Source organism: Thalassophryne amazonica, chromosome 14 (genome assembly GCF_902500255.1).
Source record: "Thalassophryne amazonica chromosome 14, fThaAma1.1, whole genome shotgun sequence".
Lineage (NCBI taxonomy): Eukaryota > Metazoa > Chordata > Actinopteri > Batrachoidiformes > Batrachoididae > Thalassophryne > Thalassophryne amazonica.
This window is the reverse complement of record NC_047116.1, coordinates 40084785-40156873: the sequence shown is the minus strand read 5'-3', so window position 1 is coordinate 40156873 and position 72089 is coordinate 40084785. Positions and strand designations below refer to the sequence as shown.

At 41.0% G+C, this 72089-nt stretch overlaps 1 protein-coding gene and 1 long non-coding RNA gene across 2 annotated transcripts; one reads left to right on the top strand and one right to left on the bottom strand.

Moving 5' to 3' along the window:
- Positions 1-42487: 42487 nt before the first annotated feature.
- Positions 42488-42857, bottom strand: LOC117524652. The gene is made up of 2 exons (XR_004564819.1): positions 42828-42857; positions 42488-42783 (listed from the first exon to the last, which is right to left on the bottom strand). It is a non-coding gene; the product is annotated as an uncharacterized LOC117524652 (long non-coding RNA).
- A 2965-nt stretch (positions 42858-45822) lies between these two features.
- LOC117524255 (hexokinase HKDC1-like) lies at positions 45823-53362 on the top strand. Its single transcript, XM_034186026.1, has 3 exons — positions 45823-45908; positions 50488-50643; positions 53191-53362. Exons 1-3 carry the CDS (start codon positions 45823-45825, stop codon positions 53360-53362), a joined length of 414 nt encoding a protein of 137 aa, XP_034041917.1.
- The last annotated feature ends 18727 nt before the right edge of the window (positions 53363-72089 follow it).

Here is a 72089-nt window from a genome sequence, read left to right as displayed (position 1 = left end):
GAATACTTTAATAGAACAACCTGTACATTTTATGGTATAATGTCGTTGTAGTTTATAAAGAATTTATGTTTGAAACCAACAAATCCAACAACATTTTTTGTTAATTACCATTATCAAATCAAATCAATTTTATTTATATAGCGCCAAATCACAACAAACAGTTGCCCCAAGGCGCTTTATATTGTAAGGCAAGGCCATACAATAATTACGTAAAAACCCCAACGGTCAAAACGACCCCCTGTGAGCAAGCACTTGGCGACAGTGGGAAGGAAAAACTCCCTTTTAACAGGAAGAAACCTCCAGCAGAACCAGGCTCAGGGAGGGGCAGTCCTCTGCTGGGACTGGTTGGGGCTGAGGGAGAGAACCAGGAAAAAGACATGCTGTGGAGGGGAGCAGAGATCAATCACTAATGATTAAATGCAGAGTGGTGCATACAGAGCAAAAAGAGAAAGAAACACTTAGTGCATCATGGGAACCCCCCACCAGTCTAAGTCTATAGCAGCATAACTAAGGGATGGTTCAGGGTCACCTGATCCAGCCCTAACTATAAGCTTTAGCAAAAAGGAAAGTTTTAAGCCTAATCTTAAAAGTAGAGAGGGTGTCTGTCTCCCTGATCTGAATTGGGAGCTGGTTCCACAGGAGAGGAGCCTGAAAGCTGAAGCCTTTCTAATTTTAGAGATATTGCGTAAATGCAAAAAAGCAGTCCTACATATTTGTTTAATATGCGCATTGAATGACATATCCTGATCAAAAATGACTCCAAGATTTCTCACAGTATTACTAGAGGTCAGGGTAATGCCATCCAGAGTAAGGATCTGGTTAGACACAATCTTTCTAAGATTTTTGGGGCCAAGTACAATAACTTCAGTTTTATCTGAATTAAAAAAGCAGGGAAATTAGTGGTCATCCATGTCTTTATGTCTGAAAGACATTCCTGCAGTTTAACTAATTGGTGTCTTCATGGATAGATAAAGCTGGGTATCATCTGCATAACAATGAAAATTTAAGCAATGCTTTCTAATAATACTGCCTAAGGGAAGCATGTTGTTATGTGTCGACACGGGTTGAGGAGCGGACCTGCGTCTGACAGGACCCAGCGGTTAAAATAACCAGAAGGCGGTTCCCAACAGAAACAATTTATTTTTCACCTGTGCTTACAAATGTAAAACATATTCCTGCATTCCTGCAGTTTAGCTAATTGGTGTGTGTCCTCTGGCTTCATGGATAGATAAGCTGGGTATCATCTGCGTAACAATGAAATTTAAGCAATGCCGTCTAATAATACTGCCTAAGGGAAGCATGTATAAAGTGAATAAAATTGGTCCTAGCACAGACCTTGTGGAACTCCATAATTAACCTTAGTCTGTGAAGAAGATTCCCCATTTACATGAACAAATTGTAATCTATTAGAAAATATGATTCAAACCACCGCAGCGCAGTGCCTTTAATACCTATGGCATGCTCTAGTCTCTGTAATAAATTTTATGGTCAATAGTATCAAAAGCGCACTGAGGTCTAACAGAACAAGCACAGAGATGAGTCCACTGTCTGAGGCCATAAGAAGATCATTTGGTAACCTTCACTAATGCTGTTCTGTACTATGATGAATTCTAAAAACCTGACTGAAACTCTTCAAATAGACCATTCCTCTGCAGATGATCAGTTAGCTGTTTTACAACTACCCTTTCAAGAATTTTTGAGAGAAAAGGAAGGTTGGAGATTGGCCTATAATTAGCTAAGATAGCTGGGTCAAGTGATGGCTTTTTAAGTATGGTTTAATTACTGCCACCTTAAAAGCCTGTGGTACATAGCCAACTAATAAGATAGATTGATCATATTTAAGATCGAAGCATTAATAATGGTATGGCTTCCTTGAGCAGCCTGGTAGGAATGGTGTCTAATAGACATGTTGATGGTTTGGAGGACAGTAACTAATGAAAATAACTCAGACAGAACAATCGGAGAGAAAGAGTCTACCAATACCGGCATCACTGAAGCAGCCAAAGATAACGATACGTGTTTTGGATGGTTATGAGTAATTTTTTTTCCTAATAGTTAAAATTTTATTAGCAAAGAAAGTCATGAGTCATTACTAGTTAAAGGTTAAAGGAAATACTCAGCTCAATAGAGCTCTGACTCTTTGTCAGCCTGGCTACAGTGCTGAAAAGAAACCTGGGGTTGTTCTTATTTTCTTCAATTGGTGATGAGTAGTAAGATGTCCTAGCTTTACGGAGGGCTTTTTTTTATAGAGCAACAGACTCTTTTTCCAGGCTAAGTGAAGATCTTCTAAATTAGTGAGACGCCATTTCCTCTCCAACTTACGGGTTATCTGCTTTAAGCTGCGAGTTTGTGAGTTATACCACGGAGTCAGGCACTTCTGATTTAAAGCTCTCTTTTTCAGAGGAGCTACAGCATCCAAAGTTGTCTTCAATGAGGATGTAAAACTATTGACGAGATACTCTATCTCACTTACAGAGTTTAGGTAGCTACTCTGCACTGTGCTGGTATATGGCATATAACGCTTTCTGAAAGACTTCTAGTGTAATGAAACTTATTCCCCACTGCTGGGTAGTCCATCAGAGTAAATGTAAATGTTATTAAGAAATGATCAGACAGAAGGGAGTTTTCAGGGAATACTATTAAGTCTTCAATTTCCATACCATAAGTCAGAACAAGATCTAAGATATGATTAAAGTGGTGGGTGGACTCATTTACATTTTGAGCAAAGCCAATAGAGTCTAATAATAGATTAAATGCAGTGTTGAGGCTGTCATTCTCAGCATCTGTGTGTATGTTAAAATCGCCCACTATAATTATCTTATCTGAGCTAAGCACTAAGTCAGACAAAAGGTCTGAAAATTCACAGAGAAACTCACAGTAACGACCAGATGGACGATAGATAATAACAAATAAAACTTTTGGGACTTCCAATTTGGATGGACAAGACTAAGAGTCAAGCTTTCAAATGAATTAAAGCTCTGTCTGGGTTTTTGATTAATTAATAAGCTGGAATGGAAGATTGCTGCTAATCCTCCGCCTCGGCCCGTGCTACGAGCGTTCTGGCAGTTAGTGTGACTCGGGGGTGTTGACTAATTTAAACTACCATATTCATCCTGCTGTAACCAGGTTTCTGTAAGGCAGAATAAATCAATATGTTGATCCATTATTATATCATTTACTAACAGGGACTTAGAAGAGAGAGACCTAATGTTTAATAGACGACATTTAACTGTTTTAGTCTGTGGTGCAGTTGAAGGTGCTATATTATTTTTTCTTTTTGAATTTTTCTGCTTAAATAGATTTTTGCTGGTTATTGGTGGTCTGGGAGCAGGCACCGTCTCTACGGGGATGGGGTAATGAGGGGATGGCAGTTGGAGAGAAGCTGCAGAGAGGTGTGTAAGACGACAACTCTGCTTCCTGGTCCCAACCCTGGATAGTCACGGTTTGGAGGATTTAAGAAAATTGGCCAGATTTCTAGAAATGAGAGCTGCTCCATCCAAAGTGGGATGGATGCCGTCTCTCCTAACAAGACCATTATGTGTTGTTTATTTCCCCATTCAACAAAATTTTGTTGTGATCCTCCCATTTTGCTCAGGGCCACCACATGACATTTGGCATTTGACAACCACATGGTTTTTAAAACACATCTCAAACTGTATACTTAGAACAAACTTTGGGCAGCTTTAACCTGGGATATCTTGCTTGAGAAAAAAAAAATCACATTTACTGTTTATGCTACTGTGTTGTCACACAATAGAAACTACTCTGAACTATTTTACTATATTTGTATGTACTATATTTGTATGTATGTTAATATGATGAGTTCTGAAATCAAATCATGTATGTTTAGAACTGAGTAGGGTATATATCAGTAGGATAAAATGGATTATGCAGTTCTTCACATTATCAGATTAGTTACTATAATATACTGGACTAATAAAATATGACTATACTGTTTGACATAATGGTGGCCCTAGCAATTACTGCACTTGCTTCCCAAACAGAATATCCCTGGTTCACTCACCTTTCATTAATCTTATTTATTTATTTATTTGCGAATTACAACAGTTTTATACTGTAACAGTATTTACATATAGTGCATCCGGAAAGTATTCACTGCAAACTTTTCCTTCTGTTTTTCTTGTTGCTTAATGCTGACAAATTATATTGTATTTGTTGCCTTTCCGATGCCTGATTCTGTTTTTTCTCTCTGTTTGAGATGCTGCTCCTTCCAGAGATGGTTGTGGTGTCTACTTCTGCAACCCTGCTGTCCTGTGCATGGCAAAATTTCCTGTGTATTCATTGTGTAAATTGTTTTGTCAGTTGTGTCGCTAGTATGGCCCAGGCAGAGGGTTGCCCCTTTGAGTCTTGTCTGCTTGAGGTTTCTTCCTCAAATCATCAGAGGGAGTTTTTCTTTATCACTGTCACCTGAGTGCTTGCTCTTGTGGTTGGTAAGGTTAGACCTTACTTGTGTGTAGTGCCTTGAGGCAACTTTGTTGTGATTTGGTGCTATATAAATGAAAATAAATTGAAATTGAAAATTTACTTCACTTTTTCCACATTATGTTATGTTACACCTGATTCCAACATGGAGTAAATAAATTTTACCCTTCAAAATTCTACTCACAACATCCCATCACTTTTTTGATTTTTGCAAATTTATTAAAAACAAAACAACAACAAAAAATATGAAATCATGTACGTAAGTATTCACATACTTTGCTCAATACTTTGTTGATGCAATTACAGCCTCAAGCTTCTTAAATATGATGCCACAAGCTTGGTGCACCTATCTTTGGGCAGTTTTGCAACACCTCTCAAGCCCCTTCAGGTTGGATGGGGAGTACCAGTACATTTTCAGATCTCTGAGATGTTCAGTTGGATTCAGGTCTGGGCTCTGGCTGGGTCACTCAAGGACATTTACAGAGTTGTCCTGAAGCCACTCCTTTGATATGTTGGCTGTGTGCTTAGGGTCATTGCCCTGCTGAAAGATGAACCATCACCCCCGTCTGAGGTCAAGAGCACTCTAGAGCAGGTTGTCATACTGGATGTCTCTGTACATTGCTGCATTCATCTTTTCTTCAATTTTGACTAGTCTCCCAGTTCCTGCAACTAAGTTCAATCTTTGTCTCACCAAGCAGGGAATTTTGTTTCTCATGGTCTGAGAGTCCTTCAGGTGCCTTTTGGCAAACCTCAGGTGGGCTGCCATGTGCCTTTTACTAAGGAGTGGCTTCCATGTGGCCACTCTGCCGTACAGGCCTGACTGGTGGATTGCTGCAGAGATTGTTGTCCTTCTGGAAGATTCTCCTCTCTCCATATTGGAATGCTGGAGCTCTTACAGTGTGACCATTGGTTCTTGGTCACCTCCGAGACTAAAACCCTTCTACCCCATCGCTTAGTTTAGATGGGCGGCCAGATCTAGGAAGAGTCCTGGTGGATCTGTATTTCTTCCATTTATGGATGATGGAGGCCACTGTGCTCATTGGGACCTTCAAAGTAGCAGAAATGTTTCTGTACCCTTCCCAGATTTGTGCCTTGAGATAATCCTGTCTCTGAGGTCTACAGACAATTCCTTTGACTCCCTACTTGGTTTGTGCTCTGATGTGCACTGTCAACTGTGGGACCTTATATGTAGACAGGTGTGTGTCTTTCCAAATCATGTCTAATCAACTGAATTTACCCCACGTTGACTCCAATTAAGTTCTAGAAACATCTCAAGGATGATGAGTGGAAGCAGGATGCACCTGAGTTCAATTTTGAGCTTCATGGCAAAGGCAGTGAATACTTTATGTACATGTGATTTCTTGTTCTTTTTTTACATAAATTTGCAAAAATTAAAAAAAAAAAAAAAAAAATCACATTGTCATTATAGGTATTGTGTGTAGAATTTTGAGGAAAAAAATAATAATTTCAGCCATATAGGAATAAGGCTGTAATATGTTGTATAACAAAATGTGGAAATAGTGAAGCACTGTGAATACTTTCCGAATGGAGTGTATTTCTATGATTTTTTTACATAACTATTTTGGCAACCACAACTGTGTTGTTTTAAATAAAAATAACAGAAAAGATTTATTTTAATGGAAGACTTATTTATTTTTCTCTTATTGGTGCAGTCTCAATTTTTAGTCTTTGTGTGTGATTTCTTGGAAATCTTTTTTTAGATATGCTTGTGAAGTTGTTTTGCTGAAACAATGTCAGATGTGAATGTAAGGTCAAATTATTGAGTATGTGAATATTACTGTTTATTTTGTAGCTTTTTCACTATTTTGTTGGTTTGCAACAGGCTGAAAGCAAACAGCCTGACTTTTGCAAAAGAAAAATTTGGAAAGTTAAGCCCTCAAGGGCAGAAGAAAAATAGATGTGTGCGTGTTTTGTTTGCGTGGATGCTCTCTATTATGCCTGACTGTGGGTGTGTGTCCTGTGGCGTTGCCAGGCCTTTCATAACACACCATCAGGGGACACAGATGACATCACCCTGAATTTCTGTTCACACTTGGAAACAGACAACATGCCTCTTATATATACAACCCCTGGCAATAATTATGAAATCACCGGCCTCGGAGGATGTTCATTCAGTTGTTTAATTTTGTAGAAAAAAAGCAGATCACAGACATGACACAAAACTAAAGTCATTTCAAATGGCAACTTTCTAGCTTTAAGAAACACTATAAGAAATCAGGAAAAAAAATTGTGGCAGTCAGTAACGGTTACTTTTTTAGACCAAGCAGAGGGTTAAAAAATATGGACTCACTCAATTGTGAGGAAAAAATTATGGAATCACCCTGTAAATTTTCATCCCCAAAACTAACACCTGTATCAAATCAGATCTGCTCATTAGTCTGCATCTAAAAAGGAGTGAACACACCTTGGAGAGCTGTTGCACCAAGTGGACTGACATGAATCATGGCTCCAACACGAGAGATGTCAGTTGAAACAAAGGAGAGGATTATCAAACTCTTAAAAGAGGGTAATTCATCACGCAATGTTGCAAAAGATGTTGGTTGTTCACAGTCAGCTGTGTCTAAACTCTGGACCAAATACAAACAACATGGGAAGGTTGTTAAAGGCAAACATACTGGTAGACCAAGGAAGACATCAAAGCGTCAAGACAGAAAACTTAAAGTATGTCTCAAAAATCGAAAATGCACAACAAAACAAATGAGGAACGAATGGGAGGAAACTGCAGTCAACGTCTGTGACCGAACTGTAAGAAACCGCCTAAAGGAAATGGGATTTACATGCAGAAAAGCTAAACGAAAGTGGAGTTGTGTCAAGAATGGGCATCCTGCACAAAACCTGTGCCAGAATCAACACTGCAGGTCCACTTTGGATCTGCTGTGGTAACCCTGAGGGAAAACAATGGAGCAGCCGAAGGGTCTTACTTTTACAAGAATATTATTGTTTTAAACAAAAATATAATCAAAAATTTCTAGAAGTACATAGAACCTTTATTATTAAACATCCACAACAGAATGCAAATGTTATTTTAAAGACTGGCCAGCAGATGTCGCCATATGTAATCGTATCAAATCTTCAAAACACTGAACCATTGCTTCGGTTTCTCCGTCACTAATTTTCATGATTAAAATACATCCTCAACCACTAATTATTACCACATATGTCACATATGACCAAATATGAATACTGTGAAGTTGTGTTGAGAACCGGAACATTAATTAACGTGCAACAACTTTTAAACACTTACTGAAGAACGAAGCAGAGAGTAACTCACTGAGATCGTCTCACATAATGTCTAATCCAGTGTGCTTCTTTGTGCGAACAGAGAAGCACACTGGAAAACAGACTGATTTATAGTGCATGCAAAACACTTAGGCATAAATTTAAAAATACATAAATACCAAAAATGTGTAAACTAATTCTCACATTTCTATAGCTGTCAATCAAAATGGGATTCAGCGTTTCGACTGATCATCCAATCATTGTGCAGAACTCCAGCATCCAGGTCCAAGCCCACCCACCGCTCCATTCACCCCCCAGAGATGCTCAACGTCTGGGGGTGGGGCAAAATCATGGCTTTTTCCAGTGACCATTGTGTTTTGTGGCAATGAAAAGAACCTTTCCAGGCAGTCCCATTGAAGTGAACGGACACTCAGCTTCTACAGGAAATTGCACTGACCACAGACCGTATGAGAAAAAAAGATTTTTGACAAGTTAACAAAATAGTCCATTTATGATGAGTAGGTGATTCTGAATGAACTTATCTTCAAGATGAACATGTTCTAATGCATTTCTAGTCAATGAAATGATAATAAACTGTATATATTTGACTACTTAATTTTTGGACATTTTAGGGGAAGCTGAGGTTCTCTTGCACTCTGAGAGAAACCGCCTCTGCCCTGCACGTTGGTGAAGCAGTGAGCAGGGTATTTTTTTCACTGGCACGTTTGTGTGTAAATTTGTGTATCCATGTGCTTTTGGACAAGATAAATTAAAAACAGCTCAACAGATTTCCTTCAAACTTGGTGGGATTATTACTTGGATAGATGTCTATCTAACAAACACAGACAGATGGCAAAGGATTATGGGTAAAATGTGCCTCCGCTAACACTGATTGGTTGACTCATTCATTCTATGTAAACCAACACATTAATGTGAGGTGTGTCATGTGTTGGTGTTTACAGATAAATGTGCTTTTGTAAAATGTGATTTTTTTTATTTGTAAAAAAAGGCATTTAAAAAAAAAGCCAAGTTGTAATTAGATAAACGTCTGATATAACCAGTGTCAAAATAAGTAGAACACTGCCAACTACTGGATGCTCAGTACTAGGGCGAATACTGCCATGAACACTACTGGCCAGTAGATGGCAGTAGAGACTGTGAAAACTTGCCAAAACAAAATTCCAGATAATCCCTGTCTGTTACATTTGAGATGCGTGGAATTTAATAAACGCAAACTGAATTTTAGACATCTTATATATATTACTCTGGAACAAAGATGACAGACAGTGTTTCACATAAGCAGGACTCTAATAGCAAACAGGAATCAATTGCTATATTCCAATTGAACATAATGGAGGAGCAACCTGAGCTGCTTCTGGCATTTTTACATAAAACCAACACAACAACACAACGTCTATAAACCCAGAGAATATATTCACGAGAGTTTTAGGCACAATATACAAAGAATTTAATGCTGTTATCCATGTGGAGCCTGATCAGAGCGTCTCAAATGCATTTCTTCTGTCGTGAATGTACTGAGGTACCCATAATGCACCTGGACACAGCATGTCCACACTAAAACCTTCAAAATTAGTGCATTACTTTAAAACTAAAATCTATATCTGATATTTCCACTTTATAAAACTTCAGACGTGACGTTAATTTAAATAACTTGTCCGAAATTAGTTTGGTTAAAATTTTAACCATACGTTAAAACTGTATGCCTCTGGATGACTTGGGTGATATTGCCAGTGTATCAGTATGGGGTCAAAAGAAATGAGCTTTTTTCTTTTTTTGTGACCAGTTTTTCTTTGCCTGCAGAGGACTGAGTGGTTTCTTTTAGAACCAGCTCTCCTCTGTTCACAGAGGATAGAACTGTGCATCTACTTTAAAACATTTAACAGGTAGGTACTTAACTGATTTTAGATTTCATAGATGTTCTTTTCAGCTTTGTTTACCACGTCTGCAAAATATATTGCACCAAAACTTATCGGATGATAATTAGTCTGATGCCGATTTTCAAAGTTGTCTGGAAAGTAGAGGTGGGCGATACCGGGAATTTTGGTATTGATCCGATACCAAGTAAATACAGGCCCAGTATCCCCAATATCGATACCGATACAATACGTTTTCATATGTAAGCTTCATAGATCCAAAGGATCCAAAAGACCTACGATAGAATTTTGCCAAACATTGTACGTGACAACAAAATGTTATTTATCACAATCAACATTTTTGTTTAAAAAAATCTCACTCAACACAACTTAAAATCTCCTGAGGTAGAGGGCTGACTCGAGGAGAGCGCTGAGTGGGCGGGCCAGGTTTAACCTATCTGCATGGCTGTTGGCTGGCGCCTCTGAGCCATGTGGTGGCACAACAACAAAAGACCAGAGGAGGGAGGGTGCACTACTCCGTGTTGTGTAACACAGCGCAGTGCTGCTCTTACAGACAGAGACTAGACATTGATGAATCTGCGTGCGCAGCAGTCAGTGCCTGCGGGAGAGAAAAAGAGCTTGAGTAGCGATCTTTTTACACGAGGATCATTCAATATCAATACCAGAGTTGATATCGATATTATCGATATTAGGATCGATCCGCCCACCTCTACTGGAAAGCTAATCTGATAATGAATGAAAACATCTTCGATGATAATTATTGGATTATCGGAACTGTGCCTGTATATATATATATATATATATATATATATTGCTTCTCTGCACATTTTCTGTGGAAAGGATATGAGATATTCCATCAATCGTAGGTTGTTTTGATGGTGCTCTCCAACACTGTTTTTCTTCTGTTCACTGTCCCATCCAGTCAGTGTCATGAATTTACTGTCAATGCTACAATCACACACTTTCATTTTCTCATCGACATCATCAATCACGATGCAGACCAAATGACATTTTTCTCTTCACGGCTATGTGCTGCCCACAGACTCACTTCTCTGCTATCTGTGTTGCTTACAGTTGAGCTGATCAACAATTTGAGACACTTTTCATTTGTGCCGAACCACTTTTCTATCTGACATAAAGAAGTTTGTTGGTGAAGATAAATGATCCACAGTCTTGTCATGTGGGGGATAAGCCATGCGGACTGTAAAATGAAAGCTTTTGTGATCATTTTGTTTTGCAAAGCTTCTACAGTTAACAGAAGTGTGCATTGCTCCCTTATAAAATTATACAATATGTTTGTTGAAACATGGGCTGTAATATGATTCAGTACTTCAATACTTTTTTTTATGATGGAACAATTCATTTTGATCTACACAATTCTTTGCTAATTTTTCATCATGATTTAGAATAAGCCATATTTGGTTGTTCTGTTACCCTGGGAAAAGCGGCAAAGCAGGGTTTTGTTTTCACTGGTGCATGTTTGTCTGATTGTCTATGGACAATAAAACTCAAAACAGTGGAACAGATTCCCATCAAACATGGTGAGAATAGTACGTGGATAGATATGAAGAGGTAATTAGATTTTGTAGTAGTTCAGTCAAAGGTCAAGGAAAAGATGGTGCGAAAAACACTTATAATAATAATAATAATAATAATAATAATAATAATCTCAATATCCAAGAAACCTAAATGGATAAAATCTGAAATATTACTTGGTCCAAAAAAAACACAACAAAACAAAAAAAAAATAAAAAAATATTTTTTTGTAGATCTCAACAGCCAAGAAGCCGACGTATGATCAAAAGCATATGAGGTCTGTTAGAAAAGTATCCGACCTTTTTATTTTTTGCAAAAACCATATGGATTTGAATCATGTGTGATTGCATCAGCCAAGCTTGAACCTTCGTGCGCATGCGTGAGTTTTTTCATGCCTGTCGGTTGCGTCATTCGCTTTGTGTGAGCAGTGCTCCACCCCTCTCGTCGGATTTTAATTGCAAATAAATATCTGAACAATTTGGAGCTTTGCTGCATCAAATTTGACAGACCTCCAGGTGGACACCATTCGGAAAATTCAAATGGCTTTCAGGGACAATTTTAAGGGGATTACACAGATTAAGGAGTGCTCCAGCCGGTTTAAAGACCGCCCACAGCGTCTGAGAGCGCGGCATACTCTGAGCGCCGATCGACAGGCTGACACCCCGCTGAAACAACCAGATCATTTCCAACGTGAAGGCTTTGTTGATCCAGGACATCGTCTGACTTCCACAAAAATGGGAGAAGACATGGACATCAAGACTTTTTCGGCACATTCCACTGTTACAGGAGTTTTTTTCATGGAAAGAGAAGCGGAGGGATGAGCCACGGAGCTGCTCATGGCGTGGGACAAAAGCACCTCCGTGTTGGTCTCAAAGGACGGCTTTCAGACGGCTTTCGGTGGCTTTTCAGTTGTGTGGCTATCCGAGAAATTGTGCATGAGCTGGACATGCCAGAACATGTCCTGTGAGGCTTCATCACGGCGTTCCTTTGTGCCATGCGGCTCCACCGTAACGCGCAGAATTCCTCCGCTCCTCTTTCCATGACAAAAACTCCTGTAACAGTGAAATGTGCCGTTCATTTCCACACTGGACGCTGTGTTGATCCGGGACGTCGTCTGACTTCCACAGGAATTGCGGAAGACGTGCACTTTTTTGGCACATTGAGACAGATGTGCGGAGGAATTCCGCGCGTCGCGGTGGAGCCGCATGGCGCAAAACAACGCCGTGATGAAGCCTCACATGTTGGGGCATGTCCAGCTCATGCACAATTTCTCGGATAGTCACACGACTGAAAAGCCACCGAAAGCCGTCTGAAAGCAATCTGAAAGCCGTCCTGTGAGACCACGCCATGAACGGCTCCGTGGCGCATCCCTCCACTTCTCTTTCCATGAAAACAACTCCTGTAATAGTGGAATGTGCCGAAATAGTACTGATGTCCACGTCTTCTGCCTTTTTTTTGTAAGTCAGACGATGTCCCGGATCAGCAAAGCCTTCACATTGGAAATGATCTGGTTGTTTCAGTGGGGTGTCAGCCTGTCGATCAGCGCTCGGAGTGCGCCGCGCTCTCAGCAGCTGTGGGCGGTCTTTAAACTGGCTGGAGCACTCCTTAATCTGTGTAATCCCCAGAAAATCATCCCTGAAAGCCATCTGAATTTTCCGAATGGTGTCCACCTGGAGGTCTCTCACAGTTTCTGGAAACATTTGATGCAGCAAAGCTCCAAATCATTCAGACATTTATTCGCAATAAAAATCCAACGAGAGGGGTGGACCACTGCTCACACAAAGCCTGCTCACAGGAGAATGACGCAACCGACATGCGTGAAAAAACCCACGCATGCGCACGAAGGTTCAAGCTTGGCTGATGCAATCACACGTGATTCAAATCCATATGGTTTTTGCAAAAAATAAAAAGGTCGGATACTTTTCTAACAGATCTCGTATAATGATCAGCAAAATATTTATGATTCATTGAAGTCATTACTTCCACATTTATACTGGGGCATGTAGAGCGCACAGTGTAGGCATTAGCCCCTGATACCATCCCTTCAAGTGTGTTAAGACAAAGGCTCACCTAAAATAAATACTATCTCTGAAACTCTGCAATGTAAATTGCATATAATGAACACACATGATTTAAAATCTGGTAAAGTTTATGCACCATATCAAACCATGACTCAGCTTTGCTTTGCATATGTAATATCCCCCACCTGCTGGATGGTTAATCGATGCTGTAGATGATAACTGAAGATGGATTAGGAACAGGTGTGAGTGTCAGTGAGCCAGGCAGACCACTCCTGCACAGAAATGGACTAAATCAGAGAAATTAAGTGTTGTTTTAGGATTGCTTCATGGAGGCCACGTTTTAAATCTCAGGTAATACAGCCACGGGTGGCACGGTGGCATAGTGGTCAGCACTGTTACTCACAACAAGAAGGTCCTGGGATTCTCTTCCCACCTCTCCCCATATGGAGTTTGCATGTTTTTCATGTATTTGTGTGGATTCCCTCTGGGTGCTCTGACTTCCTCTCACTTATGAAGACAATCAGGTTAGGTGGATTGGAAACTTTAAAATACACCATAGGTGTGATAGTGTTTGCTTGTCTATATGTGGCCCTGCAATAGACAGGTGGCCTGTCTAGGGTTTTCTTCTGTCTCCCATCAAATGACTTCTGGGATGTTCTCCTGCCCCTCCGTGACTCATAATTGGAATAAGTTGGTTTTGAAAATGATTGAATGAATAACAGTCATACTGCCACACAACCCTGCAGAAAGGATTTTGTAGAATGTAGCTACAAAAAGAAAAAAAAAGAGCCCAAGGGTGACAAATACAATGAATGAGGCACATGAGAGTGAGAAAACAAAAATCCTTCCCTGCAGAAAGGATTTTGTGTGATTTGTAGCTGACGTAAACACTTTTTCCTTCTCTCTTTGACTTTTTCATCATATCCTACATATTGTCATGACACCCTTTTTGTGATATGATACAAAAAGTTAAGTGCGATGTTTCATGCATATTATACATACGTGTATACAAACTTCACATGGGCAATGCGCATTTCATATTTAATGTTCTGAAATGGGCATTTACGCTTTGCTTAGCATGAGGATTCAGGGTTATAATAATAATAATAATAATAACAATAAATTAAAGAAAATTTACACATTTTGTTTTTGCTCTGATGATCTGCCATCTGGTTGTTTGTCATGTCATTACCACCTCCTATCTGAGAAAAACATGAGGAATATACTAATTTGGCACAACACCCCTGCCACATTTCTCCATGTAATGTGGAGTTGCGTCAGGAAGGGCATCCGGCGTAAAACCTGTGCCAAATCAACATGCAGATCCACCTTGGATTTGCTGTGGCGACCCCGAGTGCAAACAAGGGAGCAGCTGAAGGGACTTACTTTTACAGTAGTGTTCAGAATAATAGTAGTGCTATGTGACTAAAAAGATTAATCCAGGTTTTGAGTATACGAGGTCTGTGAGAAAAGTCATCAATTCATCATCAATTTTATTTATATAGCGCCAAATCACAACAAACAGTTGCCCCAAGGCGTTTTATATTGTAAGGCAAGGCCATACAATAATTACGTAAAAACCCCAACGGTCAAAACGACCCCCTGTGAGCAAGCACTTGGCGACAGTGGGAAGCCAAGCTTGAACTTTCATGCGCATGCGTGAGTTTTTCTACACCTGTCAGTTGCGTCATTCGCCTGTGGGCAGGCTTTCAGTGAGCAGTGGTCCACCCCTCTCATCGTTGTTTCTATTGCGAGGAAATGGCGGAATGATTTGGGCTTTTTTTCCATCAGAATTTTTTCAGAAACTGTTAGAGACAGGCAGCTGGAAACCATTCAAAAAATTTATCTGGCTTTCGGTGAAAATTTTACGGGCTTCACAGAGAATAAGGAGTGTTACTACAGCTTTAAGGACGGCCCACAATGGCGCACGGCGCGCCGTGCTCCGAGCCACCATCAAGAGGCAGAAACCACCACATCATTTCTAAACGGATCGCTGTGTGCAGCCGGGACAGTCGTGTGCAATTTCTCTGGTTATCACAAGAGCTGGACATCAGCCATTTTCTGGCAGATTTCACTTTTAACAAGAGATTTTGTCATGGAAAGCCGCGCGGAGGCTTTGCGCGTCACGACCGATTCGCTGATGAAGCGAGACAAAGGAACACCTCTGTTTCGGAGTGCCAGAGGACAAGTTGGGACATGCCCAGCTCGCCACAATTTCTCTTATACTCAATCGACTGGTAAGCACTGAAAGCGGAGATAGGCATGTCCCAACTTGTCCGCTGGCACTCTGAAACGGAGGTGTTCCTTTGTCTCACTTCATCAGCGCATCGGTCGTGACACGCGAAGCCTCCGCGCGGCTTTCCATGACAAAATCTCTTGTTACGCATGCGCACGAAGGTTCAAGCTTGGCTGACGTAAAAACATATGAATCAAATCCATATAGGTTTTGAAAAAATAAAAAAGGTCCGTTACTTTCTCACAGACCTCATATTTCTTATTGTTACATGGGAAACAAGGTACCAGTAGATTCAGTAGATTCACACAAATCCAACAAGACCAAGCATTCATGATATGCACACTCCTAAGGCTATGAAATTGGGCTATTAGTAAAAAAAAAAAAGTAGAAAAGGGGGTGTTCACAATAATAGTAGTGTGGCATTCAGTCAGTGAGTTTGTCAGTTTTGTGGAACGACAGGTGTAATCAGGTGTCCCTATTTAAGGGATGAAGCCAGCACCCTGTTGACATGCTTTTCTCTTTGAAAGTCTGAGGAAAATGGGACGTTCCAGACATTGTTCAGAAGAACAGCGTAGTTTGATTAAAAAGTTCATTGGAGAGGGGAAAACTTCTACGCAGGTGCAAAAAATTATAGGCTGTTCATCTACAATGATCTCCAATGCTTAAAATGGACAAAAAAAAAAAAAAACAGAGATGCATGGAAGAAAACGGAAAACAACCATCAAAATGGATAGAAGAATAACCAGAATGGCAAAGGCTCACCCCATTGATCAGCTCCAGGATGATCAAAGACAGTCTTGAGTTACCTGTAAGTGCTGTGACAGTTAGAAGACACCTGTGTGAAGCTAATTTATTTGCAAGAATCCCCCGCAAAGTCCCTCTGTTAAATAAAAAACGTGCAGAAGAGGTTACAATTTGCCAAAGAACACATCAATTGGCCTAAAGAGAAAGGGAGGATATTTTGTGGACTGGATGAGTAAAATTGTTCTTTTTGGGTCCAAGACCACAGACAGTTTGTGAGACTACCCCCAAACTCTGAATTCAAGCCACAGATTCACAGTGAAGACAGTGAAGCATGGTGGTGCAAGCATCATGATATGGGCATGTTTCTCCTACTATGGTGTTGGGCCTATATATCACATACCAGGTATCATGGATCAGTTTGGATATGTCAAAATACTTGAAGAGGTCATGTTGCCTTATGCTGAAGAGGACATGCATTGAAATGGGTGTTTCAACAAGACAATGACCCCAGCACACTGGTAAACAAGCAAAATCTTGGTTCCAAACAAAAAAATAATGCCTGTGAAAAACTGTGGTTATACAACTAATAACTAGTTAGTGATTCACAGGATTGCTAAAAAAGTAGTTTGAACATAATAGTTTTGAGTTTGTAGCGTCAACAGCAGATTCTACTATTATTGTGAATATATCATAGCCCAATAGCCCAGTTTCATAGCCTTAAGAGTGTGCATACATGAATGTTTGGTCATGTTGGATTTGTGAGAATCTACTGAATCTACTGATACCTTGTTTCCCATGTAACAATAAGAAATATACTCAAAACCTGGATTAATCTTTTTAGTCACATAGCACTGCTATTATTCTGAACACTACTGTAAATATGCTGGGTCTTTTAAACTTGTTTTCTGGGGATATTTTGTGAGAATAGGATGACATATGTCTGGTTTTGAAGTTACATGGAATTTGTGTAACAGCCTTCAGTTTCCAAAGCCTGGGTTTTGTGATCACCATTGACAGTCTTCCTTTTCTTGCCACTGCAAATGTTAATATTGATTTTTAAAACACCTGGCGCCTCATGTAGAAAGCGTGCTTATGCACAAAAACCTGGCATGCGCTCGTCTCCATGTCCATGTGCAAATGTATCAGAAGTGACGTGAGCGTGGAAATGTGCGGTGTGTCACCCAAAAATCCAGGCTAGCGTATGCACGTTTCTACAGCTATTCTTCCACTGTGGACATGTAAAGGTGATGCTGTAAACTGTTAATAGTGTGAAAACAAGAGCACATCAGAGTGATGTGCACATCAGAGACACACTGATGAACATTTAACACACCCACGTGTTTGTAATTATATGGATGGATATAAAAGCCGTGCAAAGTGATGCATAAAATGGTACTATAACGTTGTCAGAGGATCATCAATCAATCAATTTTATTTATATAGCGCCAAATCACAACAAACAGTTGCCCCAAGGTGCTTTATATTGTAAGGCAAGGCCATACAATAATTACATAAAAAACCCCAACGGTCAAAACGACCCCCTGTGAGCAAGCACTTGGCGACAGTGGGAAGGAAAAAACTCCCTTTTAACAGGAAGAAACCTCCAGCAGAACCAGGCTCAGGAGGGGCAGTCTTCTGCTGGGACTGGTTGGGGCTGAGGGAGAGAACCAGGAAAAATACATGCTGTGGAGGGGAGCAGAGATCAATCACTAATGATTAAATGCAGAGTGGTGCATACAGAGCAAAAAGAGAAAGAAACTCTCAGTGCATCATGGGAACCCCCCAGCAGTCTAAATCTATAGCAGCATAACTAAGGGATGGTTCAGGGTCACCTGATCCAGCCCTACACTATAAGCTTTAGCCAAAAAGGAAAGTTTTAAGCCTAATCTTAAAAGTAGAGAGGGTGTCTGTCTCCCTGATCTGAATTGGGAGCTGGTTCCACAGGAGAGGAGCCTGAAAGCTGAAGGCTCCTGCCTCCAATCTACTCTTACAAACCCTAGGAACTACAATTAAGCCTGCATTCTGAGAGCGAAGCACTCTATTGGGGTGATATGGGTACTATGAGGGTCCCTAAGATAAGATGGGACCTGATTATTCAAAACCTTATAAGTAAGAAGAAGAATTTAAATTCTATTCTAGAATTAACAGGAAGCCAATGAAGAGAGGCCAATATGGGTGAGATATGCTCTCTCCTTCTAGTCCCTGTTAGTACTCTAGCTGCAGCATTTGAAATTAACTGAAGGCTTTTCCAGGGAACTTTAGGACAACCTGATAATAATGAATTACAATAGTCCAGCCTAGAGGAAATAAATGCATGAATTAGTTTTTCAGCATCACTCTGAGACAGACCTTCTATTTAGAGATATTGCGTAAATGCAAAAAAGCAGTCCTACATATTTGTTTAATATGCGCTTTGAATGACATATCCTGATCAAAAATAACTCCAAGATTTCTCACAGTATTACTAGAGGTCAGGGTAATGCCATCCAGAGTAAGGATCTGGTTAGACACCATGTTTCTAAGATTTGTGGGCCAAGTACAATCCTTCAGTTTATATCTGAGTTTAAAAGCAAGAAATTAGAGGTCATCCATGTCTTTATGTCTGTAAGACAATCCTGCAGTTTAGCTAATTGGTGTGTGTCCTCTGGCTTCATGGATAGATAAGCTGGGTATCATCTGCGTAACAATGAAATTTAAGCAATGCTGTCTAATAATACTGCCTAAGGGGAAACATGTAATAAGTGAATAAATATGGTCCTAGCACAGAACCTTGTGGAAACTCCATAATTAACCTTAGTCTGTGAAGAATTTTCCCCATTTACATAGAACAAATTGTAATCTATTAGATAAATATGATTCAAAACCACCGCAGCGCAGTGCCATTTAATACCTATGGCATGCTCTAATCTCTGTAATAAAATTTTATGATCAAACAGTATCAAAAGCAGCACTGAGGTCTGAACAGAACAAGCACAGAGATGAGTCCACTGTCTGAGGCCATAAGAAGATCATTTGTAACCTTCACTAATGCTGTTTCTGTACTATGATGAATTCTAAAACCTGACTGAAACTCTTCAAATAGACCATTCCTCTGGTCTATTTGACCAGAGGATCTTGCAAATGGTGCAGTCCGACGTGAGCATGTATTCGGAGAATGCAAGGATTTATGTCCAAATGAGGATAATTGACTCATAAACCGATTTCAATTACCAAGGCCACTGTGACTGAAGGTGTGCACATCAAGGTCGGGCCAGAGCACAATACGCAAGAACCCGGGGCTTCTCTGTGCCCACACAGGTGCTGATCACTCTGGTCGTCCTGGCATCAGGGGCATTCCAGCATGAGCTGGCTGATCGGTCAGGCATGTGCCAGTCAACCTTGCGCCAAGCCGCAATTATCCAAATGTCATCATGCACATTCCAACATTACAGCATATTTTTCAGTGAGAGCAGGTTTCACAAATGTAATCAACGCTATTAACTGCACACATTCTGCTATAAAGGCGCCATCACATGATTCATTTTTTCTGTTAATAGGAAACATTTTTATTCCATCAATGTTCCAATCATATGTGGCAGCTGCACGGTGCACAATTGGGGGGGGGTTAAATTGTTTATTCATGTAATTGTTTCGAACGAAAACCAACGCGGACACATTTGGGCATGTGCTCATTCAAATATTTTTTTTATTATTATTAATGTCTTTTTTTATTTTTGCTTGATGGTGAACTGCAGAGCTTCTTAACAACGTTCCTGCGCTCCATATTTGTCAATAAACGTGTGTGTAAATTGTGAATGCCACACTGTCAGCGGAGGCGCACCTCACCTTTTTAACGTAAGTGTGTGCACGCTGTTTTGCGTGTTGGCATACAAAACACACATGCTCTGTAGCTTCCACAAACATTTTTCCAGTTTCATGATTAATCCGTTTAACAGTGAACTGAATAAACTATCCCTGTGTGTCTCCACATAATTTCCAGTCATCTGTAGTATAATTTCTTTACTGTGTTCCTGTATTAAGACATCAGTAATTACTGATGTCTTAATTATGAGATTTTTTCTCGTAATTCCAAGATCCTGATGTCGTAATTACGAGATCTTTTCTCTTAAATATGAGATCTTTTCTCATAATTACGACATCAGTGGTCCTTTTTTTTTTTTATCCATTGAATGCAATATGCTTCCGTACAAATGGAATGTGCATGAATTCATGCCTATGCACTCTCCCATACATCTAAATATATTTCTGCTTCCGCCAGGTTCAGGGTTTTGGCGTACACCACCTTTTAGTAGAAAGTCCACGCAAGTCTTTGTACGTGAGACCCCTGGTTATGCATATTCGCTTGCTGAAAATGTGTGCTATCTGCTTGGAGGCCAGTTATGTAAGAATTGTACAACAGTCTATTTTACACCAGATTTAGACCAGTGCAATAATAATAAATGTGCAATTATGTGTTAAATACGATGTGATGTATGATTGAATTAATGCATCTTTATAGGAAATATAATAGCAATGATTTATTTAAAACATCATGTTAGTTTCTCAATAAAATATATCTTGAGCTTCATCTGGATACGCACCAAGACATTTGCAATCCAATAGCTTAGGTCTCACAGTAAATGGCTATATTGTGCCGCCTCTGTCTCAGACGCAGGAGACTGACACAGCTTTTGGCAATGCCAGCCTTTCTTGCATTATGTAAGTGAATTAAACTAATGCACCCATCTCCTTTCTGCTCTCGGACAGGATTTATTAGTCTGATCTACCTACACAAGTCTTATTCTCTGCCACAACCCCCTCTTTTATGCTGCTGTCTTTGCTTCCCTAACAAAATATTAATGTACTTTGCACTAATGGCTTGATGCTTGTCTGAACAGATACTGTATGTGAAACATTAGTTTCAAGACTGTGAATTTCCACCATGTCAACATATACAGTGTTTGATTGACGCTGTTTGTTTTCTATCATTTAGATTTTCTATTTGAGAAGACTATGGAAAATCATATTTCCTGTTCAGTTGAATGTACAGCCTAATGCGTTGGAAATAAATGAGAGCACTCAACGAGTGCAAATCCCCAAACCTGCTGCTGTAAAGAATTCTGTATAATATCATACGAAAGCTTGAACATGATATTTTGTGCATATTCAACAGGCATTTCACATTTAGCGTTCAAAAACTTGTGTTAGTGTGATAACAATAATAATACAATGTCTAAGAGTAATATCAATGTTTTTACAATAAAGATATGCTATTTTTTTGGTCACATGGTCACATTCTTCTAGGTGACTAATATACAGGATATGGACACAATTTTGAGCATTACTTTTTTTCATCTTTAACTGCAGTTTTTTTGTCATGATAACCTGATTCTCTCATAGCTGGCAACCTGTCAGGTTTTGCTGTGGAATTGCACCTCTGAGATTGTCATCTGTCATTCCCTTTAAGACAGAAAGCACCTGCATCTGGTGCGTTGCCATTCAAATGGCGGACTCCATGGACAGAATCCTTCTCTCCCTTGAAAACCTCTCACTGCAGTGTCAAAACACACAAGTACATCCTTTAAAGCAATGGTGTCCAAAGACATTCCAGAATGACCAAGAGGGTGCAGGTTTTCTTTTCAACTTCTGTTTACACCAGGTGATTTCACTGATTACTATCACTTTGAGCAGATGGCTAAGTTCATCAGTGAAATCACCTGGTGGAGTTAGTGATTGGAAAGAAAACCTGCACCCCCTTGGCCCTTTGTGAAATGTCTTTGGACACCACTGGAAAGGATCAGTAGTCATCAACCACTGCTTTCTGAGGTGAAGGATTTGTGTATACCTCATTCTGCAATATCTTCTCCACCTCCTACTCTGAGTACTTGATGTCCTCCATATCCCACCAGGCGAAGACCAGAGATTCCATTGGGAAGATCTACATATAAAATCTGGACATATTGTACACAAATGTTTTGCTGGATATCTACTAGACATAGGTGGGAGACGTCTGTGTTGCCAGTCGACAATGCTAACATTATTGTAGTCACTGCATTTTGACATGGTTTGCCAAAATTAGTTAGTTGGGAGACAAATGTTTTATTGTAGTTTTTTTTTTTTTATAAATTTTCCTGAATGTAAGTTGGAAATTCCAAGTCCCAGTTTTCTTTGAATGCAGTAAGAACTTAAACCTTACACATGCATGGTTTCATTCATGTCATCTGCAAAAATCTCACAGAACAAACCAGCAGTTTACCAGCATTAACATTAGCTGTGATTTTGTGATATACTACTGAAATATATAAATGACTACAATTGCTAAATGGTACAAGTGTACATCACCCCTTTATAAAATATCAGACTTGGTTATCACAGCTGTCTGGACACAAATGCAGGACACAAACTCACAGCTCTGTAGGCTTAAATCTTTACTGAGTTCATTAGCTGGGGTCAGTACACAGTAAGGCAGTCAAACAGGAGCAAATGTACAATAATCATCAGGCTAGAGGCATGGTCGAGGAAGGCAAGCAGGTGGTCAAAAACACGATGAGACAAAACAAAGCAAGGCAAAAATACAAGAAAGAGCTGGAAAGAAGGCACAAGATGCATCGATCTGCGAAGGACCAGTGCACACAGGTGATGAGCTGGAAATCAAGAACAGGTGTGAGAAGAAGCTTCCAGAACCGGGGTGTGGTTAGACAGAGAGAAACGCCCACCACCGGGCACCAAGAGAGAGAAAGAGACAGAGAAAACCCAAGCAGAAATAAACAGCCAGAGAACAGACAGCTCACAAATACCAAACAAAAGTAAAATAAAACAGAACACATACCAAATGACATACCAAATCCTGACAAAAAATGATGCACACATAGAGACAAGTGCATTATTTTTATCCCAAAACAATACTAAAAGGAACCCTTTGAGTCACGAGAAAATATTATGCGGAGAGCAACTGCCCAGCTGGACACCATTCCAAAAGAGGCCTTCCAGAAATGCTTCCAACAATGAACTTCTCCCAGAAACACCGAAAGAAGTGTGTGTTGTCCCAGTTTAGATTGCTTCAAGGGGATTACAGTTTCAGATTCCCAGGTGAATAATTTTATTTTGCACAGCCCAGGGTTGGATACTTTTTGAATACACCTTTTCTGTGGGCAACGTAATAATTCAGTGATGATACATTTTAATGTGGAAAATTTGACAAGGAGTAATTTATGCACTCTCTCTGTCACTCATCTTTAATTAAGGGTAATTGGGGGTTGGAGCCTATCCCAGCAGTCATAGGGTGTGACGCAGGGTATACCCTGGCGAGGACACCGGTCTGTCGCAGGACTCAATTTAATGCAATCTGATACAATTCCTTATTTAAAGTAGACATTCATGTTCAATGATAAATGATAAACCAAATGTGGCTTTGCTTGCCTTCTACTACAAATTTCATGAAAAACCAGACACCTTCTTCAGGTTTTTATACTGTGCTACAGCACTTTGGTAGCCCCTGCTTGCTTTTGTTCACCAGTGGAGCATAAAAGAAGCCTATATAAAGAAGCCAACCATTTTAGCCTATTATAGCATAAATAATAAAACAGAAATTTACCATTAAGAACTAGAAATTATATTTTTAATAAGTTGTGAATTGTACATTTTGTTTAAGTGGGTCCATTTATGCCTATCACTATGGGACATGTTGATTTTGTTTTTACCTCTCAAAGTTAACGTTCTTGTGATTTGTCTCAGGAGTAACTGCCAATGACCTTTGAACTTTTACGAGAGTTTGAAGATGCAGATGTAGCAGTGCAATCATTCTTAACTGAACCGAATAAGTATTGACGGGACATACTACATGTCGATTGATTTAGGGGTCTGTGTATTAATGATGTCATGTCTCTTACTTCAAAATTGATTTGTGATTCGTATCGATAACTTGTTACACCCCTACGAAAACTTTAATGCAATATTTTTTGTTAAATCCCTTGAATTAAAGCTGAAAGTTTACAGTATAAGCACATGATGACATTTGCCCCTGACTATATCTACATCCCCCTTATTTCATAGTTATAGAAAGCACTATTTATTGTATGCATGGTTTAATGAATCCTTTGTTTATTATGAGCCTGCAGAGCAGACAAAGTCTTTTCACTCAGTGCCTCACATTCTGGAATCGCATTACCTCTCATGGTTGGGGTTCACAGAGACTTCACACAAGTGAATAAACTTTTAGGCAGGTGCACAGCAACAGACACCACTGCTGATGATCTGTCTGAAGAAAGCATCAAGACCAAGCCAGTGGTAAACTCCTCCACATTCTAGAAATAGGTTGTTACTAATCTGAACTCAGATGAACAAACTACAGAAAAATAAAGATAAATTTAAATTGCATTTAAGAAGATTATCACGCTTTGGCAACAGTGAAAACTATTTCTCCAGAGAACAGAAGGAACATCAGTTGTTCTGCTGATATGTGTAATCTATTACTCTAAAGCCTCACAGTTTGGCAGCGAAATGAGAACAAACATGATGGATTCTTGCCATTGCTTGTTCATTGCGTCTCATTTACAGCACATTCCCGTGTCCATTTCAGAAAGAAATTCAATTATACTCATTACTGATTGATATATTGCATAAAGCTACATGTGTCAGTAAAGATGGATGACATGCATATTGACTCTCATAGTCTAAAAATGGGGCCAAGTCAAAGTAAAGCCACTTTTGTCAGTTTTGCTTAACAACATGATTCGACGCTACAGTTGGTGCAGTCATTCATGTACGTGAGTTGCATATGTCAATATCTGTGGCTGCTTACCATCGCTTTGAGGATGTGAAAGGACAATACCAATAAAAATATTTTGACTCTAAAAACTCATCAATCAATTCAACTCAATTTATTTAGTTTATACAACCCCTGGCAAAAATTATGGAATCACCGGCCTCGGAGGATGTTCATTCAGTTGTTTAATTTTGTAGAAAAAAAGCGGATCACAGACAACTTTCTGGCTTTAAGAAACACTATAAGAAATCAAGAAAAAAAGATTGTGGCAGTCAGTAACGGTTACTTTTTTAGACCAAGCAGAGGAAAAAAAATATGGAATCACTCAATTCTGAGGAAAAAATTATGGAATCACCCTGTAAATTTTCATCCCCAAAACTAACACCTGCATCATATCAGATCTGCTCATTAGTCTGCATCTAAAAAGGAGTGATCACACCTTGGAGAGCTGTTGCACCAAGTGGACTGACATGAATCATGGCTCCAACACGAGAGATGTCAATTGAAACAAAGGAGAGGATTATCAAACTCTTAAAAGAGAGTAAATCATCACGCAATGTTGCAAAAGATGTTGGTTGTTCACAGTCAGCTGTGTCTAAACTCTGGACCAAATACAAACAACATGGGAAGGTTGTTAAAGGCAAACATACTGGTAGACCAAGGAAGACATCAAAGCGTCAAGACAGAAAACTTAAAGCAATATGTCTCAAAAATCGAAAAATGTACAACAAAACAAATGAGGTACGAATGGGAGGAAACTGGAGTCAACGTCTGTGACCGAACTGTAAGAAACCGCCTAAAGGAAATGGGATTTACATACAGAAAAGCTAAACGAAAGGCATCATTACACCTAAACAGAAAAAAAACAGGTTACAATGGGCTAAGGAAAAGCAGTTGTGGACTGTGGATGACTGGATGAAAGTCATATTCAGTGATGAATCTCGAATCTGCATTGGGCAAGGTGATGATGCTGGAACTTTTGTTTGGTGCCGTTCCAATGAGATTTATAAAGATGACTGCCTGAAGAGAACATGTAAATTTCCACAGTCATTGATGATATGGGGCTGCATGTCAGGTAAAGGCACTGGGGAGATGGCTGTCATTACATCATCAATAAATGCACAAGTTTATGTTGATATTTTGGACAATTGAAAGGATATTTGGGGATGATGAAATCATTTTTCAAGATGATAATGCATCTTGCCATAGAGCAAAAACTGCAAAAACATTCCTTGCAAAAAGACACATAGGGTCAATGTCATGGCATAGGGTCAATATCAACGAGCAGATCTGATTTGATGCAGGTGTTAATTTGGGGGATGAAAATTTACAGGGTGATTCCATCATTTTTTCCTCTGCTTGGTCTAAAAAAGTAACCGTTACTGACTGCCACAATCTTTTTTTCTTGATTTCTTATAGTGTTTCTTAAAGCCAGAAAGTTGCCATTTGAAATTTTAGTTTTGTGTCATATCTGTGATGTGCTTTTTTTCTACAAAATTAAACAACTGAATGAACATCCTCTGAGGCCGGAGATTCCATAATTTTTGCCAGGGGATGTATAGTGCAAAATCACAGCAAAGCTGCCTCAAGGCACTTCACACAAGTAAGGTCTAACCTTACCAACCCCATGTGCAAGCACACAGGCGAGAATGGTAAGGAAAAACTCCGTCTGATGATTTGAGGAAGAAATCTCAAGCAGACCAGACTCAAAGAGGTGACCATCTGCTTAGGCCATTCTAAGCTGAAAGAAAGCTGAAGAAACAGAAAATAGAAACGACATAATAATATAAAGAAGATGAGTATTCCACACAGGCGTCAGCAACACAGACAGGGCTGGTCCATGCCATCATTGGGCCTGTCCCCATGACAGGGTCACTTTCAAATGCAGACTGCAGCATGCGGCACCCGCCTCAGGCCTTCCACCTCACAGTCCGTCCGGACCCTTCAGTTTGGATCCGTCCGTCATTCGTACTGAAATACAGCAGTTGTAGCCCATTTCCTAGACACATCTGTGGCTCTCCACTCTTCCTCCAGACTCTGAGACCTTGATTTCCAAATGAAAAGAAAAAAAAACTTTTGTCTATAAAGAGGACTTTGGACTACAGAGCAACAGTCCAGTTCTTATTCTTCTTACTCCATGGAAAGAAGCTTCTGACATTGTTTTTGGTTGAGGAGTGGTTTGGCATCAGAAATAATTAATAATTTATTTCATTTATACAGCACCACGTCACAACAAAGCTGCCTCAAGGTACTTCACACAAATAAGGTCTAAACTTACCAACCCCTAAAACAAGCAGACATACGAGGTCTGTCCATAAAGTATAGGTCCTTTTTATTTTTTTCAAAAACTATATGGATTTCATTCATATGTTTTTACGTCAGACATGCTTGAACCCTCGTGCGCATGTGTGAGTTTTTCCACGCCTGTCGGTGACGTCATTTGCCTGTGAGCACTCCTTGTGGGAGGAGTCATCCAGCCCCTCGTCGGAATTCCTTTGTCTGAGAAGTTGCTGAGAGACTGGCGCTTCGTTTGATCAAAATTTTTTCTAAACCTGTGAGACACATCGAAGTGGACACGATTCAAAAAATTAAGCTGGTTTTTGGTGAAAACTTTAACGGCTGATGAGAGATTTTGAGGTGATACTGTCGCTTTAAGGACTTCCCACAGAGCGAGACGTCGTGCAGCACTCCCAGGCGCCGTCGTCAGCCTGTTTCAAGCTGAAAACCTCCACATTTCAGGCTCTATTGATCCAGGACGTCGTGAGAGAACAGAAGTTTCAGAAGAAGTCGGTTTCAGCATTTTATCCGGATATTCCACTGTTAAAGGAGATTTTTTTAATGAAAGACGTGCGGACGGATCCGCGCGTCGGGACGCAGGAAAAACACCTCCGTGTTGATAACCATTTGTAAAATCCAGGCGGCTTTTGATGGCTTTCAGTGGAGTGAGTATATGAGAAATTGTTTAACAGCTGGACATGTTCCAACTTGACCTTAAGGCTTCCAACGGAGGTGTTTTTCCTGTGGCAGAGCGTCGCGGCGGCTGCCACAGTCATATGGACAGCTTGTAAAGTCCAAATCAAAGGTTGATATTGTTTGAACTCACAATCTTTGTTGCTATGTGGGAAAGAGTGCTAACTGTGCTGACAGGTTTTTTGACTACTCCAGTGCTATCATTCTGATCGCTGATCTGTCAGTCAGCTGTGAACCAGCGAATATCATGGATAATGCAGAGGAGGTGATGCAGCTAGTACTGGGGCTGAAGCGCTCCAGGAGGATGGATTTACTGTTGTGCAGGCATTGCAAAACTCTTTCCTTCCATTTGGGAGAACATACCTGAAAATGAGTCTTCTTGATTTTCTTTAGGAAAGAAAGAGTGATCATCTTCTACTACTACACAATAGCATAGTGACTTATTGTTGCACTGTGTGGTACTCCTGCACTGCTGCAGAAAAAAAGACCTGCAGCAAGTAGATGGCTGGGAGGACTGTTGACTCTCCCCTCCTGAAGCAGTGACATCCACACGAGCCATCTCCTCGAACAGGCAACAAATATCCTGCAGGACCCCTCACATCCTGAAAATTCCCTCTTCATCACCCTTTCCTCAGAGAAAACCAAGCAGACACACAAACAGGTTTTTCCCCAGAGCTGCAGACAGATTCCAGAAATCACAGCAACATCACCCTGACACACACACACACACACACACACACACACACACACACACACACACACACACACACACACACACACACACACACACACACACACACACACACACACACACAAGGCCACTTGGCTATTATTATATAGATAACCTTTTGTGAATAAACATGATGCAGTAATTCTTATTTAGGCCAACATTGTACTGTCCAATTCCATGAAGAATGTTTAATATTCACACTGTCAGTGAAATAAATATTATTCTCGCAGGAAGGTTGGTACAAACATCCCAGAGAAAGAAATTATGGGTTTTAAAGTATCAGATTAGTGGTGGGTGGACATTTATGTTTTCCTTCATTCAATCAATTTCTATACCCGCTTACTGCAATCAAGGGTCACAGGGATTTATGTTTTCAGTAAAATTAATTTAACTTCTGTTTGTCTTTAAGGGGACACTGGTGAGCTGGACCAAAGGCTTCAAGGCCACAAACTGTGAAGGACATGATGTTGTTGGAATGCTGAAAGAAGCCATCAAGAGATGCAACGTGAGCCAAATTCAAACAGAAATCCTATTAACATGATTTAAAAAACACAACAAAAAACAATTGCACAAGGTTTGCTGTGAAAGAATAATGCTCCACTTTTACATGGCATGTTGAGACATGAACCTATGATATGCATTAAATTGATTTTGACAATTTACAAAGAAATTCAGTTTTACAAGGACCCAAAATGTATTGCATATCTGGAATAGCTCTGGTCTCAGTGGCGACTGTTATGGTGTTAACATTAACATTACGGGTGGTGGGGGGTGGGGGATCGTGAGCAAGTTTTTGGATGTCAATGGACTTTATGAACTAACACTATGAATGTAATTAAGTCCAGCTTAACTCCTTAACTTATCTTTTCTGTTGTGATTACTGAACACAACAAAAATTCCGCAACACCTGTCTGTTCACTGCTACAGTGCATCTGGAAAGTATTCAAACCACTTCACTTTTTCCACATTTTGTCATGTTACAGCCTTATTCCAAAATGGATGAAATCAGTTTTTTTTTACTCAAAATTCTACACACAATACCCCATAATAACAATGTGAGAACTTTTTTTTTTTATTTTTGCAAATTTATATATATAAAAAACAAAGAAAGAAATCACATGCACATAAAGTATTCACAGCATTTACCATGAAGCTCAGAATTGAGCTCAGGCGCATTCTGTTTTTCCTGATCATCCTTGAGATGTTTCTACACCTTAATTTGAGTCCACCTGGGGTAAATTCAAGTGACTGGATGTGATTTGGAAAAGCACACACCTGTCTACATATAAGGTCCAACAGTTGACAGTGTATGCCAGAGCACAAACAAAGCATGAAATCAAAAGAAATGACTGCAGACCTCTGAGACAGGATTGTCTAGAGGCACAAATCTGGGGAAGGGTACAGAAACATTTGATTTGAAGGTCCCAAATGAGCACAGTGGCCTCCATCATCCATAAATGGAGGGAGTGCAGATCCACCAGGACTCTTCCTAGAGCTGTCCACCCGTCTAAACTGAGCGATCAGGGGAGAAGGGCCTTTGTCAGGGAACTGACCAAGAACCCATTTGTCACTTTGTCAGAGCTCCAGCATTCCTCTGTGGATAGAGGAGAACCTTTCAGAAGGACAACCATCTCTGCAGCAATCCATCAAATTAGGCCTGTATGGTAGAATGGCCAGATGGAGGCCTCTCCTCAGTAAAAGGCACATGGCAGCCCACCTGTAGTTTATGAAAAGGCACCTGAAGGACTCTCAGACCATGAGAGACAAAATTCTCTGGTCTGCTGAGACAAAGATTGAACTCTTTGGTGTGAAAGCCAGGCATCATGTTTGGAGGAAAACAGGCACCATCACTACAGTGAAGAATGGTGGTGGCAGCATCATGCTGTGGGGATTTTTTTCAGTGGCAGTAACTGAGAGACTAGTCAGGATTGAGGGAAAGATGAATGCAGCAATGTACAGAGACATCCTGGATGAAAACCTGCTCCAGAGCGCTCCTGACCTCAGACTAGGGCAGACATTAAGCAGGGAGACACTAACATTAAGCAGGACAATGACCTTAAGCACACAGCCAAGATATCAAAGGAGTGGCTTCAGGACAACTCTGTGAATGTCCTTGAGTGGCCCAGCCAGAGCCTAGACCTAAATCTGACTGAACATCTCTGGAGAGATCTGAAAATCACTGTGCACCAACACTCCCCATCCAACCTGATGGAGCTTGAGAGGTGCTGCAAAGAGGAACGGACAAAACTGCCCAAAGATAGGTGCACCAAGCTTGTGGCATCATATTCAAGGAGACGTGAGGTTGTAATTACTGCCAAAGGTGCATCAACAAAGTATTGAGTAAAGGGTGTGAATACATATGTGCATGTGATTTCTTAGATTTTTTTATTATTATTTTTAATAAATTTTCAAAAATAAAAAAAAAAACTTCATATTGTCATTATGGGATGTTGTGAGTAGAAGTTTGATGGAAAAACTGAATTTCCTCCATTTTGAAATAACACTAACATAACAAAATGTGGAAAAAGTGAAACGCTGTGAATACAGGCTGAGATCAGAAATACACCCTGCACCCAGGGATTAATCGCATAGGTGTCAAACTGATTCCAGAAAGGGCCAAGAGGGTGCAGGTTTTCTTTTTAACCACCCACTGCACCAGGTGATTTCACTGAGTAACTGATTCCATCTGCTCAAAGTGATGTTAATCAGTGAAATCACCTGGTGCAGTGGGTGGTTACAAAGAAAACCTGCACCCTCTTGGCCCTTTCTGGAATCAGTTTGACACCTTTGGATTAATGGGTCTCTAAAATAGGGAATATACAGTGAGGAAAATAAGTATTTGAACACCCTGCGGTTTTGCAAGTTGTCCCACTTAGAAATCATGGAGGGGTCTGAAATTTTCATCTTAGGTGCATGTCCACTGTGAGAGACATAATCTAAAAAAAAAAAATCTGGAAATCACAATGTATGATTTTTTAAAATAATTTATTTGTATGTTACTGCTGCCAATAAGTATTTGAACACCTACCAACCAGCAAGAATTCTGGCTCACACAGACCTGTTAATTTTTCTTTAAGAAGCCCTCTTATTCTGCACTCTTTACCTGTATTAATTGCACCTGTTTGAACTTGTTACCTGTATAAAAGACACCTGTTCACACACTCAATCAATCACACTCCAACCTGTCCACCATAGCCAAGACCAAAGAGCTGTCTAAGGACACCAGGGACAAAACTGTAGACCTGCACAAGGCTGGGATGGACTACAGGACAACAGGCAAGCAGCTTGGTAGAAGACAACAACTGTTATGATTGTTTATTAGAAAGTGGAAGAAACACAAGATATCTGTCAATCTTCCTCGGTCTGGGATTACATGCAAGGTCTCACTTTGTGGGGTAAGGATGATTCTGAGAAAGCTCAGAACTACACAGGAGGACCTGGTCAATGATCTGAAGAGAGCTGGGACCACAGTCACAAAGATTACATTAGTAACACATGATGCTGTCATGGTTTAAAATCCTGCAGGGCAGCAAGGTCTCCCTGCTCAACCCAGCACATGTCCAGGCTCATTTGAAGTTCACCAGTGACCATCTGGATGATCCAGAGAAGGCATGGGAGAAGGTCATGTGGTCAGATGAGACCAAAATAGAGCTTTTTGAAATCAACTCCACTTATCATGTTTAGAGGATGAGAACAACCCCAAGAAAACCATCCCAACCGTGAAGCATGGGGGTGGACACATCATACTCTGGGGGTGCTGTTGTGTGGGCCGCCAGAAGAGGAGGTACTGCTGGCCCACCACCAGAGGGCGCCCTGTCTGAAGTGCGGGCTTCAGGCACGAGAGGGCGCTGCCGCCACAGACACAGCCGGGGGTGACAGCTGTCACTCATCAACTCATGACAGCTGTCACATATCTCCACTTCATCAATCCACTCCATAAAAGCCGGACGTCATCTCCACCTCGCTGCCGAGATAACATCTACCTGTGAACGTAATTGTCTCTGCCGACTTAAACATTGAGTAATAATCTGAACTTCTTTGCAGCCGTATTCCTGTGGCGTTTCCTTATCTGTGGGATTGGTGTAAAGTGACGGCTTCGCTTCACACTCCAGCCAGATAAGTGATTTAACAGGAGCTGCACGAGTGTGTGATTAGAGGTGGAGGTGACTTTCCACCTTCTGACTGTTTTTGTTACTGGGTGTGCACACACCCACATCTCACTGTTTGTGCTCCTCGCCAGCAGTACCAGATCCGACAGTCGGGGACGGTGATCACCTGGGAATTCGGGACTTGGCGGCTCCGGTATTCACCAGGTTCGGTGGCGGTGGAAATCGTGTGGTTACGGCTCTTCTCGGAACAGACGTCTTCTATCCTCGAGCCTGCCCACACGTCACCTTTGTCTATTGACTGCTATCAGATTCTGTGATTGTCTGTATAATTGTTGTGCACATTCACAACATTAAATTGTTACCTTTTGTCTCATCGTTCTTTTGCGCCCCCTGTTGTGGGTCCGTGTCACTACACTTTCCCCAACAGGATATCTCGGCCAATGTCATGGATCCTGAGGGGCGTCAACCATCGGTTGGACAGCCAATGGAAGAGCAGGGTGCACAGGCGTCGGCTGGAGGCGTGATTGGTGAGTTGCAGCACATCCTCACCGCCTTTACCGCTCGGATGGACCTGATGACCGACAAAACATCATCCTTAATTGCAGGATGGAGGCTCTCACCGCGCAGGTGGAAGCGCGCGCTCAGGGCGCTGCTGCAGCTCCTCCTCCTGCCGACCCGGTGCCGAATACAGACATTCCACTGGTCATTCAACAACCCCCCCCACCATCCCCTGAAGCATACATAAGCCCCCCAGAGCCGTACGGAGGTTGTGTGGAGATGTGCGCGGACTTTCTTATGCAGTGTTCGCTCGTCTTTGCACAGCGTCCCGTGATGTAAGCGTCTGACGCCAGTAAGGTGGCTTACGTGATTAATTTGCTTCGAGGTAAGGCACGCGCTTGGGCTACAGTGCTTTGGGAGCAAAGTTCACGGCTCCTTGCCTCTTATACTGGGTTTGTGAGGGAGCTCAGAACTGTTTTTGATCACCCTAACAGAGGCAAAACCGCATCTACCGTGCTGCTGTCAATGAGACAGGGGCGCCGGAGCGCAGCCGAATATGCAGTCGACTTCCGCATCATGGCTGCGAGATCCGGCTGGAATATGACTGCACTCCGTGCCGCCTTCATAAACGGACTGTCATTGGTCCTGAAGGAGCACCTGGTGGCTAAGGAGGAACCGCGGGATTTGGCTGAGCTTATCGATTTGGTTATGCGATTGGACAATCGGTTAGAAGAACGCCGACGGGAGCGAGACGAAGGGCGTGGTCAGACACAAGCCATCCCTGTTCCTCCTGGGTCCGAAAGGGAGCCGTCTTCCCCATGCTCCACAGCCACAGCGCTCCGTGTGGCTACAGCTCCCCCTGCTGACGATGCTAGGGACACGAGCAGGGCCACATTCAGACAGAGGAGGCTGGTCCGCGGGGAGTGCTTTGTCTGTGGCTCGAGTGAGCATCAGCAGAGAGACTGCCTCAAACGGTCAAAACACAAACGCCCGCCCTTAGAGACTGGGCTGAGGGGGGGTCAAAACATTCACGTGGGTCATACACATCTTTCAACATGACTCCCAGTTACAATCCTAAGCGGGGATTTAACCCTTCAAGCCCCAGCACTGGTGGACACGGGGTCAGAAGGGAATCTGCTGGACAGCAGATGGGCAAGGGAGGTAGGGCTCCTTCTGGTGGCGCTTTCTTTGCCAGTGAAGGTGCGAGCACTAGATGGCACTCTTCTCCCTTTTATCACACACAAGACACTACCTGTAACCCTGGTAGTGTCTGGGAATCACCGGCAGGAGATTGAGTTTTTTGTGACTCCTTCTACCTCCCGCGTGATTTTGGGCTTCCCATGGATGATTAAACACAATCCCCGAATTGATTGGCCATCTGGGGTTGTGGCTCAGTGGAGCGAAACCTGCCACTGGAATTGTTTAGGATCCTCGGTTCCTCCCGGTGTAAATGCTAATGAGGAGGTTAAAGTCCCTCCCAATCTGACGGCGGTGCCGGTTGAGTACCACGATCTTGCTGACGTCTTCAGCAAGGATCTGGCGCTCACCCTTCCCCCGCACCATCCGTACGATTGTGCCATTGATTTGGTTCCGGGCGTTGAGTTCCCGTCCAGCAGGCTGTACAATCTCTCACGTCCTGAGCGCGAATCAATGGAGACCTACATCTGGGACTCATTAGCTGCCGGGCAGATCCGGAATTCCACCTCCCCGATGGGTGCAGGTCTTTTTTTTGTGGGCAAGAAAGATGGCGGACTCCGTCCATGCATTGATTACAGGGGGCTGAACGACATAACGGTTCGTAATCGATACCCTTTACCCCTGTTGGATTCAGTGTTCACGCCCCTGCATGGAGCCCAAATTTTCACCAAACTGGACCGTAGGAATGCGTATCACCTGGTTCGGATCCGGAAGGGAGACGAATGGAAGACGTCATTTAACACCCCATTAGGTCATTTTGAGTACCTGGTCATGCCGTTCGGCCTCACTAACGCCCCCACGACGTTCCAAGCTTTGGTAAACGACGTCTTGCACTGATTCGTCTTCGTATATCTGGATGACATACTCATCTTTTCCCCGGACCCTGAGACTCATGTCCAGCATGTATGTCAGGTCCTGCAGTGGTTGTTGGAGAACCGGCTGTTTGTGAAGGGTGAGAAGTGTGAGTTCCACCGCACCTCTTTGTCCTTCCTGGGGTTTATCATCTCCTCCAACTCCGTCGCCCCTGATCCGGCCAAGGTTGCGGTGGTGAGAGACTGGCTGGATACACTGGCTGGCTGGATACACAGACTGGATACACAAAAATGAAGTCAAGACGGAGCTGTCGGATCCACCGGAGTCCATCATTCCTGAGCCCACTATCGTGGCCACCCTCACCTGGGACATGGAGAAGACCGTCCGGGAGGCCCTGGCACAGAGCCCGGACCCAGGAACTGGTCCGAAGAACCGTTTATACTTCCCACCAGAGGCCAGAGCTGCAGTCTTGGACTTCGGTCATGGTTCCAAGCTCTCCTGTCATCCGGGGGTGCGAAGGACCGTGGCAGTTGACCGGCAGCGCTTCTGGTGGGTGTCTATGGAGGCCGACGTCCGGGAGTATGTCCAGGCCTGTACCACCTGTGCCAGAGTCAAGGCAGACCACACGAAGACACAAGGACTTCTGCAGCCTCTACCGGTGCCTCGTCACCCCTGCTCCCACATTGGCCTGGACATTGTCACGGGTCTCCCACCATCCCAGGGCATGACGACCATCTTCACGATAGTGGACCGATTCTCCAAGGCGGCCCACTTCATGGCCCTCCCGAAGCTCCCAACGGCCCAGGAGACAGCAGACCTCCTGGTCCGCCACATCATGCGTCTGCATGGGATACCAGCGGACATTGTCTCGGACCGTGGTCCTCAGTTCTCCTCACAGGTGTGGAGGAGTTTCTGCAGGGAACTGGGGGCCAGTGTGAGCCTCTCATCTGGGTATCATCCTCAGACGAACGGACAGGCAGAGCGGGCCAACCAAGAACTTGAACAGGCCCTCCGCTGTGTCACGTCCGCGCACCCGTCGGCCTGGAGTGACCATCTGGCCTGGATCGAGTACGCCCATAACAGCCAGGTATCCTCTGCCACCGGCTTCTCCCCGTTCGAAGTGTGTCTGGGGTATCAGCCCCCACTGTTCCCCGTGGTGGAGGGAGAGGTCGGTGTGCCCTTGGTCCAGGCCCACCTGCGAAGATGCCAACGGGTGTGGCGCACCGCCCACTCTGCCTTGTTGAAGGCCCGGATGAGGGCTAAGGCCCATGCAGAAGCTACCAGCTTCACTGCAGATCCACCCAGTCTTTCATGTCTCACATGTCAAGCCATACCACACCTCCACCCTCTGCACTCCTGGACAGGCGCCGCCTCCTGCCCGGATCATCGACGGGGAGCCTGCATGGACAGTGCGCAGGCTCCTGGACGTCCGTCGTAAGGGTATTTGGTGGACTGGGAGGGGTATGGACCAGCGGAACGCTCCTGGGTGAAGAGGAGCTTCATCCTGGACCCGGTCCTCCTGGCCGACTTCTACCACCGTCACCCGAACAAGCCTGGTCGGGCACCAAGGGATGGACTTTGAGCTGGAAGGATACAAATTAAGGAATATAGACAGAAAAAACAAAGGTGGTGGAGGAGTTGCCATATATGTGGATAAAAACTTGAGCTACAAAGTGATTGAAAGTATGACAACTGTGGATGATAATTTACTAGAATGTATAACTACTGAAATATGTAAAGAAAAGAAAAAGAATATTAGAGTTAGCTGCATATATAGGACACCAGGTACAAATATTGATACTTTCAGGGAATGGATAGGGGGTACATTTGCAAAACAAAGCAACAAAGTAGTATTCATATGTGGTGATTTCAAGATTGATATATTAAATCCATATAAGCATAGTACAACAGATGACTTTATCAGTGCAATGTATAGTATGAGTCTGTTTCCAAAAATCACCAGACCAACCAGAATCACCCTCAATTGTGCCACCTTGATTGACAACATATACACTAACAAACTTGAATATAAAACAATAAGTGGTATTCTAATTAATGACATCAGTGATCATCTACCAGTCTTTATCATCTATGATTACAACCACACCAAGAGAAAGAAAAATAATCAAAAAGAATATCAGAGAATGAGGTCAGGGGAATCAATAAACGCATTCAGGAATGAATTACTGGCGCAAAACTGAGAAGCAGTATACCAAGAAAACAATGTGGACAATGCATATGAAATATTTCTGAAGGCATTTAAGCAATTATATGACAAATGCTGTTCAATTAAAGAATACGAGGTCTGTCCATAAAGTATAGGTCCTTTTTATTTTTTTCAAAAACTATATGGATTTCATTCATATGTTTTTATGTCAGACATGCTTGAACCCTCGTGCGCATGCGTGAGTTTTTCCACGCCTGTCGGTGACGTCATTCGCCTGTGAGCACTCCTTGTGGGAGGAGTCGTCCAGCCCCTCGTCGGAATTCCTTTGTCTGAAAAGTTGCTGAGAGACTGGCGCTTTGTTTGATCAAAATTTTTTCTAAACCTGTGAGACACATCGAAGTGGACATGGTTCGAAAAATTAAGCTGGTTTTCAGTGAAAATTTTAACGGCTGATGAGAGATTTTGAGGTGACACTGTCGCTTTAAGGACTTCCCACGGAGCGAGACGTCGTGCAGCGCTCTCAGGCGGCGTCATCAGCCTGTTTCAAGCTGAAAACCTCCACATTTCAGGCTCTATTGATCCAGGACGTCGTGAGAGAACAGAGAAGTTTCAGAAGAAGTCGGTTTCAGCATTTTATCCGGATATTCCACTGTTAAAGGAGATTTTTTTAATGAAAGACGTGCGGACGGGTCCGCGCATCGGCTCGCAGCCGCCGCGACGCTCCACCACAGGAAAAACACCTCCATTGGAAGCCTTAAGGACAAGTTGGAACATGTCCAGCTGTTAAACAATTTCTCATATACTCACTCCACTGAAAGCCATCAAAAGCCGCCTGGATTTTACAAATGGTTATCAACACGGAGGTGTTTTTCCTGTGCCGCCGCACCGCGTCAGCTGCGTCCCGACGCACGGACCCGTCCGCACGTCTTTCATTAAAAAAATCTCCTTTAACAGTGGAATATCCGGATAAAATGCTGAAACCGACTTCTTCTGAAACTTCTCTGTTCTCTCACGACGTCCTGGATCAATAGAGCCTGAAATGTGGAGGTTTTAAGCTTGAAACAGGCTGACGACGGCGGCTGAGAGCGCTGCGCGACGTCTCGCACTGTGGGAAGTCCTTAAAGCGACAGTGTCACCTCAAAATCTCTCATCAGCCGTTAAAATTTTCACTGAAAACCAGCTTAATTTTTCGAACCATGTCCACTTCGATGTGTCTCACAGGTTTAGAAAAAGTTTTGATCAAACAAAGCGCCAGTCTCTCAGCAACTTCTCAGACAAAGGAATTCCGACGAGGGGCTGGACGACTCCTCCCACAAGGAGTGCTCACAGGCGAATGACGTCACCGACAGGCGTGGAAAAACTCACGCATGCGCACGAGGGTTCAAGCATGTCTGACATAAAAACATATGAATGAAATCCATATAGTTTTTGAAAAAAAATTAAAAGGACCTATACTTTATGGACAGCCCTCGTACACAAGAAAACTGAAGTATGGCAGCTGTCCATGGATTACAAAAGGTTTACAAAATGCCTGCAAGAAGAAAAATGCACTATACAGAGGACTAAAGAGGGAGAAAATAAATGTACGGTAAACGATATAGAAATAAGTTAACTAATATCATAAGGTCCAGCAAAAAAGGATATTATAGGACATTATTGTCACTTTACTGAGGCGTTGCTTGGCCGGTATCGTAGATTTACATCGACGCTACCTGGCTATACATGCCCGCTGTGCGTAAACAAATGACGTCATAGCGCGCAGCCCAAGAACTGTCCGCAGAGGGGAAAAAAAACTGTCCGCAGAGGGAAAAAAAAACTGTCCGCAGAGGAAAAGATAAAAGGCGAGAAGTGTGTGTTTGTCCCAATATGGATATTCAGGATGATTTTCTCATGGATAGTACGACAATGAACAGCAGCCAAAGCAGCCAGCTTGATGAGGACGCACTGCCGAATTTGGAGAGCAGCGCGCACCACCAGCCCACACGACAAAAGTTAAAGTGAGCCAACTTTTTATGTATGCGTTACGTGTTGTGTATCTCAGTAAGTGATAATAATGCAAATAACATGCTGTTATCATGCAGTATGCATTTTCTGAGTCCCTCTGCCCATGCCTCGTCTAACTCGGGTGAATATCTGTCATTTTGGGTGACTGGGCATGAACGTCAGACCTCTGAAAATGCATACCACCCTCCAAAAGCATGTTATTGTATTATTATTAAATAATAAAGATAATATAAAGGGAATGTGGGGAATACTAATTATATATTATATTATATATATTAATTTTTTAAAATTTTAATTTATTTTCATTTATATAGCACCAAATCACAACAGAGTTGCCTCAAAGTGCTTCACACAGGTAAGGTCTAACCTTACCAACACCCAGAGCAACAGTGGTAAGGAAAAACTCCCTCTGAGGAAGAAACCTCAAGCAGACCAGACTCAAAGGGGTGACCCTCTGCTTGGGCCATGCTGCAAACATAAATTACAGAACAATTCACAGAACAATTCACGGACGAATATACAAGAAATGCTATTGGAGCACAGGACAGAAGGATCGCCAACAGGAATACAACTCCCATCTCTGGATGGAGCTGCACCTTAAACAGAGAGAAAAACAGAATCAGGCATCAGAAAGACAAAAAAAAATACTGTATAATTTGCCAGCATTAAACAACAAGAAAAACAGAGAAATACTAAGGTGATCGCCGGCCACTAGCCCTAAACTTCACTAAAAGACCCAGAATTTAGGTAAAGTTGAGGCCGCGGCCCGCTCCAATTACTAATAAATTAATTAAAAGAGTAAAAAGCATAAAACAAAACTGTACCAATATGCTAGCCATATGAAAGGGAAAATAAGTGCATCTTAAGTCTGGACTTGAAAGTCTCCACAGAATCTGACTGTTTTATTGACACAGGGAGATCATTCCACACAACAGGGGCACGATAAGAGAAAGATCTGTGACGTGCAGACTTCGTATTCACCTTAGGGACACAAAGTAGTCCTGCACCCTGAGAACGTAAAGCCTGGGCCGGTACGTAAGGTTTAATTAGGTCAGCTAGGGAGGGAGGTGCCAGTCCATGAATAATTTTATAGGTTAGTAGCAGAACCTTAAAATCTGATCTCACTGGGACAGGAAGCCAGTGAAGGGATGCCAAAATGGGTGTAATGTCATCAAACTTTCTGCTTCGTGTCAAAAGTCTGGCTGCAGCATTTTGAACCAATTGGAGATCCCTAATGCTAGACTGTGGTAAACCAGAAAACAGAACATTGCAGTAGTACAATCTAGAAGAGATAAATGCATGGATCAAGGTCTCAGCATCAACCATAGACAGGATGGGACGAATCTTCACTATATTTCGCAGGTGGAAGAAAGCAGTCCTAGTAATATTTCTAATGTGGAGGCCAAAGGACAATGAAGGATCAAAAATTACCCCAGGGTTCCTCACTTTGTCAGTGTGATGTATGACACACGAGCCGAGGCTGAGCGTTAAAACCAAGAACCATCATTTCAGTCTTATCAGTGTTTAAAAGTAGGAAGTTTCTAGACATCCAACTTCTCACTGCTGCAAGGCAATCTTCTAAGGATTTTATGTGAACGAGATTACCAGCAGTTATCGGCATGTATAACTGAGTATCATCTGCATAGCAGTGAAAGGTAATCCCAAAACGCCGCAATATGTGCCCAAGGGGTGCTATATAAAGGGAGAAAAGCAGGGGGCCTAAGACAGATCCCTGTGGAACCCCAAATTTCATGTCACTAAGGTTAGAGGTAGTGTTACTGTACAAAACACAGTGAGAACGACTGGTCAAGTATGACGTCAGCCATGCAAGGGCATTCCCAGTAATCCCAAAATGATTTTCCAGCCTATCAAGTAGAATATGATGATCCACTGTATCAAATGCAGCACTGAGATCTAACAGCAACAGAACCGTAGTGGTGTCCGAATCCATTATAAGCAGAAGATCATTCACCACTTTAGTGAGCGCCGTCTCTGTGGAATAATATTTTCTAAAAGCAGACTGCAGTGGCTCAAAGAGATTATTCTCAGTAAGATAGTCTACAAGCTGCCGTGACACCACTTTTTCCAGAATTTTAGAGAAAAATGGTAGATTTGATATCGGCCGATAATTGTCAATACACTAGGGTCAAGATTAGGTTTCTTAAGTAATGGTTTAATCACTGCAGATTTGAAACATTTAGGAACAGATCCAGAAGTTAAAGAAAGATGAATAATTTCCAGCACAGCCGGCCCAAGAGTGGGCCACAGGTCCTTAAACAGTTTTGTTGGTATAGGATCAAATAAACAGGTTGTGCTTTGTGTTGACATTACGAGTTTTGTCAGCATGCCTAGTGAGATACTGTCAAATTCTGTAAATCTAGGTAATACCTCAGTAGTACCTATATTTACAGAATTTGATATTAGATATTATTATATTATTATACATTATAAAAAGTAGTTCTAAACAGTTACAATATTCTGAGTATTTTATTGATGAGGGTAATGTAATTTGTAATAAAAATGATGTGGCTGACAATAGAAATAATTTTTTTTGTAAATGTGGGATCTGATCTTGCAGGAAAAATCTCTGATCCTGGGACAGTTGGGAAAAACATGGCTGTATTGATAGAACGAAATTAGAATTCAATGTTTCTCAAAGCGGTGGAGGAGAAAGAAATATTAGATATTGTTAATAAAATGTAAAAACAAAACATTAACTGATTATAATGACATTGATTGACAACAGTAAAAGAGGTCATAGAAGGGATCTCAACACCTTTAACACACATCTGTAATTTATCATTTCAAACTGGTTCATTCCCAAAGAAGATGAAAATAGCCAAAGTCATTTCACTGTACAAAACCGTGAACAAGCATCATTTCAACAACTACAGACCTGTGTCTTTATTTACACAATTTTCCAAAATACTGGAAAAACTCCTTTAATAATAGATATATATTCACTGAAAAGCACAAATTACTCTCTGATAGCCAATATGGTTTTAGATCAAACAGTATAACATCATTAGCAATAATACAAGCAATTGAAGAAATCACAAATGCCATTGAACAAAAGAAATATCCAGTTGGACTATTTATTGACATTAAGAAAGAACACAATCAACCATGAAATATTAATTCAAAAACTGAAAAGATATGGCATCAGAGGTATTGTATCAGACTGGATTAGAAGCTATTTACAACAGAGACAGCAGTTTGTTAAGATGGGTGATGTCAGTTCTGAATGTTTGGACATTGTTTGTGGGGTACCACAGGGGTCAGTGTTGGGGTTCAAACTATTTAAATTGTATATTAATGATATTTGTAAGGTGTCAGATACTCAAACTGGTGTTGTTTACTGATGACACGAATATTTTCTGTTCTGGGGAGAATTTAAAAGAAATGGTAGAGGAAATCACTGAAGAAATGAACTGAAACTATGGTTTGACCTAAACAAATTGTCACTGAACTTAAATAAAACAAAACTAATGTTATTTGGGAACTGCAGAACCAATGAGCAAGTACGAATACAGATGGATGGGGTGAAGATGAAAATAAATTCCTTGGGGTAATAATAGATGAGAAAATCAGTTGGAAACCACACATCAAATATATACAAACCAAAGTATCAAGAAGCATTTCACTGTTAAACAAAGCAAAACATGTTCTGGATCATAAATCACTGGATCATAAATTACAAATCTTATACTGTTCCATTGTCTTACCATATTTCAATTACTGTGTAGAAATTTGGGGTAATAACTATATGGGTTCAATGAAATCACTAATTATTCTTCAAAAAAGGGCAATACGGGTCATTCAGAATGTCAGCTATCAAGCTCATACTCAGTCACTCTTCTTAAAATCCAAACTATTAAAATTAACAGACATAGTAAAATTCCAAACAGCACAGATCTTGTACAAGGCAAAAAATGACCTTTTACCAAAAAACATACAGAAATGTTTAAGGATTGGGGAGGGGGGAATATCATTTACAAGGGAAATACAATTTCAAAATGAACAAAATCCGCACAAACAAGAAACAATTCTATATTTCATTCTGTGGGGTGAGACTGTGGAATGGTACGATTGAGGAGTTAAAGCAGTGTCCAAACATTCAACAGTTTTTAAACAAAATATAAGGAATGTGTTTTCATGGGATACAGGGATGAAGTGTGAGAGTTATTAGGTGTTCACGGGAAACTGTTATTGATTATTTATTTCTATATTTGTTTATGGATTTATTTATGTTCATTGTTAGTTGGGTCTATCTTTTCTGTTGTATTTTGTTTTGTTGGGTTCCTTATGTCTTTGTCTTTTTTTAAAATTGTATTGTATCATTATATCATTGTTATTGTTACTATTAGTTATTGCAATTATTATTATTATTATTATTATTATCATGATTGTCAATCGTATTTTTAAGGAAACAAGGACTGATATGTAAATCATTATACAGGGAGAAGGGGTGGGATTAGATAAGTTTCGACTTCTCACTCCTTTTTGAACTAACATAAATTTTACGTTGTCTGTTGTTGTTTTATTTTTTCTTTTGTTATGTTCAAAATAAATCTTCAATTCAATAAAGGATCTTACCACGTGGGCTCAGGCACACTTCAGAAAACCATTGTCAGTTAACACAGTTCGTCGCTACATCTACAAGTGCAAGTTAAATCTCTACCATGCAAAGTGAAAGCCATATATCAACAACATCCAGAACCGCCGCTGCCTTCTCTGGGCCTGAGCTCATTTGAAATGGACATACACAAAGTGGAAAAGTGTGCTGTGGTCTCATGAGTCCACGTTTCAAATTGTTTTTGGAAATCATGGACATTGTGTCCTCTGGACATAAGAGGTAAAAGACCATCCACATTGTACCAGTGCAAAGTTCAAAATCCAGCATCTATGATGGTATTGGGGTGTGTTCGTGCCCTTGGCATGGGCAACTTACACATCTGTGATGGCACCATCAATGCTGAAAGGTACATCCAGGTTTTGGAGCAACACATGCTGCCATCTAACCAACGTCTTTTTCATGGACGTCCCTGCTTATTTCAGCAAAACAATGCCAAGCCACATTCTGCACATGTTACAACAGCGTAGCTTCGTAGTCAAAGAGTGTGGGTACTAGACTGGCCTGCCTGCAGTCCAGACCTGTCAGCCATTGAAAATATGTGGTGCATTATGAAGCGCAAAATAAGACAACGGAGACCCCAGACTGTTGAACAACTGAAGTCGTACATCATGCAAGAATGGGAAAGAATTCCATCTACAAGCTTCAACAATTAGTGTCCTCAGTTCCCAAATGCTTATTGAGTGTTGTTAGAAGGAAAGGTGATGTAACACAGTGGTAAACATACCACTGTCCCAGTTTTTTTGAAACAGGTTGCAGGCATCCATTTAAAAATGAGCAAATATTTGCACAAAAACAATAAAGTTTATCAGTTTGAGCATTAAATATCTTGTCTTTGTGGTGTATTCAATTGAATATAGGTTGAAGAGGATTTGCAAATCATTGTATTCTGTTTTTATTTACATTTTACACAACATCCCAACTTCATTGGAATTGGGGTTGTACATATCAGCTAAATTAAGATCAACCTTGCAGTTATGATGTAACAGCAGGTTTAACTCAGATAAGATGTTCCTGCAGGATTTTGATTGTAAACAAAATAAACAATTTGAACATGTTACTTTGGGATCCCGGAATGTTTGATGGACATTTTTCATGATTCAGTCTTTTTTTTTTTTTTAATGATTTAATTAACAGGTTGTTAGAATGTACTCAAATCATCATTAGTTACAGCACAAATGCAAATTGTTTACCATATTTTGTACAGCACAGAATTCAACAATACATTTTTTTTCCACCCCCATAGGAACGGGCACTAATGTTTGTTACATGGAGGAACTGAGAAATGTGAAGAAGTTTAAAACAAATGAAGATAAAATGGAAGAAGAAGAAGAAGAAGAATCACCAGATGACAAGGTGGAAAACGTACCTTCACAGGAACACCTAAAAAAAAAAAAAAAAAAAAAAAATGTTCTCATTGAAATTAGACATATCATGGTCTCGGTGAATACAGGTGGAGAATTGGACGCCATTAAAAGTCTAACATCATGTTTTACTTTTTTATTCTTTTTCCTTTAAGTCATATGGTTCACATCTATTTATGTAGGTCTGGAAAACACAATTATTCTCATGTGTTTCCACAAATGCTTAAGAAGGTCTTTCATAGTCCATATTAAAAAAATGTAATTAAATATTGACAGTGTTTTAGTTTGAGTGGCTGCACTAACAATGATGAATGCAAACTTTAAAAGGTGACAACTCATCTGTCAAATCCTTTCACTGATATATATATATATTTTGTCTCCAGCAGGGTGAACCAATGGGGGGAGAAGAAAGAAAAGGGGAAGAAGAGACAAAAAAAAATGTGTATAAATACAGAGTGGGGGGGGGGGGGGGGGGGAGTATGGGTGATGATGGCGCATTAGATGACATCATCACACCTTATGACACTGAGGTGGACCAAATCTCTGTCAACCCTGGGAAACAAAGGTTAGATGCACACACGCACAGGGTATAGAGTTGGACATTATGTTCACATCATCTCAGCGTTCAAATATGGAGCAACTTAAATATTTTGAAATGACAATCTGTGCAGCTGGGTGTCATTAGATAGCTGACTCTTCCACTGATTGATTAGAGGAGTCCTTCAGGATTCAAAAGTGTTATAATGCCTTTTGTTAAAATGCTGTTGAATTCTGGCCAAAGTGAGTGAAGAAGAACTTGCACATTAGCCATGTTCTTTGTTTTATTAATGCAGACAACCCATTACCAGAATTCCACAAGGAATTTTGTCATGTTTGGAAGCAAATATTTGCATCTTAAGTTACTTTCATCTTCATTATGTCCAACAACAAAAATTAACAATTAACCCAAGGGGGGGGGGGGGGGGGGGGGCAGCCTACGTGGAAGATCCTTCAGAGTATTTAGCATCAAAACAGTCTGAAGCACTTCATGCAGGGGATAAATGTTATTCATGCCTCCCCTGTCTCTTGGCATCACAGCTTGAGTATCATGAGATCGAGGCACCAGAGGCACCTCCATGGCAGCCTCCCTCTTCTATACTCAGCTATGCCAACTTGGTCATTATATTTGAAGGATTCAACATATAGATTATTGTTGTTGTTGTTACAATCCAAATTGCAATTATCACACAGAGCAAGTTTCAAAGGCTTCATCCATTATGATTAAAACAGACAAAGCACAGACCCCATGGTGTAAACAGCATTCTAAACAACCCCACTAAGAAAGAAAAACTTCCACAAATACGCAGTGGTGGGCACAGTTCTGATAACCAATAATTATCGAAGATAATGTTTTCATTATCGGATTATCTTTTCAGATAACTTTAAAAACCATTATTGGACTAATTATCTTCGATAAATTTTTTGTCAAAGGAGAACTGGTCACCAAAAAAAAAAGCTCATTTCTTTTAACCCCATACTGATATGCGGGCAATATCACAAAAGTCATCCAGAGGCATACATTTTTAACTTATGGTTCAAATTTTAACCAAACTAGTTTCAGACAAGTTATTTAAATTAATGTCATGTCTGAAGTTTTAGAAAGTGAAAATATCAGATATATGTTTTAGTTTTAAAGTAATGCGCTAATTTTTAAGGTTTTAGTGTAGACATGCTGTGCCAAGTGCATTATGTGTAGGATAGAGTAATCTCAGTATGGGGTATATTCTCAGTATAGGGTATATTCTCTGGGTTTATAGACATTGTTATTGTGTTTGCCTTTATTAAATTCCACAAATCTTAAATTGAGTAGACACGGATTATCTGGAATTTTGTTTTGGCAAGTTTTCACGGTCTCTCCTGCCATCTACTGGTCAGTAGTGTTCATGGCAGTATTTGCCCTGAAGCTGGGCAGACACTATACAATATTTTCAATCACTGTACTCGGTTCCAGCTGAAACTGTAAACCATGGTTTACAGACAAATACGTTGTATTCGAGCAGGGGTTTGAAAGGCACATCTCGCTGAAAGAGAGGGAGAGCGGGAGAAAAACATATCTGTTTATTTCTTCAAGATGTGGAGCTGCGTTTACTGTGGTCCTTTCTCTGCTTGTGCTAGACATTTGGCCAATCAGAAAGCCAGAATGAACTGTCGGACAGCCACAGGAAAAATAAAAGACAAGCAGAGGACAGAATGGCAAACAAATGTGCAAGCAGTTGGAAAGATCTCCGCTTGATCTCCGCCCGAAATTTTGAACACGCGCAAAGCAACTCGCCTTTGCTGTGACAATCTGAGACACATCCTATGATGATCTTGTTCATGGACCCTGCAAAGAAGTATTTGTATCTCTGATGAAATAGTTGTGGATGTCCGGTACATATTCGCATGCCAGCAGCTCCGAAAACATTTGCAAAAAATACGGGTCCTGAATGCCAGTCCGCACAATGTTCACCTATCCTCAATGACTTCACCAATCAATCAATCAATCAATCAATTTTTTTATATAGCACCAAATCACAACAAACAGTTGCCCCAAGGCGCTTTATATTGTAAGGCAAGGCCATACAATAATTATGTAAAACCCCAACGGTCAAAACGACCCCTTGTGAGCAAGCACTTGGCTACAGTGGGAAGGAAAAACTCCCTTTTAACAGGAAGAAACCTCCAGCAGAACCAGGCTCAGGGAGGGGCAGTCTTCTGCTGGGACTGGTTGGGGCTGAGGGAGAGAACCAGGAAAAAGACATGCGTGGAGGGGAGCAGAGATCGATCACTAATGATTAAATGCAGAGTGGTGCATACAGAGCAAAAAGAGAAAGAAACAGTGCATCATGGGAACCCCCCAGCAGTCTACGTCTATAGCAGCATAACTAAGGGATGGTTCAGGGTCACCTGATCCAGCCCTAACTATAAGCTTTAGCAAAAAGGAAAGTTTTAAGCCTAATCTTAAAAGTAGAGAGGGTGTCTGTCTCCCTGATCTGAATTGGGAGCTGGTTCCACAGGAGAGGAGCCTGAAAACTGAAGGCTCTGCCTCCCATTCTACTCTTACAAACCCTAGGAACTACAAGTAAGCCTGCAGTCTGAGAGCGAAGCGCTCTATTGGGGTGATATGGTACTACGAGGTCCCTAAGATAAGATGGGACCTGATTATTCAAAACCTTATAAGTAAGAAGAAGAATTTTAAATTCTATTCTAGAATTAACAGGAAGCCAATGAAGAGAGGCCAATATGGGTGAGATATGCTCTCTCCTTCTAGTCCCCGTCAGTACTCTAGCTGCAGCATTTTGAATTAACTGAAGGCTTTTAGGGAACTTTTAGGACAACTTGATAATAATGAATTACAATAGTCCAGCCTAGAGGAATAAATGCATGAATTAGTTTTTCAGCATCACTCTGAGACAAGACCTTTCTAATTTTAGAGATATTGCGTAAATGCAAAAAAGCAGTCTTACATATTTGTTTAATATGCGCTTTGAATGACATATCCTGATCAAAAATGACTCCAAGATTTCTCACAGTATTACTAGAGGTCAGGGTAATGCCATCCAGAGTAAGGATCTGGTTAGACACCATGTTTCTAAGATTTGTGGGGCCAAGTACAATAACTTCAGTTTTATCTGAGTTTAAAAGCAGGAAATTAGAGGTCATCCATGTCTTTATGTCTGTAGACAATCCTGCAGTTTAGCTAATTGGTGTGTGTCCTCTGGCTTCATGGATAGATAAAGCTGGGTATCATCTGCGTAACAATGAAAATTTAAGCAATACCGTCTAATAATACTGCCTAAGGGAAGCATGTATAAAGTGAATAAAATTGGTCCTAGCACAGAACCTTGTGGAACTCCATAATTAACTTTAGTCTGTGAAGAAGATTCCCCATTTACATCAACAAATTGTAATCTATTAGACAAATATGATTCAAACCACCGCAGCGCAGTGCCTTTAATACCTATGGCATGCTCTAATCTCTGTAATAAAATTTTATGGTCAACAGTATCAAAAGCAGCACTGAGGTCTAACAGAACAAGCACAGAGATGAGTCCACTGTCCGAGGCCATAAGAAGATCATTTGTAACCTTCACTAATGCTGTTTCTGTACTATGATGAATTCTAAAACCTGACTGAAACTCTTCAAATAGACCATTCCTCTGCAGATGATCAGTTAGCTGTTTTACAACTACCCTTTCAAGAATTTTTGAGAGAAAAGGAAGGTTGGAGATTGGCCTATAATTAGCTAAGATAGCTGGGTCAAGTGATGGCTTTTTAAGTAATGGTTTAATTACTGCCACCTTAAAAGCCTGTGGTACATAGCCAACTAACAAAGATAGATTGATCATATTTAAGATTGAAGCATTAAATAATGGTAGGGCTTCCTTGAGCAGCCTGGTAGGAATGGGGTCTAATAAACATGTTGATGGTTTGGATGAAGTAACTAATGAAAATAACTCAGACAGAACAATCGGAGAGAAAGAGTCTAACCAAATACCGGCATCACTGAAAGCAGCCAAAGATAACGATACGTCTTTGGGATGGTTATGAGTAATTTTTCTCTAATAGTTAAAATTTTGTTAGCAAAGAAAGTCATGAAGTCATTACTAGTTAAAGTTAATGGAATACTCAGCTCAATAGAGCTCTGACTCTTTGTCAGCCTGGCTACAGTGCTGAAAAGAAACCTGGGGTTGTTCTTATTTTCTTCAATTAGTGATGAGTAGAAAGATGTCCTAGCTTTACAAAAAAGGATTTTGTTCTTAGGTTGCGGAATTTTGAAATATTCTGCTGCTGTAAACAATTGAATTCTTTCAGCCATTTCCCATCCAGCATGAAGGCATACCATCTCAGGGCGTGGTTTGATGATGTCAGTGTTTACCCTCTGTACACAGAAACTAGGGGACGTTTTGTTTTCACTGTTCATCTCTATGTACGGCCCATGGTTTGAACCTTTTGTTGTTGTACACGTTTACATGTTTCGCATATCGACACAAAAGAAACAAACAAAAAAATCTGTCCTAAATGCAATATGTGGTTTTTGCACCTGCTTGTTTTACGCTTCTGTGATTCTGGTTGTTCTCAGGTACCCTGAGAAGCTAACAGTGTTTCTCTCTGTGTGTATAAAGGTTTGAGAAGCTGATCAGTGGGGTGTATTTAGGAGAAATTGTCCGCCAAGTTCTACTGGATTTAACCAGAAGAGGTTTGCTTTTTAGAGGACGTGTCACAGAACCTTTAAAAACACCTGGAATATTCCAAACCCAATACCTGTCACAAATAGAGAGGTAGGAAAAAGATCATGTGTTGAAACAAATCCTGGAGACTCTGGCCACTACATTAGGTACACTTCAGGTTGGATCCTAGTTTTGGTTTGTGTGCCTTAATTCTTCCCAGCAAAGATTCAACTTCATCAACTTTACTCATAATATCAGAGGTGGGGCGAAGTCACCAGCAAGTCACTCTCAAGGCATGAATCTGCAAGTCGCAAGTCATAATGACCACCTATTGTTTGCAAGCTGACTTGAGACTTGACTTGAGACTTGCAGATTGATGACTTGAGAATGACTTGGCAGTGACTTTGTCTTGCCTCTGCATAATATTGAGAACTCAATTAAGTTTGAGCAGCTCAAAGCTAAGACACCCCGACTCTTGTGCACTGAGATTGGAATGAGTCTTCTGAACCTCCACATGTTGAATTATAAAAAACAGGGTGAGTGTTACATCCTCAACACGTCTAATTTACTTAGGATACACAAACTCAAGTCTATCCAACTGCTCAGTCACATGATTTAGTAATTTCTGTCTCATCAGTTCCTTAAATGTCTTCATTATCAAAGAAGTGAGGACGAGTAAGTCCCTTCGGCTGCTCCCTTGTTTGCACTCGGGGTCGTCACAGCAAATCCAAGGTGGATCCGCATGTTGAATTGGCACAGGTTTTACGCCAGATGCCCTTCCTGACGCAACTCCACATTACATGGAGAAATGTGGCAGGGATGGGATTTGAACCCGGAACCTTCTGCATTGAAACCAAGCGCAGCTACTGGGCTAAAATCATTTAAAACATTAAGAATGCTTATTTTATAAATCAGGACAAAAACAGTAGTGTGTTTCCATACTTTGGCAGTTTGCAGCTGAAATGACTGGTTAAAAATTAATTCAGACTTAATTCAGCTGCAGAGCACAGTATGCAAGTGTCTGACTGCTAATGTGGTTTAATCCAGTGTTGCAGACCGAATGATCCGCCCCTAAAAAATTAGTCCGCCCTACCTCCACTGCTCATGCATCATTTAGGAGCGAGCCAAAAAAAAAAAAAAGTTACGTGATTCATGGTGCCATCTTGGTTTCAAAATAGCATTCACTGTTAATCTGTCTGCATGGAAATCCAGCTATTTTATTTATTTATTTGCTGAAAATGATGGGTTGTTGTGTGTTTGGATGCACGAATAGACACAGCAAGGGCTTCAAGATGTACAGATTCCCTTCAGATCCGAACAGAAGAAACATTTGGGAAAAAACCAGCCGTGTGGGATGAAAGCTGACATCATCATCAAAGTTTTGCGAGGTAAATTTATTGTTCAGTCCCATGTACAGTAAAGCTCACCTAAACTGTCCAGATATTCGCAGTCACTGGACAAAAAAGTGCCAAAGTTTTTGTATTGTTTTCCATGTAATAAACACTGTATATAAAGGATTTTGTACAACAGATTTTTCGTTCACATCAGATAAAATGTCCCATCCAATTGCAATGTATTTCCATTAAAACCCTCGCATGTGGGACCGGAGTCATTTCCATGATTAAAAGTCTGTTTATTTTTTTCACACCGTGCTCAGATTCGGAGCCGCAGCCTGACGTGCACCTGTTAAAGAAGACACACAAGGCTGTGATTTGACACTTTTCTGCTTTCACTACTTCCTCTGCCATCATATTTTAATAGTTTTTGCAGTGCGCACGCTGATTACAAATGGATCAGAAAAGTTTGCACATTTACAACACAACGTCGTAAAAAGAAATTGTACAGCTTACCTTTTTTCTTGGAAACAAATCTGAACAAATGGGATCTTCTGATATTCAGGGTCTAGACAGTCACCAGTCATATATGATGGCATCAGTCGATGGCACCAAATACCAAAGAAACAAGTGAGCCTCTCAGGACTGATGCGACTTAAACCCCCCTATTTAGCTTACAGTGCTGCAGTCCTGAAAAGTGGCTTAAAAACCAGGTAAATTAAACAACAACTGAGGAAAAGTTATGATGCAAACATTAAGTTCATAGTGATAAATGTTGCAGGTTCCATCAAGCAACTCTCATGCAGTCAAGAAACACAGCATGACAGAGTATAATGTTAGAAGATGGCAAGCCAACAAATCCTGTCTTAAAATTCAAACTGTCAGGACACACTGAGTAAAAGGGGCAGTGTATCAGTATGTGGTTGAAATAAAAAAGAAATGGGGGATGCCTACAAGATAAAATGTGGTTTTATTGGCATTTTGGGACCATTCTCTGTAGAGCCCAGAGATGCTTGTGTGGGAAAATCCCAGCAATTCAGCAATTCCTAAAATACTCAAACCAGCCCATTTGGCCCCATAACAACCATATCTCATTCAAAGTTACTTAAATTACATTTCTTCTCCGTACTAATGCTTGGTTTGAACTTCAGCTGAACATGTTGATCATGTCTTCATGTCAAAATGCACAGAGACTGCCTGATTAGATATCTGCCTTAGTAAGCAGTTCAACAGGTGTACCTAATGAAGTGGCCAGTGAGTGAAAATCTGTGTAAATGTATCTGTAAATAATGTGCTGTGTGGAACTGTGTTGTCTCCCCGCTAGTGATCGCCTGGCTCTACTGCAGGTCAGATCCATTCTCCAGAAGCTGGGACTTGACAGCACCTGTGATGACAGCATCATTGTCAAAGAGGTGCAACATGGAAAACTAATGAGCAATGCTAAGAGTCAGACATGGTGTCCTTTTGCTGCTGTGCCACTGTTTTGGCTTATCTGACAGCTGTCAGTGGCGGTGTCATGGGCAGTGGTGCTGGGCTGTATGGAGCAGCTCCTTTCCATTTAAAGCAACAGGCACAGAAACAAGTAATTTCTTAGAGCCCAGGACCCGTATGCACGAGGCAGTCTACAAACAGGCTAAAATAGCTCCTAGTGACATTATTCTAAGAAAAATGTTAGAATTTCTTGAATTCTTAAACATTTCTTAGAATTTTCCCTTGGTAAGATGAAAGTTGTCTGCAAAGCACCTTAAGCCTTAAGAGAGCTCTTAAGGTGCAAGACTGGTAAGAATAGTGAGGAGGACTTTTACGAAGCCTAAGAGTGTCTTAAGCAGACAAGCTGGTGGAAAAGACAAAGAGGAAGCAGAGACATTCTCTGTATGTAGGATGACAGTGAGTCAGTAACACACTACCGGCTTGATCTATCTAATTATTTTATGTTAATTTACTGTCTTAATGTATTTATAAATTGTTTAGGTTCTTGTTATCATATACACATATTAATGTTATCATTATTTTTATTATTATTATCAGTATTATTGATATTTTATTTTATTACTTCTATTCTGCCATTTGATTTTTAAATGGACAACAATGGAAATAAGTGTTTTCACTTTCTTGTGTCATGCATGTAACTTTAATGTATTTACAATTATATTATGTACTTACATTGAACTTATTTATAAGCTCATGCACCCACACACACTTTTAATATGTAGATAATCGACATGTGAATGAGATATGTTCAAACATTTTCAAGCTGTTTCACAATTCATTTTGTGGTGAGCTGCGTGAAATAATGAAAGACAAGTGAGAGCTTTTGTCTTTTTGGCACTCTGCCACTAGGAGGTGCTCTTATTTTTCAGAAAAAACAACACGGGGGCAGCATCAAACACAATACACTTTTCACTGGTGACAACATGGTGACACTTAACTCACTAAACCAATTGAACTACAAAAATACAATAAATCAACAACACTAACTACATTTTTAAACTAGCATCAACAACAATAGCAATATTTAAAACCCCAAAACCCGGAACTCCCATAATGCATTGCAGCAGAAGAATGTACAGGTTTAGCAACTGGCCCGGCAATCGCTCCAATTTAATGTTGCCGATTATCATCATCATGACATTAAATTATTTTCATGATTATGCATTTTTTAACGTAGTTAGTTATATGATTGGTTGATTTTACTGTTCTTTCATATGTAGGAGTGCAGAGTGCCTTTCTTTTTTATTTCCCCTTCCCTTTCTGTGACAACCAATCACACCTAGCAATGGGGTCAACCCCGCCTCCTCACTAAGATAGGAGTTTCAGTCTCCTCCTTGCTCAGACTCACTCTCAGACACCTCCTGGCTCTCTCTTAGGCTAATGGTCCAGTCACACTTCACTTAACGAAGGGCAACGAAGCCCTGACGAAAGATTAATTCTGGCCTATATAAGGTGCTCTTTTGTGTGGATATGATTAATTATTTTGCCACAAGCAACTGCTGAATTTGAAACAACAAAAAAGTTGTGTAATTTCCAACAGTACTTGAATGCAGCATTAGCAGCAGCAGCAGCTCCTTCGTGCGCTGATTATTTTGTATTAAATATAACAATATGAGTGTAGGAATGATAATCCAGTCCTGTACATGTGGCAACAGGTAGATGAATCAAAATTATTATATAAAGAGCTGTTCTGGAAGACAGAATTCATGTTGTGGATCAGTGATCAGCTGGTGGAATAACCGCACGTGAGTCAATGTGCGTGTTCACACGCACTGATCAATTTACTGCTCTGATATATTCAATCATCTTTACACTTATATTTATATTTATTCCCTCTTTTGACAGTTTTCGGTAATAAATAAATATATATGGCTTAGTAACGTGATACAGTGATACAGCAGTGACCACAGCACACTTTTTTTTTTTTAATTGGAGCCAGACGGAGCGCGCAGCATGTGGACAGACAATGAGGATTCTGATGATGAAGGAGATGATCCCTCTTTTGTTCTAGATGAGGAACCAGAGCAGGTGGTCCACCGACATGCACACAGATCTCCACAGCTTCTGTTTGCAGTTTCTCCAGGACTCAGGCGCTATGAGCTCCGTCCCAGCGCCGAGTCCTGGAACTCAGAGATGCAGACACACACTGCTCCAGCTGTGGCTCCAGGTGCATCTCATTTAAAGCATTGAGATCGTTAGTTTCGGTTTTGTTAATTTCCTCTTTCGTCCCTTTTACGCTCTTGCTTCGCAGGCTGTTTGGTGTTAAAGCTCTTTCCTCCACCTTTTCTCAACGAATTGTGACTTTTTACTTTTTTCCTTCATTCAGGAATCGTTGTGTGCAGTGTGACTGGGCCATTCTGCTGCATTTACAGATAACGATGGCAGGTCCCGAAGGCCACGAAGTATACATTCTTGGCCGCTGATCATGAATGTGATGATTCAGGGCAGAGGCGTCAGGTGTCCTCGGGAACTGCTGCAACCTATTACCACATGTTCCGATTAATAGCACATGTTGCTGGAGAATTATCAGGAACAATTACGCACGGTCAAGAATAGGGATGGATATTGATAAGATTTTATCGATATCGATGCCATTATCGATTCCGCTTATCGATCCGATTCCTTATTGATTCCCTTAACGATACCTCTTGTGAATTTTCTGTGTACTAAAAGTAGGCTTTACTGGTTTTCTATGTCAACAACATTTTAAATTGGTCACTGTACATGAAAGATGTGCGGACAGGTCCGCGCATCGGGACGCACCAGCTTAATTTTTCGAACCGTGTCCACTTCGATGTGTCTCACAGGTTTAGAAAAAATTTTGATCAAACAAAGCGCCAGTCTCTCAGCAACTTCTCAGACAAAGGAATTCCGACGAGGGGCTGGACGACTCCTCCCACAAGGAGTGCTCACAGGCGAATGACGTCACCGACAGGCGTGGAAAAACTCACGCATGCGCACGAGGGTTCATGCATGTCTGATGTAAAAACATATGAATGAAATCCATATAGTTTTTGAAAAAAATAAAAAGGACCTATACTTTATGGACAGCCCCCGTATATATATACAGAAGAAAAGAAAGAGAAATATAAAATTTAATCGAATGAAAGAGGTATGTCCACAATACAAATTTAAAAAAGAAACAAAAAATTATAAGGACATTGTAGCAAAAAAAGAGATTGCACATGTTATTTCTGCCTGGTTCTTTTATGAAAGATTCTGCCCCTTACCAAAAACCAAACCATTGTATTCCCCATTTTGAGTTTATTCAAGGTCACGATAGAAACCAGGCCTGGGACCCCCACAGCCAGTGTCCATCTTGTGAAAGGCACATGAAGTAACTTGTACAACACTTTTATACAATGTGGGTGTTAACAGTGGGTGTGGTTTAGTGTCACATTTCTAATGTTATTGGCTCTCACCAACAGGGGGTGGTCTCCCCTGGACACATGATAGAGTAAAACTTAACATATTTCTCACTTAGAAACAAATAACACAAATAGTTGATAGCTAACATAAAATAAAGAATTAGCACAGATATTATCTAACACACAAAAAACAAAGAAAAGTACGTACAAAACTGTAGATATTTCAGTGGCAATGGATGTTGCACAAAAACAAGTATTGCACTCATTTCAAGTGTGGCATGTGACCTGGCTTTTTGTTTCCAGTGGTATTCATAGCTCCAACAGCAGTTGAGTAGAAGCTGTTTTTCAATCTATTTGTACTTGGTTTATTGACCCTGCACCATCTGCCTGAAGGCAGTAGCTCAAACAGAGAGTGGCCAGGGTGGGACAAGTCCTTTAGGATGGTGTTGGCTCTCCTGAGACAGTAAGAGCCATGAAGGTCCTCCAGTGTGGGTAGAGGGCACCCAATGATCTTTTCTGCCATTTTGGTAACCCTCTGGTGATCTTTCCTGTTTACCCAGTGCAGCTGGCAAACCCCGTACAGAGGCAGTATGTGATGATGCTCTTCATGGTAGAGTGGTAAAAAGACACCATCAATCTCTGGTTCATGTTATCTTTCCTGAGGATTCTCAGGAAGTGGAGTCTTTGCTTTGCCTTCTTTACCAAGTGTGTGGTGTTCCTGTCCCAGGTCAGTTTGTCATGTATGTGGAATCCCAGGAAACCCTTTCCACACAGCCCCCCACCCCCACACCCATGATAATGGGCTGAATGTCTGTTTTGTATCTCCTGAAGCCTATGATTAGCTTCTTGGTTTTGGATGTGTTCAGGAGCAGGTTATTTTCTCTACACTACACTGTCAGCTGTCCCACCTCATCCCGGTAAGTGGACTCATCTCCTCCTGTGATACAGCCAACCACAGTGGTGTCATCTGCATACTTAATGAAGGTGTTGCTGGTGTGTATAGGGGTGCAGTCAGAGGTGTAGAGGGTGAAGAGCAATGGGCTCAGCACGCAGCCTTGAGGGGAACCGGTGCTGAGTGTGAGAGCTTTGGATATGTGGGGGCCAATCCTAACTCTGTGAGCAATCTGACAGAAAGCCCTTAATCCAGAGACATGTGGAATGAGGTAAACCGAGGTTCAGCAGTTTTCTGACGAGTCCATGGGGGAGGATGGTGTTGAATACTGAACTATATAGTCCACGAAGAGGAGACAGGTGTAGTTACCTTGTTGCTCCAGGTGGATCACTGTGGTGTGGAGGGCAGTTGTCACAAAATCTGCTGCTAACCTGTTGGCCTTGTCAGCAAATTGGTGGGGGTTGTGAAAGACATCAAATCAATTTTATTTATATAGCGCCAAATCACAACAAACAGTTGACCCAAGGCACTTTATATTGTAAGGCAAAAGCCATACAATAATTACAGAAAAACCCCAACGGTCAAAACGACCCCCTATGAGCAAGCACTTGGCGACAGTGGGAAGGGAAAAACTCCCTTTTAACAGGAAGAAACCTCCAGCAGAACCAGGCTGAGGGAGGGGCAGTCTTCTGCTGGGACTGGTTGGGGCTGAGGGGAGAGAATCAGGAAAAAGACATGCTGTGGAAGAGAGCAGAGATCAATCACTAATGATTAAATGCAGAGTGGTGCATACAGAGCAAAAAGAGGTGAATAAAAAGAAACACTCAGTGCATCATGGGAACCCCCCCATAGCAGCATAACTAAGGGATGGTTCAGGGTCACCTGATCCAATCCTAACTATAAGCTTTAGCAAAAAGGAAAGTTTTAAGATTAATCTTACAAGTAGAGAGGGTGTCTGTCTCCCTAATCCGAATTGGGAGCTGGTTCCACAGGAGAGGAGCCTGAAAGCTGAAGGCTCTGCCTCCCATTCTACTCTTACAAACCCTAGGAACTACAATTAAGCCTGCAGTCTGAGAGCAAAGCGCTCTATTGGGGTGATATGGTACTATGAGGTCCCTAAGATAAGATGGGACCTGATTATTCAAAACCTTATAAGTAAGAAGAATAATTTTAAATTCTATTCTGGAATTAACAGGGAGCCAATGAAGAGAAGCCAATATGTGTTGTGAAGGTGTAGGAACACGGATCCACAACAGGGGGCGTTAAATGAACGGACAATGGATAAGCCAAACAGTAACAGTTTAATGTTGTGAAGTGTTTTGGTACCACAGACAATTATATGTTGAGTGACGTGTGGGCAGGCTTGAGGATAGGAGACGTCCGTCCTGAACCGAGCCGGATCCCACACGGTCTTCACCGCCAACGGATCTGAAGAACACCGGAGCCGCCAAGTCCTGGATCCCCAGGTGGCCACCGTCTCCAGCTGTCAGACCTGGTACTGCTGGCAGAGAACAGAAACAGTTTTGATGAGTGTGAGTTTGCACACTCAGTAATCCCACCGTCTGTGTTCTTTTGGGAGGGAGCACCTCCACCTCCAATCACACACTCGTGCAGCTCCTGTCTAACCACTTATCTGGTTGGGGTGTGAAGCGAAGCCGTCGCTGATCACACCAAACTCCAATCCCACCGATAAGGCACACCACAGGAAAGCGGCTGCAAAAAGAGTTCAAACTAAGACACAGTTTTCAGTTTAGCAGAGAATTACCTCTTCTAGTGGCTGATTTCTCGGCGAGGAGGTGGAGTTGCAGTCCGGCCTTTATGGTGATGTTGATGAGTTGGCTGAGTGACAGCTGGTGCTGATGATGTGTGACAGCTGTCACTCCCAGTGGCTCCGACGCCCTCTCGGGCTTGAAGCCCGCACTTCAAGCAGGGCGCCATCTGGTGGTGGTGGACCTCCTCTTCAGCGGCCCACACAACAATATGGGTGAAATATGCTCTCTCCTTCTAGTCCCCATCAGTACTCCAGCTGCAGAATTTTGACTTGACTGAAGGCTTTTCAGGGAACTTTTAGGACAACCTGATAATAATGAATTACAATAGTCCAGCCTAGAAGAAATAAATGCATGAATTAGCTTTTCAGCATCACTCTGAGACAAGACCTTTCTAATTTTAGAGATATTGCGCAAATACAAAAAAGCAGTCCTACATATTTGCTTAATATGCGCATTGAAGGACATATCCTGATCAAAAATGACTCCAAGATTTCTCACAGTATTACTGGAGGTCAGGGTAATGCCATCCAGAGTAAGGATCTGGTTAGACACAATGTTTCTAAGATTTTTGGGCCAAGTACAATAACTTCAGTTTTATCTGAATTAAAAAAGCAGGAAATTAGTGGTCATCCATGTCTTTATGTCTGAAAGACATTCCTGCAGTTTAACTAATTGGTGTCTTCATGGATAGATAAAGCTGGGTATCATCTGCATAACAATGAAAATTTAAGCAATGCTTTCTAATAATACTGCCTAAGGGAAGCATGTTGTTATGTGTCGACGCGGGTTGAGGAGCGGACCTGCGTCTGACAGGACCCAGCGGTTAAAATAACCAGAAGGCGGTTCCCAACAGAAACAATTTATTTTTCACCTGTGCTTACAAATGTAAAACATAAAAGCGTCCCTCTGGTGGAGTGATAAGTGACACGTTCTCCAGCGCCCGCAAGGATTAAAGCCCGGCGCTCCTGGACTCACTACCACCGCCAAACACCCCCCAGGTGGACACGACGAACCGATTCTCTGTGGAGCAAAGAGAAGGTGAGGTGAGTCAGCAGATACAACTCTATCTTTCGCATAACACACGCTATCAGCAACACACTTAGGTCAATGTTTCTTTTTAACTTTATGCAAATGAGCAGCCTCTCACAACAAGTGGAGGATCACTTATCCTGCACGCCACCGCAGTGAGAAGCAAGCTGCACAATTCTCTTCACAGTCTCAGTTTACTGTATAACAAAACACCAAGATACTATCAACAATTACTTAATCACTTAATTACCTTTAGCGTATGCTGACAGCATGTGTCCTCACCCTTCCCTGCTTCACGGGCTCGATATGTCAAACCCAGGCGCGGTCCTCAGCGTCTCACAAACAAACGTCACAAGGTCGAGTTCCCGGCAGTTCTGCTCAAATCACACATGACTTATATGCAGAACGCCATCCAATTATCTGCTCCAGCTGCAAGTCTTCAAGGCCGCACGTAAGCCCCTGCCACAGGTGTTCCACATGACGCTAATAAGGGTGAGGACTCTTCAGCCAGCACTTTCTCCACAGACAAATCAGCCCTCATGCCACCTGGAGAGCAAAGAAAAGAAAAGAACACCAACACAACCAGCCACGCCCCCCCCAACACACAACACATGTATAAAGTGAATAAAATTGGTCCTTGCACAGAACCTTGTGGAACTCCATAATTAACCTTAGTCCATGAAGAAGACTCCCCATTTACATGAACAAATTGTAATCTATTAGATAAATATGATTCAAACCACTGCAGTGCAGTGCCTTTAATACCTATGGCATGCTCTAATCTCTAATAAAATTTTATGGTCAACAGTATCAAAAGCTGCACTGATGTCTAACAGGATGAGCACAGAGATGAGTCCACTGTCTGAGGCCATAAGAAGATCATTTGTAACCTTCACTAATGCTGTTTATGTACTATGATGAATTCTGAAACCTGACTGAAACTCTTCAAATAGACCATTCCTCTGCAGATGAGCAGTTAGCTGTTTTACAACTACCCTTTCAAGAATTTTTGAGAGAAAAGGAAGGTTGGAGATTGGCCTATAATTAGCTAAGATAGCTGGGTCAAGTGATGGCTTTTTAAGTAATGGTTTAATTACTGCCACCTTAAAAGCCTGTGGTACATAGCCAACTAATAAAGATAGATTGATGATATTTAAGATCGAAGCATTAATTAATGGTAGGGCTTCCTTGACCAGTCTGGTAGGAATGGGGTCTAATAGACATGTTGATGGTTTGGAGGAAGTGACTAATGAAAGTAACTCAGACAGAACAATCGGAGAGAAAGAGTCTAACCAAATACCAGCATTACTGAAATCAGCCGAACATAAAGATATGTCTTTGGGATGGTTATGAATAATTTTTTCTCTAATAGTTAAAATTTTATTTGCAAAGAAAGTCATGAAGTCATTACTAGTTAAAGTTAAAGGAATACTCGGCTCAATAGAGCTCTGACTCTTTGTCAGCCTGGCTACAGTGCTGAAAAGAAACCTGGGGTTGTTCTTATTTTCTTCAATTAGTGATGAATAGTAAGATGTCCTAGCTTTATGGAGGGATTTTTTATATAGCAACAGACTCTTTTTCCAGGCTAAATGAAGATCTTCTAAATTAGTGAGATGCCATTTCCTCTCCAGCTTACGGGTTATCTGCTTTAAGCTGCGAGTTTGTGGGTTACACCATGGAGTCAGGCACTTCTGATTTAAGGCTCTCTTTTTCAGAGGAGCTACAGCATACAAATGTTGTGCTCAATGAGGATGTAAAGCTATTGATGAGATAATCTATCTCACTCCCAGAGTTTAGGTAGCTACTCTGCACTGTGTTGGTATATGGCATTGAAGAACATAACAAAGAAGGAATCATATCCTTAAACCTAGTTACAGCGCTTTCAGAAAGACTTCTACTGTAATGAAACTTATTCCCCACTGCTGGGTAGTCCATTAAAGTAAATGTAAATGTTATTAAGAAATGATCAGACAAAAAGGGGTTTTCAGGGAATACTGTTAAGTCTTCAATTTCTATGCCATATGTCAGAACAAGATCTAAAGTGTGATTAAAGTGGTGGTTGGGCTCATTTACATTTTGAGCAAAGCCAACTGAGTCTAATAATAGATTAAATGCAGTGTTGAGGCTGTCATTCTCAGCAGCTATGTGGATGTTAAAATCACCCACTATAATTGTCTTATCTGAGCTAAGCACTAAGTCAGACAAAAGGTCTGAAAAATCACAAAGAAACTCACAGTAATGACCAGGTGGATGATAGATAATAACAAATAAAACTGTTTTTTGAGACTTCCAATTTGGATGGACAAGACTAAGAGTCAAGCTTTCAAATGAATTAAAGCTCTGTCTGGGTCTTTGATTAATTAATAAGCTGGAGTGGAAGATTGCTGCTAATCCTCCCCCTCGACCCATGCTTCAAGCATTCTGACAGTTAGTGTGACTCAGGGGTGTTGACTCATTTAAACTAACATATTCATCCTGCTGTAACCAGGTTTCTGTAAGGCAGAATACATCAATATGTTGATCAATTATTATATAATTTACTAACAGGGACTTAGAAGAGAGAGACCTAATATTTAATAAACCACATTTAACTGTTTTAGTCTGTGGTGCAGTTGAAGGTGCTATATTATTTTTTCTTTTTGAATTTTTATGCTTAAATAGATTTTTACTGGTTATTGGTGGTCTGGGAGCAGGCACCGTCTCTACGGGGATGGGGTATTGGAGGGATGGCAGGGGGAGAGAAGCTGCAGAGAGCTGTGTAAGACTACAACTCTGCTTCCTGGTCCCAACCCTGGATAGTCACGATTTGGAGGGTTTAATAAATTTGGCCAGATTTCTAGAGATGAGAGCTGCTCCATCCAAAGTGGGATGGATGCCGTCTCTCCTAACAAGACCAGGTTTTCCCCAGAAGCTTTGCCAATTATCTATGAAGCCCACCTCATTTTTTGGACACCACTCAGACAGCCAGCAATTCAAGGAGAACATGCGGCTAAACATGTCACTTCCGGTCCGATTGGGGAGGGGCCCAGAGAAAACTACAGAGTCCGACATTGTTTTTGCAAAGTTACACACCGATTCAATATTAATTTTAGTGACCTCCGATTGGCGTAACCGGGTGTCATTACTGCTGATGTGAATTACAATCTTACCAAATTTACGCTTAGCCTTAGCCAGCAGTTTCAAATTTCCTTCACTGTGTCGCCTGCTTTGGCCCCCGGAAGACATTTGACTATGGTTGCTGGTGTCGCTAACTTCACATTTCTCAAAACAGAGTCGCCAATAACCAGAGTGTGTTTCTTGGCGGGTGTGTCGCCGAGCGGGGAGAAACGGTTAGAAATGTGAACGGGTTGGTGGTGTACAGGGGGCTTCTGTTTAGAACTATGCTCTTCCTCACAGTCACCCAGCCGGCCTGCTTTCCCGGGTGCTCGGGATCTGCTGGGGGACAGCTACCTTGGTCCGCACCAACTACAGGGGCCTGGCTAGCTGTAGGATTTTCCAAGTTGTGGAACCGAGTATCCAATTCGCCCAGCCTGGCCTCCAAAGCTACAAACATGCTACACTTATTATAAGTACCGTTACTGCTAAAGGAGGCCGAGGAATAACTAAACATTTCACACCCAGCACAGAAAAGTGCGGGAGAGACAGGAGAAGCCGCCCTGCTAAACCGGCTAAGAGCTAATAGCTGCACTAAGCTAGCGGATTCCTAAAAACACACAAAGTGAATAATGTGAAAATAATTTAGAGGTTATTCAGCAGAGAGAGTGCTTTAGTTAAGGCACGTGAAGATTACACTGTGAAATAAATCGTTATCTAGTTATCTAGATCAATCTAACTATGCAGATTAAACAGCTAATAGATACAGCAAAACACCACTGTGCTCCGGAACAGGAAGTGATACAATACCGCAGAGAGAGCCAACCACAAGTAGAGGTCACCAACCACCGATGTGACTGGATGTGACTTCTACCCAGTTTTTCAAAACACTTTATCACCACCGGTGTGAGTGCACCAGGCCTATAGTCACTGAAGTTATGGTTATGGGGTTAAGTGGTTAAGGGGTATTTCTTGGGTAGGAGGACTATGGTGGAGGTCTTCAGGCATGATGGGACAACAGACTGTGTCATGGACCTGTTGAAGATTTTGGTGAAAATTCCAGAAAGCTGGTCTGCACAGTCTTTCAGCACCCATCTGGAGACACTGTCGGGACCCGTTGCTTCACGTGGGTTGGCACCCCTCAGCATGCACCTCACCTCATGCTTCCCCACACATAGACAGCTTATTAGGACATCAACATTTTCAGCTGATTCTCTCATTTACTTATTTTTGTTCTTCGGATAATGTATGATTGATCCCTCCTAATCTATGCCTGCCATGATTAGCTGTTTGATTTATTTTCTTTCTTTCTTTTATTACTTTGACACTGTCTTTATTTTCACTTATATCTCACTGGGACAAACACTCAATTCTAAAAATTGCTGTGTATACCGAGATGTTGTATGAATGAGAAGACTCTACTGTAATACTCCTCTCACACGAAACTCCAAGATGTAAAAGATTGTATTGACTGTAGGTGGTGTTAGCTCGACAGAAAGTTGCTAAGACGATTACTATGTACATAATAAACAATAAAACAAAGCACTGAAAATGAGAGCACAGAGCTGCTGCGTCTACGCTCGCCACCATCTTTAAAAAAAAACAAATCCATTTTATAAATATCAGGCATGATTTTTTTGGCACACAGAGCAGTTTTAATGTATACAAATTTTGATTTTGTGAGTTTTACAGTTCTTAAGTTTTAAAATATGAAAATCTGCTGGAAGGATGGAATTTCTCCTGACCAGTGATGCCGGTAACGCGTAACGAATAATCTAATGCATTAATCTTTCCAAATCAGTAATCAGATTAAAGTTACTTCTCCAAGTCACTGTGCGTTTTTGCATTGTGGGTCGATAGCAGCATTAAACTTGGTCCGTGGCAGGAGGTCGGGGTTCGACTGAACTGCCCACTTTAAGCGAGCTGTGAGCTTTTCATCCGTGGTTTTCTGCAGCACATAAGACTCGTCCTCACCTCTTAAAGCACGGTGACAACCGCACACCTGCACTGAGCTTTACAAAGATATTTTTATGCTTTTTTCTCCTTTATTTAGAATTCTGAGCTGAGCCTGTCCATATCTGCTCACTAAAAACAGCTGATCCTCCACGACGCGTCAACAACTAACACTATTTTCCACTCAAATGCACCTAAACTCTTTCTGAGGACCACATGATGTGAAAACACAATAAAACTTTCTTACCTGTAAATCTGGTCATGTTTTCTGCATAAATAAATGTTATCCATTCTTTGTGCTCAAACGCCAAAGCAGGAACAAATCCAGATGGAATGGGGGCGTGGGGCAGGGATGTGCCCCCCCACAACACCCCTAGATTAAAGGTCCAGTTTTGAAGCCTAACCCTAACCCTAACCCTACAACTACTAATACTACTTATAATAATAATAATTTCGACAAGTAAAATGTTTAGAGATAATTTAAATGTTAGAAAAATGTTAGAAAGAATTTAATAGTTACATTTATAAACAATGTAGGTTAGAAATTGCAAGTTTTACTGTTACAGTGCTGTCAACAGTTAAATATGAGGTCAAGAAAGAGGTCTTTATTTTACTTTTTATAAAACAAGTATTTATTTTCATTGAAGTCAAGAAAGGGTGACTATAAAGTGAGTTTTGGCAAAACAAGTATCATTGTCATGTTGAGGTGGCAGTGGGTTGTTGTCGGCAGCTGGGGAAAGTAACTAAAAAAGTAATTAGTAATCTAACTTGGTTACTTTTACAGATGAGTAATCAGTAAAGTAACTAAGTTACTTTTTCAAGGAGTAATCAGTAATTGGATTACTTTTTCAAAGTAACTGTGGCAACACTGCTCCTGACAAACACAACTTACAGTTGTGAATAAGTGTATTCAGCAAGTAATGTGTCATTGTGACAGGTTGTAAGGTTATGCACTGGTAATTTAGAATAAAATTGGGTTTATAATTCCCAGTACTCTCACTTAAAAATGCTTTAATATGAGTTCTGTTGTAAAAAAGATGTTTAGAAAGTGTTAAAAATACATGATTTTACTTAATTCGCTATTGACATCAAGACTTAGTGGCATTTATCTGTGATCTATTGAGTATCGTAGCTCAATTATCTGGGATCTATTGCATGTTTCTCCGCCCATGCACTAGTGGAAAAGACAGTGTTTGCCTCATTCCAGTAAACACTCTTGATGAAGAAACAACGCCAAATCACTCTTGTGATTATTTCTCCCCTTTTTCAGGGTGTCATCACCTTATCTGTTTTGTCCTTTAAATGTATTTATCAGTTAAGTGATGTCAGTGATATTACAAATGCATTATTTTGCTTGTGTTAAAGCCCTACGCCTCAGTATTGTCATGAGATCTTGTCATTATTGTGGTCAATACTGATGGAGAGAAGACATTTAGTGGGATTTAAAGTGTACAAAGTATTTTTAACACACACACACATATATATATATATATATATATATATATATATATATATATATATATATATATATATATATATATATATATATACAGTAGTGTTCAGAATAATAGTAGTGCTATGTGACTAAAAAGATTAATCCAGGTTTTGAGTATATTTCTTATTGTGACATGGGAAACAAGGTATCAGTAGATTCAGTAGATTCTCACAAATCCAACAAGACCAAGCATTCATGATATGCACACTCTTAAGGCTATGAAATTGGGCTATTAGTAAAAAAAGTAGAAAAGGGGGTGTTCACAATAATAGTAGCATCTGCTGTTGACACTACAAACTCAAAACTAATATGTTCAAACTTTTTTTTTTAGCAATCCTGTGAATCACTAAACTAGTATTTAGTTGTATAACCACAGTTTTCATGATTTCTTCACATCTGCGAGGCATTACTTTTGTTGGTTTAGAACCAAGATTTTGCTCATTTACTAGTGTGCTTGGTGTCATTGTCTTGTTGAAACACCCATTTCAAGGGCATGTCCTCTTCAGCATAAGGCAACATGACCTCTTCAAGTATTTTGACATATCCAAACTGATCCATGATACCTGGTATGCGATATATAGGCCCAACACCATAGTAGGAGAAACATGCCCATATCATGATGCTTGCACCACCATGCTTCACTGCCTTCACTGTGAACTGTGGCTTGAATTCAGAGTTTGGGGATCATCTCACAAACTGTCTGAGGTTCTTGGACCCAAAAAGAACAATTTTACTCTCATCAGTCCACAAAATATTCCTCCATTTCTCTTTAGACCAGTTGATGTGTTCTTTGGCAAATTGTAACCTCTTCTGCACGTCTTTTGTTTAACACAGGGACTTTGCGGGGGATTCTTGAAAATAAATTAGTTTCACACAGGCGTCTTCTAACTGTCACAGCACTTACAGGTAACTCCAGACTGTCTTTGATCATCCTGGAGCTAATCAATGAGCCTTTACCATTCTGGTTATTTTTCTATCCATTTTTATGGTTGTTTTCCATTTTTCTTCCATGCATCTCTGTTTTTTTTGTCCATTTTAAACCATTGGAGATCATTGTAGATGAACAGCCTATAATTTTTTGCACCTGCGTATAAGTTTTCCCCTCTCCAATGAACTTTTTAATCAAACTACGCTGTTCTTCTGAACAATGTCTTGAACGTCCCATTTTCCTCAGGCTTTCAAAGAGAAAAGCATGTACAACAGGTGCTGGCTTCATCCTTAAATAGGGGACACCTGATTCACACCTGTTTGTTCCACAAAATTGATGAACTCACTGACCGAATGCCACACTACTATTATTGTGAACACCCCCTCTTCTACTTTTTTTTTACTGATAGCCCAATTTCATAGCCTTAAGAGTGTGCATATCATGAATGCTTGGTCTTGTTGGATTTGTGAGAATCTACTGAATCTACTGGTACCTTGTTTCCCATGGAACAATAAGAAATATACTCAAAACCTGGATTAATCTTTTTAGTCTCATAGCACTACTATTATTCTGAACACTACTGTATATATATATATATATATATATATATATATATATATATATATATATATATATATATATATATATATAAAATCATGCATGCACATACACACTCACGGTTTTAAAATATAGATGATTTACCACCCCCTGCTGGATTAGCGTATGAGACCAGAATGTAAATATCAATGACCATTGTTCAGTGTGGTTAGATAATATAGGTAGCTTCTCCAAAAATATTCATCCTATCAACGTTTGGTTTTGGAGCCATTCATCCTTGACCCAAAATACATAAGCATACCAAACAGCAAATGTCAACTCTTCACAAAGTGTGTGATCAAAACGCATGCATGCATAGCCTTTTGTCTATTCTGCAATCTGCTATAAGCAGGTGCTTTTAATTTGACAGAGACGGTCGCAGAAGACATTAAAAGCACAACACATTTCACTCGTGGTACCAACATGACACTTAAGTAACTTATGGTAACAGCAACATACCACTTACCTAAACTATCTAAACCCATTGACCTACAAAACACAATAAATCAATAAACACTAACAACACTGTTAAATTAATATGAACCACAAATAACATTTAAAATCTCAAAACCCCAAGCTCCCATGGTGCATTGCAGCAAAACGTCCATTGCTTACTGGTTAGCTAAAATCCCTAATTTCTCAAAAAATATTTGTCTTATCAACTTTCTGTTTTCGTAGCATTCATGCTTGACCCAAAATACATAAGCATACAAATGGCACATGTCAGGTCTCCCCGGTTTTGCCGTGATCGAAGCCATACAGACACATGCACACAGAGGCCACTTGGCTATTATAATATATATATATATATATATATATATATATATACAGTGAGGAAAATAAGTATTTGAACACCCTGCGGTTTTGCAAGTTCTCCCACTTAGAAATCATGGAGGGGTCTGAAATGTTCATCTTAGGTGCATGTCCACTGTGAGAGACATAATCTAAAAAAAAAAATAATAATCCGGAAATCACAATGTATGATTTTTTAATAATTTATTTGTATGTTACTGCTGCAAATAAGTATTTGAACCCTTACCAACCAGCAAGAATTCTGGCTCTCACAGACCTGTTAATTTTTCTTTAAGAAGCCCTCTTATTCTGCACTCTTTACCTGTATTAATTGTAAGTAAGTAAGTAAGGTTTATTTATATAGCACCTTTCAAGATAGAAATCACAAAGTGCTTCACATAAGAACAAAGAAATTAAAAGCAGCAAAAACATAAAACCATAAAACTAGGTAAAACCCAACCTATACAAAAGGGTCTTTAGCTTCACTTTAAATGTCTCAACAGAGTCCACGGACCATAGGTCCAAAGGCAGTGCATTCCACATTTTAGGTGCCACCACCTTGAAAGCACAGTCTCCCCTGGTCTTCAGTCTAGTCCTAGGCACAACCAATAGGCCCAGGTCCGGAGATCTCAGAGACCTGCTTGTCACATATGGATGTAATAGCTCGGTGATATAAGATGGCATTTGACCATGCAGAGCTCTAAAGGTCAGTACTAGAATTTTAAATTGGAGTCTGAAATGGATGGGGAGCCAGTGCAAGGAGGAGAGGATTGGGGTTATAGGTGACCTCTTTGATGACCTCATCAGCAGCCTTGCAGCTGCATTCTGAACCGTTTGTAAACAGTCCAAAGAGGACTTGCTAAGGCTAAAAAATATTGAGTTACAGTAATTCAGACGTGACGACACAAATGCATGAATGATCATCTCCAACTCCGCCCGAGACACAATGCTGCGCAGACGGGCAATATTACGCAAATGGAAAAAACAAGACTGTGCCAGGCCGGTAACATACGTGTGAAAATTGAGGGAGTGATCGAACTTAACACCCAAGTTCCTCACTGCTGAGCAAACAAAAGGGGCCAGAGAACCAAGATTCCCAACCACAGTGGGAACAAACTCATCAGGGGCACAAACAAGGACCTCAGTTTTTGCTATATTTAAAGACAAATAGTTGGCCACCATCCAGTCACCAATAACCTCAACACAGCTCTGAAGAGCAAATACCCTAGAGACCGTTTGAGGAGTCAATGAAATATACAGCTGGATGTCATTCGCATAACAGTGGTAGGAGACATCTTTAAAACTGCTCAAGACATGACCAAGTGGGAGCAAATATAGAGCAAACAATATAGGTCCCAGAACAGAACCTTGAGGCACACCACAGGATAGCATGTCAGAGGAGGACATAAATTTACCAGTAGAAACAGCGAAAGTCCTGTGTGAAAGATAAGATAAAAACCAGTCCAGAGCAGACCCAGAAATGTCCACCCAAGTCCTTAGTCTCTCAACTAAAACTCCATGATCCACCGTATCAAAAGCTGCAGAGAGATCTAAAAGGACAAGTACAGAATATTCACCTACATCTCTGCGCATTAAAATATCGTTTGAAACTCTGAGAAGGGCAGTTTCTGTAGAGTGCAAGTGACGAAACCCAGACTGGAATTTATCAAGAATATTATGTTCAGCTAAAACCTCATTAAGCTGTTTGGTCACCACTTTCTCTAAGACTTTGGAAATAAAAGGCAACTTTGAAATTGGTCTAAAATTTTGAAGGAGTGAAGGATCAGCATTAGGCTTTTTTAAAAGAGGGTGAATAATTGCCTGTTTAAAATACTGAGGGACATAGCCGGAAAGCAGTGATCTGTTTATTATCAATAAAACAACTGGGCCAATAGAATGGAAGACCTTTTTAAAGAAGGAGGTAGGGACGATATCAAGTGGGCAGGAGGAAGGTTTCAATCTGTCAACCAGACCAGTGAGCTCTTTCAGTGATATAGGTTTAAAACTATCCAGAACTGATGGCCGGGTAAGATAGGGGACAGGAGAAGAAAGAGAGGGATTAATATTTGCCCTGATATCATGAATTTTACTGATAAAAAAGGACCAAAAATTGTCACAGTCTTCATTTGACTGAATAATAGCAGCAGGAGATGCAGGTGTAACAATGTCTCTGATTGTGTCAAACAAAATTTTTGGATTCCGTCGGCTGTTAGAAATTAAAGTGGAAAAATAAGCATCCCTCGCATCTTTCACCAAATTATTAAAAGAGATTAAAAGCTCCTTTAAATGAAGGAGGTGGACCCGGAGCTTTGTAGATTTCCACAACCAGGGACAAAACTGTAGACCTGCACAAGGCTGGGATGGACTACAGGACAACAGGCAAGCAGCTTGGTAGAAGACAACAACTGTTATGATTATTTATTAGAAAGTGGAAGGAACACAGGATAACTGCCAGTCTCCCTCGGTCTGGGATTCCATGCAAGATCTCACTTTGTGGGCTAAGGATGATTCTGAGAAAGCTCAGAGCTACATAGGAGGACCTGGTCAATGCTATGGTCCCTGCTGCAGTGTGTGCAAACCTGGTGAAAAACTGCAGGAAACGTTTGATGTAATTGCAAAGGCTACTGTACCAAATATTAACATTAATTTTCACAGGTGTCCAAATACTTATTTGCAGCAGTAACATACAAATAAATTATTTAAAAAATCATAAATTGTGATTTCCGGATTTTTTTTAGATTATATCTCTTACAGTGGACATGCACCTAAGATGAAATTTTTTTTCCATGATTTCTAAGTGGGAGAACTTGCAA

What these genes read in the sequence shown, in the direction of transcription:
- LOC117524255 (XM_034186026.1), top strand. Translation starts at nt 45,823, where the DNA reads ATGGGTGATGATGGCGCATTAGATGACATCATCACACCTTATGACACT. An exon ending in GTCAACCCTGGGAAACAAAG is followed by an intron (nt 45,909 to 50,487) that starts GTTAGATGCACA and finishes GTGTGTATAAAG; the next exon opens with GTTTGAGAAGCTGATCAGTG. An exon ending in TACCTGTCACAAATAGAGAG is followed by an intron (nt 50,644 to 53,190) that starts GTAGGAAAAAGA and finishes TCTCCCCGCTAG; the next exon opens with TGATCGCCTGGCTCTACTGC.